Source organism: Mirounga leonina, unplaced genomic scaffold (genome assembly GCF_011800145.1).
Source record: "Mirounga leonina isolate KUSES-001 unplaced genomic scaffold, KU_Mleo_1.0 Mir_154, whole genome shotgun sequence".
In the NCBI taxonomy this organism is placed as follows: Eukaryota; Metazoa; Chordata; class Mammalia; order Carnivora; family Phocidae; genus Mirounga; species Mirounga leonina.
In genome coordinates this window covers 57,509,837-57,580,227 of record NW_023270389.1, presented here as the reverse complement: position 1 = coordinate 57,580,227, position 70,391 = coordinate 57,509,837, and the positions used below count along the sequence as shown (strand labels likewise).

At 43.2% G+C, this 70,391-nt stretch overlaps 2 protein-coding genes across 5 annotated transcripts in view; both read left to right on the top strand.

Moving 5' to 3' along the window:
• Positions 1-10,137: 10,137 nt before the first annotated feature.
• TIPRL (TOR signaling pathway regulator) lies at positions 10,138-41,034 on the top strand. Of its 2 annotated transcripts, none has more exons than XM_035010895.1 (7): positions 10,138-10,362; positions 16,551-16,730; positions 17,417-17,516; positions 26,887-27,018; positions 35,803-35,898; positions 38,166-38,228; positions 39,474-41,034. In XM_035010895.1, exons 1-7 carry the CDS (start codon positions 10,259-10,261, stop codon positions 39,615-39,617), a joined length of 819 nt encoding a protein of 272 aa, XP_034866786.1. In that variant the 5' UTR covers positions 10,138-10,258; the 3' UTR covers positions 39,618-41,034. The 2 variants fall into 2 exon arrangements, with proteins under 2 accessions (XP_034866786.1, XP_034866787.1); XM_035010896.1 differs by having other exon boundaries at positions 10,270-10,362; positions 16,556-16,730.
• A 16,327-nt stretch (positions 41,035-57,361) lies between these two features.
• SFT2D2 (SFT2 domain containing 2) overlaps positions 57,362-70,391 on the top strand; it is a 15,874-nt gene continuing 2,844 nt past the window's right edge. The window contains exons 1-8 of one of the 3 annotated variants that reach the window (XR_004680297.1): positions 57,362-57,516; positions 62,456-62,542; positions 62,774-62,859; positions 66,553-66,634; positions 68,024-68,059; positions 68,148-68,206; positions 69,780-69,834; positions 70,096-70,125. Coding sequence is in view for 2 of the 3 variants with exons in the window: in XM_035010893.1 (XP_034866784.1) it covers positions 57,454-57,516; positions 62,456-62,542; positions 62,774-62,859; positions 66,553-66,634; positions 68,024-68,059; positions 68,148-68,206; positions 70,096-70,125 (443 nt within the window). In the remaining variant the exon portion in view is untranslated. Of the gene's footprint in view, positions 57,517-62,455; positions 62,543-62,773; positions 62,860-66,552; positions 66,635-68,023; positions 68,060-68,147; positions 68,207-69,779; positions 70,059-70,095; positions 70,126-70,391 lie in introns of those variants that run through there. The other 2 variants (XM_035010894.1, XM_035010893.1) reach the window with 2 other exon arrangements.

Below are 70,391 nucleotides of genomic sequence, written 5' to 3'. Positions count from 1 at the left end.
AAATAAATAAATAAATAAATAAATAAATAAATAAATAAATAAATAAATAAAAATAAATTTGGATGCGATCAGCTTTGCTCTTCTCTCCACTCCTCAAATCCTTTGGGTTTTCTACATCCCCTCTCCCTAACCACTTACCTTGCTTTAATATTTATATTCTCATCCTTAGCATGCTACTCCCCTCCTCTTTGATTTCCTCAAAGTCAGAATTCTCTCATTCTCTCATTCCACTCCCACCCCTACACAGAACCTGGCCTCCCTTTTACATTTTATGTGAAAACTTGGGCATGAAGGGCTTTGGATAGGGGGACTCAAGGAGGTGTTGAAAGTAGGTTCTTGTTTCCACTGAGCTCTTTGGTTGTGAGGAATGGAGACTTTTTCAAGTGTTTTCAAGTTCTGAAGGACTTGATCTAATGATACACATGACAAGGAAAGAGTGCTCTCAGCTCAGGGACTATGTTCTTCCCTTGTTTCTCCATGACTGAGCCTCATGATGTGAGGATCCCTCTTTTCTCCCTATGTGTCTCATGCTTTGACACCATTCTTTTTTTGTCACATCACCTTTCTGTGGATGGGGTCCTGCCTTCCTCTCTTACTGCTGTGGAACCTGAGTCCTGCTCTTAGTCCCTCAGATCTGTGACTGGATCTTCAGCCTGGATCGCCCTACCCATATGTGTGCTTCCCGGATGAGCAAGAGTTTCTCTCCTTGTCTACTGTTAGATTTCTCCTGAGGGGTTCCCTGTCTCCACGGGCTTCTTCCCACCAACTACCTGTGGAATCCATCCCAATCCCTGCTTTGACCCTGGGAGTCCAGCCAGTCTCCAGCCTTGCCCTTCCTATCAATGCCCAAACCCTGGATCATCTGTCCATTCCATTGAATGGTTTTTTGAATGACTCTTGTGTCATTCACAGTCCCAAACAGGCTCTGAGGACAGAGACATGAGTAAGACAAAAACCTCTGCCCCTTTAAAGCTCAAAATTGAGGAGTTGTGATAATAGCTTCAATTCAATGGGTAAATCAGTGAGGGATTGGAAGTTATTTTGAATGGGGAGCATGAGGACTAGGAGGGCAATAAATGGACCTGAGGAAGTAGGAAGGAACGTTTGTGACCTGAGGGTGACAAAGACAGCCCAGTAGAGCTATAGTTTGGTTCAGTGTGGCTCATTGGGAAGGTAGAATCACACTGCTAAGATACAGAGCAATTATTTTATTGCACATTCTTCCTATTGAGACTCACAGGAAATTGAACAAAGTGGAATATTTTCAGCACTGGGTCGTTTTATCTGTGTTTACGTAGACCAAGCCCTAGTCCTCCCATATGTGTGTCACCAGTACTCTTCACCGTGGGGATTCTGAAAGATGAGTTGAGTTTTAGGCGGGCTCTTCCTGACACTTAGGAGATTCCTGGGGCCCATTTCTCCCATCAGAGTTTGCTCAGGGAAAGGGAAACCAAATGTGAAGGACTTCCAAATTATTTTGTTTTATTAGAAATGTGGTTTCACTATTGAGATCTTAGAGTAATTGTCAGAAATCTCTCTTTTGAAATATGTTATAAAATTATTTATCCTAATGAGATTAAACTTTTATTGACTGCTAACCTGTAACATGACCAACAAAACAAAAACCCTGATGGCTTTTAAATAAGAATAAGATATGTTGATACGGTCTAGCCTCCTCCCAAACTCCCTGTAGTTTACCTAAGATGTCACGCTGCTCCTTCTTCCCTTCTCTATGAGGGATTCATAGCTTCTTTTTTGGTCTGCTTTCACATGAGAATCCTGCAATCATTCCAGTCTGGTCAGTGGCCCCTTTCTCTGCATTTTCATAGTGTTTCACACATGTGTCTATTGGCATTAGGGACACCGCTTATGTGTCTGTCTCCTAGGTATAGAATTAAGTTCTCTAAGGATATGTACCCTGTCTTACTCGTCTTTGATTCCTCAGGAGATAGCAAGAGGCTGCATCATGTTTGACTCTCGATAAATGCTTATGAATCCATGAATAAGTCCAGACACTGGTCTAAACTTAAAAAAAAAACAAACAAATTACTTTTAAATGCTTTGCACTGTGCTGGATACTTGCATATATTCTCTCGTTTAATTTTCCTGACCATCCCATGCTGTATGCCATTATTAGGAATAACAATGAGAAAAAACAATGAGCAAAGTGAGGGTTGGCAGAGGCCACACAACTAGCAAGCAAGGAGACAAGGTTGGAGCTCAGGCAGCCTGACTCCAGATCCCTGGTGCTTATCCATTTATGTTCTCCCTCAAAAGCCTGTCTGGACTTTTTCCGTTACAAGGTAAATGTTGAAGAGTCTACTTGCCAAAGCTTAATCCTTTTTTCTTCTCTTCTCAGGGTAGTCTGATTGATCACACCCAATGACAGCAATAATCCCTTGAGATTTTTTTTTCTTTTTGTTTTAACATCAACCTTGGAACTCACACTGTAGTGATGGGGCTCTGCTTCTAGGTCCCCGGCCACAACTAGACGTGCAGCCTCCTGTTTGTGCCCACCAAGGGAGATGCCTGATCCGACTCAGAACCCCCTCAGATCTTAGCACTGTCTTCCCTCATCCCACCTCTACCAGCTCATCCCCTCCTCATACCTTCAGAAAGAAAGCCTGTTTGTCCATTCAAGTTCTCTGCATGTAACTTGCCTCAGTGTCTTTTATCCTTGTTTTGGCCCCAAAATAAGCAGGAAAAAGAAAGAAAAATATTCTGGCCATATAGTATCCCTGAACAAAAGAGCATGAATTCCTATAATGATTCCATTTGTTTTGGTTTTAATCTGTGTTTCTTGGGTAGCTGTCTTAAGATCCACGGTTCACTTGCTCACTTCTGTCTCTAGAAATTAGCATGTGGAAGTCCCCTGAGTAAATCTGTGCATCCTCTGGAGTTTTATAGCTTAGGCTTTCTGTGGCCTGAATTAAAGCACACACATACAAAAATCTACCTTTACTAGACTCTACTCTATAAAAACACTTTTGAGAGTATAATATGTCTTCTTGAGGAATTATCCAGTAATTTTTCTCACAATTTTTTAAGATAACATTTGAATCAAGGTCTTTTGTGTGTTTACATTTTCCTGAGTCCCCAAATGAATGCTCATTTATACTAAAGCAACACCAGTTCTCTATGAAATGGACCAGTTACTCCAACAGTTAACGTGAGTGATTGTTGCAAAGATATAGTACCACTGATTCCTTTTATAAATGATCCTAAAATAATGTGACTTACTGTTACTACATCAGCTTTTTTTGCCATTGTCCCATGCCATACACTTAATCTACACTCATATATATCATACAAAAAGCACTACAGTATTCGTGTAATGAAAATTTTAATGCCAGAAATTAACATCGAAGACAAAAAAAAGTAGTACAAACAATGCTACCAATTCCCCACATCACCTCCACTATCAGCCATTAGAGTACTCTGAGAGAGAGCCTCAACAGAGGTAGGGACCACTATTTGGCAAGCCACACAGTGACTCATGCTTCCTGGGGCCCAGCAGTTTTCCCAGCAGGTGAAAATTCACTTCAGTCCTCCTCATAAATTCAAAGAAATGCCTCAGAAGCCTAAATAGGAGTGTTAATTCTCATAAGTTGGATTTCTCATAAACCAAATGGGTGTATTTTGGGTTATCACGAGCTATGAAAGACCTTGCAGACTGATCTATAAGTAGATATTCCCTTGTTTTGCGTATTTGGTGAGTCTACATAGTTTTAATTTTGACTTTTGAAATAACCTAATGCTCACCCTTAATCCATCCTTTTGTGGGTCCGCAAACCTTGCCCAGGTGTTGTTTAGACATCTGTGTTTAGTCACAGATGTAAAGTAGGTAGAGGTTAAATTCTATAACTTCTCTTTCAGGTTCTTTTTTCATATCCCATTCTGCTAATATTTTCTGTCCCCACTGGGGACAGAAGTTAACAGTACCACATACTTACAAACCCTTCTGTTCCTCCCCTAATCAGCCCAAAGCCCACTGTTACAGACTTTGGGGGCAGGGCATATGGTATATCTCTATCTCTGAGAACCATGGTCTCCAAAGTCGAAGGCTTGTACCAACATGGCCCCATTTATCACGCTGACTGGGCCATGCCAGACACCTGACTCAAGCTGAGCCACTCAGATTCCCTCTTCTGGAAATTTAAAATGTGAACCCAGAGACAGCTATCAAGAGGTCTACCAGGAAGCTCAGGGGGCCACATACAAAGAGAAGTAGAGTGAGCTGGTCTGCAAAGAGAGGAGAAGGAAGCAGATGCACAGACAGGAGAGCAAAGGGAAAGAGAGAGACTAGGAGTCATAGAGAGAGACTGAGTAGGGCCAACCAGAACCCCAGGCTTTCCAACTCCTCATTCCTCTCTTCCTGAGGCCTGGTTGTTCACGTTCGCAGCACATTCCATGAGGTAACCCCAGATTCTTAAACACATAGAATAGAGTACTTTCCTAAAGCTAGTTTGAAAAGGGTTTCTGTTCCTTTCAACCAAGAGTAACTTGACTAAGATGCTCCTTAGGGAATGTGCTTTTGTGTTCAGTATTCTCTTCATCAGTAAGCTGCGGGGTACTGAGGCTTCCTGTAGCCTTTAAGGAGACACTTCTAGGCCTCAGGCTAACCCCCTGTGAACTGCTCTCTCTGCTGCTGGGGTTCCGCCAGCCATCTCACACATCTGCGGCTTCTCTCCACCTTTCATAAGAACTTTCCTTCTCCTTGCCTACTTCAGGATGGAACAAAAGGTCCCAACTGCCACCTCCTCTGTTTTGTTTTGATATAAGCACAATTCCTTTTGAGGGTTTTTGAAAAAAAATCAGTTTAGATAGCTAGTGAAAATGGGGAGCCAGAGAATGGATTTTTTAAAAAAGCTCAAGAGGAAAATAACATACAAAATGAGATGGTGGTCGGAATGAAAGCATTCCAAGCCCTTATTGAGGGGGAGGGGAGTAGAAATAGAAATGAATAGGCTTTGTTAAGCATGCATGTTGAAAATGTCAGGGAAACCATTGAACAGGAACAGAATATATAACTTAACTCCTTGGCTTAGCTCATTGTAAGTGAGAAAGCTACAGTCGCCTATTATAAGTATCTCTGGCCTCTTACAGCCACTAAGCCAAAAGAGCACAAAATGAGTGGCTGACTTTCAACATAGGTTTAATTTTCAGGCTTGCAGGCCTCTTATGTGACTTTAGAACATTTAGACCAAGAGTGAGGCAGTTAGAGTTGAGGCAGTGAGATTTGGGAAAACTTAAGTACCATGATCCCGCAATCTCCAGCCCCCTTCCTCTCTCTAAGATGGTCCTGATTTGCTTCAAGTTTCTAGGATGACCTCATCTGAGGCAGACACTTTGCAAGAGGATGCCAGTTCTCCCTGTGAACCACCTACCACTTCTCATCGCTTCTGGATCCTTAACTACATTCACTGTCAGTGCATCCAGAGGACAAAATGCAAAATCAAATCCAGAACTTGAAAACAGCAAACAAATCACAGTATTTTGCTAATTTATATTTGAAAATTTCCAGAAAGCAAGTGTGGGAATTTTTTTTAAAGACTTTATTTATTTGAGAGAGAGAGAGCATGAGCCGGGGGGCGGGGTGGGGAGAAAGGAGGGGTAGAGGGGGAGGAAAAAGCAGACTTCCTGCTGGATGCAGGGGCTCGATCCCAGGACCCTGGGATCATGACCTGAGCCAAGGGCAGACAGTTAACTGACTGAGCCACCCAGGCGCCCCAAGTGTGGGAATTTTTATTTCCACACTGAGGATGCTGGCCCAGCAAAAGAGGAATGTAATTTTGGAGGGAGCTGAATGCACTGATATTTGGATTCAATGTGCTGGTGTGAACAGCTGGGACTTGTTTGTTTAGTAGGCTCACGGAAACCTGATCTCAACCATGACCCTTGATGCCAGAAGTAGAGATGTAGATTTTCTTTGGCTTAATGTAGAAGTAAGGCAAAGACATAGGGAGATAAGAATGTTGGAATGGATTTCTCTCATGTAACCTGCTCATCCACCTCCTAATTATGTCCCCTGAGAGGACTAGAGTACCTGCCCTTTACCAAGAAATACACTGATGAAAGGGGCACCACCATCCTTGAAAGGTGCTTCATTGGCTGATTTCTGCAATGCAGGGATAGAGATGGGAGACGTTCCATTAGAATCGACTCAGTGATTTCCATGGGGATGTAGTGATGTCCAAGATGCAAAAGCCAAATAGGAGTACTTAACTGACCAGAGGCCATGTGAGTATGATAACTATAATAGGCAGCAAGGACAGAGGGAGCATCAGAATGGGTTGACCCACAGAGATCTTGGGTAGGGGCAACTGATGTTGAGTCCCTAGGCTAGAAATAGATGAACAATACATTAAGGTTCTACTTGATCTGTGCTACCAACACAACCCTGAGTATAACAAAAAAACAAAAATGAAAACAAAACTTGGATTGTATCACCATGAAAGCCATAGCCCCTCCTTAATTCCCAGATCTGAGTCAGTGCACAGATCCTGAACCCCTTAAATGAAGGGAAAGCTGGGTAGTCTTGTGGATGGGCAACTTGGCCAAATTCTTTGCAGTTTTTTTTTTTTTTTTTTTAAGTAGTCTCCACGCCCAACATGGAGTCCAATGCAGGGTTTGAACTCATGACCCAAGATCAAGACCTGAGCTGAGATGGAGAGTCAGATGCTTAACCAGCTAAGCCACCCAGGCACCCCTCTTTGCTGTTCTGTATGCTATTCTGCAGTGCAGAAAGGAATCACTCTGAGATGGAAGAGACAGTTAAACCAAATTACAACTGATGCAGTATACAGATTTGAACAATATTGATTTTCTTTAATGACCATGATCATTCTTTCAGAAACGCCCCCACATTGCATAAATTCTAGCATTCCGTGCCTATGTGCATCATATAGGCTTTCACATGTGGAGGAACAAAGGGAGTCAGACTTTGTTGCCACAGGCTCTTCCTCAGAAAATTATTCTTCTCTCTTTTTATATGACCATGTCTTTTCTCTTGGTGGTCCCTGTCTTTCAACAGGTCAGTTGACAGGTATCCTGATTATGGTGTTGTGATCTCCAGGCCACAGATTGGATGTTTCTCCCCTTACATTCAATCAGTCACCTAGTCCTCTCCCATATATCTGTCCTCTTCTCTCTCACCCTCTACTACTGCCTTCAACTAGGCCAATGGTCCACAAAGTCATTTGATCACTTGCCATTAATATCTGTAAAAAATCAAGCATGCATCCCAATATTTGTTTGCAAATAAAGTGCATATGAATATGTGATACACTATGTACATTAGGGAACATGCACAAAAATAGAACTAAAAAAGATGAAATAAATATAAATAGAAGTATTAATATTTTCTTCCTTCCCTCCAGTGCAGTTTGCAGTATGGTGATATGGATGTGTATCTCACTTCGAAGACACAAGTTTAAGCCATCATGTTCTCTCACTGAGGCAGTGGCCACTAATTACTCTGAAAAAGGTCCCAAGTTCTTTAGCATGACATCATCAAGTTCCTTCTTGATTTGCCCCAAGCCTACATTTCTCGACTCATCTCCTAGACGCTCCCAGTAATGGGCTCTTCTGATCATTCCATCTATACCGGTCTGCTCTCTATCCCCAAAGACACACACACACACACACTCACTCACTCACTCAAGCACACATGTAACCCTTTCCACCTAAGTTGCTCAATGTTCTGCACAGAATTTATCCCTGTCTTAAGTCATAAATTTATTTGTTTTTTACCTGTCTTCTTTATAGTGTGAGCTCTGAGATGACAGGGATCTTATCTTGCCTGTTTTATTCCCTGTTGTGTCCTCATATCTAAAGCAGATTCTGGCACCACAGTGGGTGCCCCCCAAAACCGGTGTAATGAGAAAATGAGCAAATTTCTTTTTTTTAAAGATTTTATTTATTTATTTGACAGAGAGAGACACAGTGAGAGAGGGAACACAAGCAGGGGGAGTGGGGGAGGGAGAAACAGGCTTTCCTGCAGAGCAGAGAGCCTGATGTGGGGCTCGATCCCAGGACCCTGGGATCATGACCTGAGCCAAAGGCAGATGCTTAACGACTGAGCCACCCAGGCGCCCTGAGCAAACTTCTACAATAACCAGTTGGTTGTTCTCAGAATTGAATCTTTTTTTTTTAATTTTTTTTAAAAAAATATTTATTTATTTATTTGTCAGAGAGAGAGAGAGAGAGGGTGCGTGCACAAGCAGGGGGAGTGGCAGGCAGAGGGAGAAGCAGGCTCCCTGCTGAGCAAGGAGCCCCATGCAAGACTCAGTTCCAGGACCCTGGGATCATGACCTGAGTCCAAGGCAGACGCTTAACCGACTGGGCCACCCAGGCGTCCCTAAAAACTGAATCTTGACAAACTTGTACAGTAGATGGTTTGATTGGGTGGTGCAAACATCCTTTGTCCAATCTGTTGAAAAATCAAGTTCCCATGTATTACTTCTTCTCAAGAACCAGCTTTATAAAGCAGATCATTGTTGCATGATAGTACTTGAATGGGCACAGACAATACCCAGTTAATGCCTAAATATCTCTCTTTCTAATGTGTGAGTGCTTTAAATTGTACCTTTAAAGATTTATTTCTTTGTACCCTCAAATAATTTTAGTTTTAAAGTTTCTAATAAGGTGCTGAATTGGAGACCCTAGAGATAAAGGGCTTAATTGTTAGATTTTAAATTTAAGTAGAAATATCCTTCTAATAGGAAGTCTTCATTGTAGCCTGCCTAGGAAAATTTGGGAAGGAGACAAATGTTTTGAAAGGGTAGGTGGGAAAGCACTGACTCAGGTCTGGATAGTGTGGCCTGGTACTTCTCTATCAAGGCCAGCTCATAGAAAATGATATAATAAAATCATTTAGACTAAACTGTAAATGATTGATTAAGCGAATCAGTGGCCCATTGCCCTACTTGAAGCAATTGAAATTTTAGATGAAACTGGATAGATAGATAACGTACATTTTGAGGGGAAAGGGGTCTGGCCTTGTATCACTGAAATCATGTCTCAGAACTCCATTGTCAACCTCCATTACAAGATAGGGTGAGAATACTATTTTGTTATAAAACAAATGCTTGGCAAACTGCAGGTGCTCACATTTTGATATTCATTTGGATGAATGAGTGGACACTGAAGTTGACTTAAATCAACGTGTTGGCTCAGAGGAAGAAGTTAAGTAAATCCAGGGTTCAGGAAAAGTCTTTTGAAGATGTATCCGTTCAAGGCATATCATTCCTTGGCTAGGGTGAGGCAGGGAGGGTGGAGAATCTATACTTTCCAAAGGTGCCAGGTTGGGTCTGAAAAAGGATACGTCTGAATATGCTTATTAGGTTTAAGAGATAGAACAGCAAGGATAAGGGCTTAGAAGTAGGGCTGAGTGCACGTGGATAGGGCTGAAAGGGAGCTTCTGGAAATGAGGCCAGAAAGACAGATTTGGGAGATGTCCTTACATCAAGCCATCTCATTTTGAGGCAACTGAAGCCAAAATCATTAGTTAAGAGGTTTGCCGAAGGATGCCCAAAACAGCACTGCAAAAATGGATTTAATACCAGTTTCTCCAGTGTTGCTTCCACTATTCCAGGGGCCTAGATTAGGAAAGTCTTGAACTGTCCGAAGTCTGAAATTTTTGATAGGAGTCTGTCTTAGTCAACAGTAGTTAGATGTCCACTTCTGAATCATGTAACACTCGGTGCTGGACCTCCTAAATTCTAAGGGATTTCTGGTTTTTGGCCTCGACAGAAAAATATAGGACATTTCCTCTGCACACTGATTCGTCAACATGCGACGTAATGACACTGCTTTGCGAGCTCTCTAAAGATCCTGCCGAATTCACCTTCTCCATCACTAGAGTTCTGTAAAACACCCCCAGATGACGTCATCCAAAGAGTCCAGCGGGAGGGGCGGTACGTCCCTGGCCACACCCCCTGCGGCAGAAGCCCCGCCCCTCAGTTGTCTCTCCCCTTTTCTGTTTTCCGGTGCATCGTGACGTAAGACGTAGGTCACGCAACATTAGCAACTGGTCCCGGAAGCAAAAGTCGAAGGGGCGGAGAATGAGGAAAGGAGGGCCCGCGTCCGGGTCGGCCGGCAGGGGGCGGGGCGGGGAGGAGCCGGGCATGGTAACGGCTCGGAAGCCGAGGGGGCTGGGCCGGACGGAGGCGGAGGAACCGGTGTCTGCCGCTGCCACTGCCGCTGCCGCCGCTGCTCCAGCGTGTTCCGTGAGGCCCGCGCCGGTGCCGCCTCGGCCATGATGATCCACGGCTTCCAGAGCAGCCACCAGGACTTCTCCTTCGGGCCCTGGAAGCTGACGGCGTCCAAGACCCACATCATGAAGTCCGCGGATGTGGAGAAGTGAGGCTCCGGGACTCGGGGCGCGGGGAGCGGGCCGGGGAGCTGGGCCTGGGCGGGAGGCAGGGCGAGCTGCGCGCAGCCCCAACCCTCGCCGGGGCGGAGGCTCCGTGCGTGAGGACGGGACCCTTGAAATAGATCGCCACCTCCTGTCCTTCGGTGGGGGTTCGCCCTGACCTGCGTCCGTGCAACTGTCACTCCGCCCGGGTTTGAGCAGAGCATGACTGTGCTGGTGGACTTCGCCCTCGCCCTAGGTCTCTACCTGCCCCAGCAGGAGACACCTTTAGACCGTTTTTTTTTCCTGGGTGGCTGTGACCTGTTTTCTTGGGGGCTCGTAGGGGGGATGATACATGGGCTTCGTTTTTAGCATGTCGGGTGCTGTGCCAGGCGCTTGAGATACGGAAGATGAAAGAGCCTCTGCTTCCAGGAATTCAGTCTTATGAGAGAGACAGGCCATGTAATACCGTGTGATTATCTGATAGAGTTGTATACGCGGGGTTATCTGAGATCTTTGAGAGGGACAGGGCGTCCGGGAAATTCGGATGCCTGGGTGAATCTTGATAAAGTCGGTTGGATGGACTGGGGATGGGCGCATGTGTAAAGCCAGGAGGCCAGGGCATGGTACGAGCTGTGAGGCGTTTGTGATGCCTGAGCTGAATCTGAACAGTTTGGGGGTGTCACGGGACACGTGTAAAGCCGGGAGGCCAGGGAGAGTGCGAGCCTGGATTTGTTTGAAGAACCATTTCTGTGTGATTGCAGCATGATGTACCAAAGGGGGAGTAGTGGGAAATGGGAGTTAGGCCCCAGGGGAGTGGAGATGCTGAGAGAATTTGTATGACAGGCTAAGGAATTTGTATTTCACGTGACTACCACCGGTGTAATTTTGTACAAAGGAGTGACATTGTCAGATGTACACTCTGAAAGATTTCTTTGAAGGCGATGTGGAGGATGGATTGGGGGGCTGCAGGACTGGGTAAGGAGACTAGTTAGAAGGGGAGTACCTGGATTTGATGGCCAATTGACAGGAGGAGGGAGGAAGAAGGAGCAATCTATACTGATGACAAGATTTCTGGCTTGGGCTATTGCATGGGAAGCTTTGTCCCTGAACAAGGTAGAAACAGGAGGAGGAACAGATTAGGGCAGTTGTTGGATAGAGGAACAGCTTAGATTGTTGAAATATGAGTTGTGTTGCGGGTCATAAGTGGAGATGTAATAAGCATTTATCTTGGAACTCAAAAAACATGACTGTCCAGGGGTTCAGGTTTGGGAATCATCAGCTTCTGGTTGATACCTGGAGCCTTGGGAGTGAACTAAGATCTTACAGAAGTCATCCAGAAGAAAAGGAAAAGGTTATGGGATAGTACCCTAGGGCGCACTGGTATTTTAAGATTTAGGCCGAGGGAAGTGACCAGGGAAGAGAGTCATGAAGGGATGGTTAGCAGCGTAGATTAGTGACTAATTATTTTACATATATAACTGGAATATTTTGTAGGACCACCAGATTTCTCCAGATATATTGGGGCAAATTCGGAGAATCACATATTATTTCATATGCATTATTCAGTAAAGTAGTTAAAATTTAATTGGATGGATTTTTTTCTTATTTGTTTTTTAAAGATTTTATTTATTAATTTGACAGAGAGAGAGAGAGACATAGTAAGAGAGGGAACACAAGCCAGGGGAGTGGGAGAGGCAGAAGCAGGACCCCGTGGAGCAGGGAGCCCGATGTGGGGCTTGATCCCAGTACCTGGGATCATGACCCGAGCCGGAGGCAGATGCTTAACGACTGAGCCACCCAGGCGCCCCTAATTGGATGTTTTTTATGGAATATTTATTCCAGGACACTTAATCTTCATCTTATTAAATCTTTTAAGTATTTAATATTTTCTTTTTTCAAATTTTGTTTTATTACAGTAGGAACACTTAACATGAGATCTATGTTCTTAAAAATTTTTTTTTTTTGGAAGTTTGTACTTTTTTTCTTGGAAGTATGTGTGTATATATATCTATATCTGTCTTTATCTATTCATCTTTCAATGGATACCTAGATTGCTTTCATATCTCAGCTATTGTAAATAATGCTGCAGTGAACATAGGGGTACGTATGTTTTTTCAAATTAGTGTTTTTGTTTGGTTCAAATAAATACCCAAAAGTAGAATTGCTGGATTGTATGGTAGTTCTGTTTTTAATTTTGGGGGGAACCTTCTTATTCTTTTCCATAGTGGCTGCACCATTTTGCATTCTCACCAACAGTGTAGGAGGGTACCCTTTTCTCTACATCCTCTCCAACGCTTGTAATTTTTTTGTCTTTTTAGTAATAGCCATTCTCACAGGTGTGAGGTGATATCTCATTGTGGTTTTGATTTGCATTTCCCTGATGATTAGTAATGTTGAGCATCTTTTCATATGTTTCTGTGTCTTCTTTGGAGACATGCCTATTCAGCTGCTCTGCCCATTTCTAATTAGATTGGTTTTTTTATATTGAGTTGTGTGAGTTCTTTATGTATTTTGGACATTAATCCATTATCGGTTATATCATTTGCAAATATCTTCTCCTGTTCAGTAGATTGCCTTTTCACTTTATTGATGGTTTCCTTCACTCTGCAAAAGCTTTTTAGTTTTATATAGTCCCATTTATTTATTTTTGTTTTTGTTACCTTTGCTTGAGGCGACAGATCCACAATATGTTGCCAAGACTGATGTTACGGAGCTTATTGCCTAATGTTTTCTTCTAGGAGTTTTATAGTTTCTGGTCTTACATTTAGATCTTTAATCTATTTTGAATTTATTTTTGTGTACAGTATAAGAAAATGTTTCAGTTTCCTTTTTTTGCATGTGATTTTCCAGTTTCCCCCAGCACCATTTATTGAAGAGACTTTTTTCCTCATTGTATATTGCCTCCTTTGTTGAAGATTAATGACCATATAAGTGTGGGTTTAAAGATTTATTTGTGAGAGAGAGAGAGAGAGAGAGGAAGATCACGCAAGGACACACTCGAGCGGGGGGAGGGGAAGAGGGAGAGAAAGAATCTCAAGCAGATTCCCTGCTGATTGCAGAGCCTCATGTGAGGCTCAGTCTCAAGACCCTGAGATCATGACCTGAGGCAAAATCAAGAGTTGGAAGCTTAACCAACTAAGCCACCCAGGTGCTCCATAAGTGTGGGTTTATTTCTGGACTTTCTATTCTGTTTCATTGATCAATGTGTATGTTTTTGTGTCAGCACCCTACTGTTTTGGTTACTATAGCTTTGTAGTATAGATTGAAATCAGGGAGCATAATATTCTAGCTTTGGTCTTCTTTCTCAAGATTGCTTTGGCTATTCAGGATCTTTTGTAGTTACCCTCTTAACAAATTTTTAAGTGTACGATACATTATTATTAACTATAGGTAGAATGTTGTACAGCAGATCTCTAGAGCTTATTCATCTTGCTTGACTGAAAATTTATGTCTGTTGATTAGTAATTTATTTTCCCCTCCCCCCAGCCTCTGGTAACCACCATTCCACTATTTGATTCTATAAATTTGACTATTTTATTTTATTATTATTTTTTAAAAGATTTTATTTATTTACTTATTTATTTATTTTACAGAGAGTGAGTGTGTTTGTGAGAGCAGGGGAAGGGGCAGAGGCAGAGGGAGAGAGAGAATCAATCTCAAGCAGACTGTGCTGAGTGCAGAGCCCAACTTGGGGCTTGATCTAACAACCCTGAGATCATGACCTGAGCAAAAATCAAGAGCCCGACATTCAACCGACTTAGCCACCCAGATACCCCCAAATTTGACTACTTTAGATGCCTCATATAAGTAGAATCATGTAGTATTTGTCTTTCTGTGACTGGTTTATTTTACTCAGCATAATGCCTGCAAGGTTCATCCATGTTGTTCCATATTGCAGACTTTCTTTCCTTTTTTTTAGGTTGCGTTGTATTCCATTGTATATGTAAACCCTATTTTCTTTATCCATGCATCTGTGGATGGACACTTAGGTTGTTTCCACATCTTGGCTATTGTGAGTAGAGTTGCAACGAACATAGGAGTGTTAATTTCTCTAGTACTTAATATTTTCTGTCTCCTAATAACTAAGAATAAATTTTACTTAAAATTGTGATGAAAAAATAACATTATTAGATATCATACTAAAGATGTGCAACTTGTCACGCCTGGGTGGCTCAGTCATTAAGCGTCTGCCTTCGGCTCAGGTCATGATTGCAGGGTCCTGGGATCGAGCCCTCCATCAGGCTCCCCGCTTGGCGGGAAGCCTGCTTCTCCCTCTCTGACTCCCTCTCCTTGTGTTCCCTCTCTTGCTGTTTCTTTCTCTCTCTGTCTGTCAAATAAATAAATAAAATCTTAAAAAAAAGGGCGCCTGGGTGGCTCAGTTGGTTAAGCGACTGCCTTTGGCTTAGGTCATGATCCTGGAGTCCCTGGATCGAGTCCCGCATTGGGCTCCCTGCTCGGCAGGGAGTCTGCTTCTCCCTCTGACCCTCCCCCCTCTCATGTGGTTTCTCTCTCTCTCAAATAAATAAATAAAATCTTTAAAAAAAATAAAGATGTGCAACTTAAAATGTTAGGTCAGTGATATGTGCATACATATATACACACAGATGTAATAAGTATACGTGCCCATTTTTTTCTTACTATTGTAATCATAATCATTTTTCCTATATTGTATTTTCTCTTTAAACATTTTTGATGATTCTATAATATTTCATTGTATGGATAGACTGTAGTATACATGACCATTTATTTCTTTACGATTGGACATTCTGAGTATTTCTTTTTTACTATTATAAATAAGATGGTTATGAGTATTAATGTGTATAGCTCTTTTCTGCATTGGAGATTATTTCTTTATTATAGATTTCCCAAAAGTGATATTTTGAGTCAGGATATAAATTTGATTAAATTCCTTGTACTTTTTGCTTAATTGGTGCCCCAGGGGATACGATGTGTATTAACACAGTCCTTCCAGAAATCCATGTACGCAAGTGCTGGTTTCCCTCATCAGTGTTGGTGCTTTTGCTTTCTTTATTACCACCTTTTAAAACTTGTGACAAGTTGAGAAATATATTGGAAAGGTTGTTTTCCTATAAGAAACAGACTCTTTAAGTGCTGTCTTTTCTTCATAACTATAATTAATATAATTGTGTAAGAACAAAAAGTCTACCAGAAACATGAAGTTTATGGAAACATGAGACTATGGTACATTAGGTCTTCTCCTAGGATTAGAACCCATATTTATTCTTTTTTTTTTTTTTAAAGATTTAATTTATTTATTTGAGAGCGAGATAGTGAGAGAGAGCATGAGCAGGGGATGGGGAGACAGAGGGAGAGGGAGAAGCAGACTCCCCACCAAGCAGGGAGCCCGACATGGGGCTCGATCCCAGCACCCTGGGACCATGACCTGAGCCGAAGGCAGACGCTCAACGACTGAGCCACCCAGGCGCCCCACCTATATATTTATTCTTGATGGTGGTGGGCCTTTTGTGATCCAGGAATGAAATAGATGTTTCTTTCTTTTTTTTTTTTTTTTTTAAGATTTTATTTATTTATTTGACAGAGAGAGGCACAGCGAAAGAGGGAACACAAGCAGGGGGAGTGGGAGAGGAAGAAGCAGGCTTCCCGCCGAGCAGGGAGCCCGATGCGGGGCTCGACCCCAGGACCCTGAGATCATGACCTGAGCCGAAGGCAGATGCTTAACGACTGAGCCACCCAGGCACCCCTGAAATAGATGTTTCTAATAAGAATCAGTATTTTTTCCATTGTTTAGTTTGTTCATGCAGGGTTTTTTCGCTTATTTGCTTTTAATATATATGCAAGATTTGATTGCTATGTCTGATTAGAAATAGATCTAAAGCAATAGGAAAGAAGGTAATTGTGGTCTTAGGATATGCATAGATCCTATGTTGACTTTATGTAACAATATATTTTTTAGTATAGTATTATTTTCCCTTACCTAACAATAATAGCTGTGTAGTTGTTCAAAAAATCCAGAAGTCTTAAGAAAGAAAATCGAAAAGAAAGCCTTCTGATCTGCTAAAGTAGCTATCGTAGAGCACCTGCACTAAAGTCCTGTGCTTTCCTTGTGGTCCCTTAGAACTTCACTCAGAGCACATTTAAACTTTTGCCTCTATTGCCCGCTTTATAATTATAACCCTATTGGAACTATTGCCTGACTTTTGGTTATGCATAGGTTAGCCGATGAATTACATATGCCATCTCTCCCTGAAATGATGTTTGGAGACAACGTTTTAAGAATCCAGCATGGCTCTGGCTTTGGGATTGAGTTCAATGCTACAGATGCATTAAGATGTGTTAACAACTATCAAGGAATGCTTAAAGTAGCCTGTGCTGAAGAGTGGCAGGAAAGCAGGTGAGAATCTGGGCAGTTACAGGTTAAATGAAAAAGAAGAGTTGAAAGAAATCTTCAGTCATGATATGTGTATTTTATTTGAGTGAAAGGCAAGTATTATTACACTTGATAGTTGGATCATTCTCGGATTCATTTTTCTCATCCATAAAATGGAGATTAGTTACTCCACCTCTTGAATTGAATTCAGTTGAATTACAGTTGAGCTGAGCTATGTAAGGTTTACATTTTTGAGCTTTCAGAGTTCTTTAGTGAAGAGGGAGTATACTCTGTACTTTTATTGTTCCTGTTTTTGAAGAAAAATGGTTACTTGTAATTTGCATTGTAAATGTGAGGAGCATTGAAATAGAGAAAAATGTATTTTCTTTGATAATCAAATCAGCAATTATTTACTTTGTGCCTATTATGTACTAGGTACCTTGGAGGAAAGAAAGAAGTACAAGCCTTTAAACCATGTCCTTAGGCAGTATACAGACTAATTGGAAAGACTCTATCAGCATATGACAAGTTTAATAACAATAAATATGCAGAAAAACCAAGAAAGATCTTATATTAGTGAATTATGACAAGTATATGTATTTATTAGGATATTTGTATTATTTGTAGAATGTAATTTGGTGTGATATATGAATACAGATGATCTATATTCTGCATCATTAAACCTGATCCTTCTCATTTTGATATTTGAGGACGGAGGGTGAACACTCCAAAGAAGTTATTAAACCATACGATTGGACCTATACAACAGATTATAAGGGAACATTACTTGGAGAATCACTTAAGTTAAAGGTAAATCTTATTTTTTGCTTTTATGATAAAGTCATTAATGGTCTTGGACAGTCTCAGCATTAGAACTTTCTAATAATGGCTTATTTTTGCTACTACTTTCATCCCACTTACTTTCTATTGAGGGAAGCTTCAGAACCTAATGTGAAGGGATTTTGCTTCTTGATTATAAATAGAAAATAAGAAGGCCATAGGGGAACAATTTTTATTCTCAAAAGTATGTTTAGTAGCAATAGCAAACTGCCTTAATGTTATCATTATCACTCTCAAGAAGCATTAAAATGTGTATCTGCCCTTGGTGTAATGAATTAGGTGATTTAGACAGAACCTGCCAGTTAGTAGCTTACAGTTTTACGGGTGAACCGGCAGGTGGGCAGATAGGACTTTCAGTCAGACAGCTTAGGTTTTTGTCCCGCCTGCTCTGTCTGTGAACCTGGTATGACTCTAAGTATCTAGTTACTTACTCTGAGTCTCAATTTTATTAGTAAACTGGGGAAACAGAAATAGTGACCTCAACATCAGAGGTTTGATATGAGCTAATTTGTGGGAAGGCTTTCGATAAATTCTAAAGCTCCATGTTAATAATGCATCTGTGTAAACCATGCTTAAGAAGAGATTCACTTCGTGGTGAATGATGCTGGGAAAGTGGAATTGGTAGGTGTCATATTGGGAACTTAGCTGCATTTTGACACCCTACAGTTTGAAATGAAGAAAATTTGGCTTAGGCTGCATGTCTCTATCACATTCAATTACAGGGAACAAAATTATTTTAGTGTAAATAAAGTAATTATTGGAGACCCTCTATCATATGTTGGTGCCTAGGCAGAAATGTTAAGGAGATAGAGCTGTGTATGGACTCCTTGGCTCTGCAGAGATTTTTAGAGTCTTGGGAAGACTGAAGTTCATAGCAGGAACTCCATTCTCTTCATTTTCTTCCACTCCTATAATCCAAGCTTTAACTATTTTTCTCCGCTGCTTCCAAGACAAATACACATTTTTTGAGAGAACATGTATGCATTCATTCATTCATTCATTCACTCTACTCACTCACACACTCATTCATTCTTGAACTCTTCCTCTGAGCTAGGCATTAATTCTAGGAGCTGTGGATACAGCAGAGAACAGACAAAAATCCCTCTGTTACAGTCTAATGGGGAGCAAGGTTTTTCAATCCCTTAATACTTCATAGATTAATGTTCTCCTTTCTTCTCCTGAGTTTAAAACTTTATAAAGAACGTAGCTCATTTGATATTTCATTGCTGGGAGTGAGGAAATGGGAACTCGTTTTAACACTTTGTAGGAATGATGACTTACAAAAAGCCTCCTATGGGTTATGAAGTAGCATTAGCTGTTACCAATGAGCAAGAAACACAGCAGTAGAAACAGGGCATTTGAGAGTTGTAGGAGGTGAAAAGCGTGTGTTCAGTACTCTTACTGACACTTTAACCTGTAATGTAATTTGTTCTGAGGTGTTGTTCACAAATGTCAGTGTGATCACCCCTCACTGGCGGTAATGAGCTCAGGCTTTGGCAGGCCTGGGTTCAAATCCCAGCACCATTACTTAACTTGGAAAAGCAATTTAATCTTGCTAAACATTGTTTCTCACTTTGGTAAACTGGATAATAGCAGTTGTAAGGTATTAAGAATACATATGTGAAGTGTTTAGCAAGGTGTCTGTTCCACAGCACGAGCTCCATAAATGGTAACTGCTATTATTATTATGATAATATCATATTTCAAACGTCAGGAAAACTAAGTTAATATTATTGAAATAACAAGACTAAAATATTAGACTAGATATATACCAAGATATTATAGAAAAATATATATTAAGTATTATTGAAATACCAAGACTAGATATATTGTCTAAATATTTATTTTTGCCTTACGGTCTAAACAGAGTTGATGAATATGTTCCTTTATTGCCTTAAAAAATTGAGTAACCATTTTCTAGGCAAAATTGTTAGAACTTTGTTGCTTAATCCTCAAAATAACCTTGTGTCATGGGCATTCTTATCCTCATTTTGTGGATGAAGAAATGGGTTCAAGATCTTAAAGTAGGTTTCTCTTAATAGCATAATACCAATGCTGTAGCTTATTGTTAAGGATGTTTGTTGTATGTGGAAGATCACTCCATTGGAACATTTTTTGCATTTGGCTTTCTTGATACCTAAGGATTTTTTTTGCCCTATAATATTACTTGGGACTTTAAGTTATTCAATTCTTCCACCCTTTCTGAAAACAAAAGCCCTGGTGTGTATAGGAAGTATATGCCTGTGGAGGAGAATATATTTTATATAAATGGTAAAAATGTCAGAGAATGAGGCATTAGAATGAAGCCTTTTTTTTTTTTGCCCTTAAATTCTTGCCTTTTAATTGCTGGGGGCTGCTGCTGGTGTGTGTCTAGTGTTTTCTCACTCTTTTTGTGTTGTTTTACCTATTACTCTGTGAGTTGTAGCGTAGTGCAAGAGAAGAGAGCCAGTCATAGAGTTGTACTGGCTGGATTCATATCCAGCTTTGCTGTTTATTAGCTGGGCCACCCTCAGAACACCTCCGAGATTATCGTGTAAGAATGTTATGAGGTCAGGGGCGCCCGGGTGGCTCAGTCGTGAAGCATCTGCCTTCGGCTCAGGTCATGATCCCAGGGTCCTGGGATTGAGCCCGCATCGGGCTCCCTGCTCTGCGGGGAGCCTGCTTCTCCCTCTCCCACACCCCTGCTTGTGTTCCCTCTTTCGCTGTGTCTCTGTCAAATAAATAAATAAAATCTTAAAAAAAAAAAAAAGAATGTTATGAGGTCAGGTGCCTAATATGTACCTGGCAACATGTGGTCATTTTCTTCATTCTTGTTAAATAAATGACTTCACAGGAGAATAGAAGTGGAAGACTGCCTCTTCAAGTTGTATTGCCTTTTAGGAATAAAACGTGTATAATGTCCACGCATTTAAAAAAGCTTTTTTTTAAAAGATGTATTTATTTATTTGAGAGAGAGTGAGAGAAAGAGAGAGTGTGAGCTGGAGGAGGGGTAGGGGGAGAGGGAGAGAGAGAATCCTTAAGCAGACTCCTCGCTGAGTCTGGAGCCTGACACAGGACCCTGAGATCATGACCTGAGCTGAAACCAAGAGTCAGATGCTTAACTGACTGAGCCACCCAGGCGCCTCTAAAAAAAGCATTCTTTTTAAAAGCATGTTGGAACATTTGCCAACTTATTCAGTGTGATTTAATATTTTGAGCTTTCTCTCTCTCTCTCTTTTTTTTTTTTTTTACTGTGGTAAAAAAACATACAATAAAATTTACCATCTTAACAATTTCTGTATAAAGTTAGTGTTAAGTATATTCATGTTGTTGTGCAACCAATTTCCAGGACTTTTTCATCTTGGAAAACTGAAACTCTGTCCCTGTTAAACAATAACTCCCCATTTCCTCCTCCCCCAGTCCCTGGCAACCACCATTCTATTTTCTGTTTCTATGAATTTGACCACTCTAGATACTTCAGATAAGTGGAATCATACAATATTTGTCTTTTTGTGACTGGCTTATTTCACTTAGCATATTGTCCTCAAGGTTCATCAACATAATGCGTGTCAGACTTTCCATGCTTTTTAAGGCTGAATAATATTTCTGTATATGTATATGCCATATTTTGTTTACCCACTCATTTGTCAGTGAGCATTTGGGTTGCTTGTCCTTGGCTATTGGGAATAGTGCTGCTATGAACAGAGGTGTGCAAATACCTCTTTGAGATTCTGCTTATAGTTTTTTGGATATATACCCAGGAGTGGAATTGCTAGATCACACAGCAATTCTATTTTTAATCTTTTGAAGAACCTCCATACTGTTTTCTACAGTAGCTGCCCATTTTACATTCCCATCAGCAACATATGAGGGATTTTAATTTGCATTTCTCTAATGATTAGTGATGTTGAGCATCTTTTCATATGCTTATTGGCCATTTTTATATCATCTTCAGTATCTTAAGCTTTTCAAAGTACATTTTTAGGGAGAAATGTGCAGACTTAAACATTGGAAACAAATGGGCTTTGTTAAGTCTAAAGGCAGAAGGAACTGCACATAAGTATTGTACCCTAGTTGATAAAGTTATTTTTCACAGGGGTATGGGTTAACAATTCTTTTTTTTTTTTTTAAAGATTTTATTTATTTATTTGAGACAGAATGAGAGAGAGAGAGAGCACATGAGAGGGGGGAGGGGCAGAGGGAGAAGCAGACTCCCCGCTGAGCAGGGAGCCCGATGCGGGACTCGATCCCGGGACTCCAGGATCATGACCTGAGCCGAAGCCAGTCGCTTAACCAACTGAGCCACCCAGGCGCCCTGGGTTAACAATTCTAATAATATTTCAGTTTTGCAAGATGAAGAAGTTCTAGAGATCTGTTTGACAACAATGTGAATATAGCTACTGAATTGTATGCTTAAAATGGTTAAGATGGTAGATTTCATGTTACATATTCTTGGCTGCAATTAAAGAAAAAGTTAAACATAGAGTTACCATATAAGCTAGCAATTCAACCTTCCCCCCGCTCCCCGGCATACACTCAGGAGAATTGAAAAACCTATACCCATGCAAAAACCTGTACCCAGCTGTTCAGGGCAACATTATTCATAGTAGCTAAAATGTGGAAAACACTCAAATAATCATCTGTGGATAAGTAGAACTGGTGTATCTAGACAGTGGAATATTATTTGGCCTTGAAAAAGGAGTGAAGTGCTGCTACATGCTGCAACATGGACGAGCCTCGGAAACATGCTAAGTGAAAGAAGTCAGACACAAAACACGCGTGTGTGATTCCAGAATAATTTGCAAAAGAGACAAATCTATAGAAACAGAAATGAGAGTAGTGGTTTCCAGGGGCTAGGGGAAGGGGGGAATGGAGAGTTACTGCTAATAGGTATGGGGGTTTCTCTTTGGGGTGATGCAGTGTTCTAGAGTTAGTGGTGAGGACTGCACAATCCTGTGAAAATACTAAAAACCACTGAATTGTACACTTTCAAAGGGTGAATTGTATAGTATGGAAGTTCTATCTTCACTTAAAAAAAAAATCACCATATAACAGTAATTTCACTAATGGTATGTACCATAGAAACAAAAAGAAAAAATTTTTCTTATATATATTATATATATGTGAAGATAAATATGTATCTTATGTGTGTATATACACACACACATGCACTACTTTCAATAATTTTTATTTTTTTTTTAAAGATTTTATTTATGTATTTGACAGAGAGAGACACAGCGAGAGAGGGAACACAAGCAGGGGAGTGGGAGAGGAAGAAGCTGACTCCCAGCAGAGCAGGGAGCCCGACGTGGGGCTCGATCCCAGGACCCTGGGATCCTGACCTGAGCCGAAGGCAGACGCTTAACGACTGAGCCACCCAGGCGCCCCTTTTCAGTAATTTTTAAAGAGGAAATTTTTTTTTTTTTTATTAGAGAAAGAGAGTACAAGCAGGGGTTGCGGCAGGCAGAAGGAGAGGGAGAAGCAGGCTCCCCGCTCAGCAGGGAGCCCGATGCAGGGCCCGATCCCAGGACCCTGGAATCATGACCTGGGCCGAAGGCAGCTGCCCAACCGACTGAGCCACCCAGTCGCCCCTAAAGAGGAAATTTTTTAAAAGGAAATTTAGCATAGGGTTCTTAGCATTTACCATTAATTAACTTTATATAATAAATTAATAAATATTTATAAGTCAAATAATTTCCTTATCGTAAACCTCAATCTGATGTGAAGGAGGTCTTATTTGAAAGATGTGAATGGGACTCACTTTTCTTGTAAGGTATTAAGAATGTTTTTTAAGCCTTTTAAAGATTGTGAAATAACTCTGAAAACATGAAGGTACAGTTTAATGAATTGTGAAAGGTAGCCACCAAGGAAAAGAAAGAAGACGTTGCGAGCACCCTCCAGCAGGACTCTTCCTGATCATAATTCTTTTTTTAAAATATTTTCTAGTATAATTTGAAAGTTTTGACCTTAGCTTTTAGTTCCTTAAAACTAGTGTGCATTGTTGTTTTACAGCTTGGGCCTCATTTTCAAAATCTGGAGTCCCTAGGGTCTTTTATTATCTTGTTATTTCTGTTGGTTCCGGTTTATAGTGTCTAGGCTCCTAATATGTCTCCTTATTTTTGTTAAAATCCCAGGATGATGATATTTTTCTCCAGAGAGGATTTTTGTTATTTCTGACAGGTACCTGAGGGTATTCATAGTCAAGGACATAGTTCTACAAACGTTCTGGAAAGATAGCAAATTTTTTTTTTTTTTAAAGATTTTATTTATTCATTTGACAGAGAAAGACACAGCGAGAGAGGGAACACAAGCAGGGGGAGTGGGAGAGGGAGAAGCAGGCTTCCCACGGAGCAGGGAGCCCGACGTGGGGCTCGATCCCAGGACCCTGAGATCATGACCTCAGCCGAAGGCAGACGCTTAACGACTGAGCCACCCAGGCGCCCCAAGATAGCTAATGTTTTATTTAGGCTTTGAGGGTTATAGAGTCTACGTTGCGGCTGCTCAGCTGCGCTATTATAGTTGAAAACAGCCATAGACGACAAGTAAATGAATGGTCATGGCTTTGTTTCAGTAAAATTTTACTTAGGGACATGGAAATTTGAGTTTCATATAGTGAAATATATATGAATTCATATATGTGTTCATATTAATGAATTTGAATTTCAAGTGTCATGAAATATTCTTTTTTTAACTTAACTGCTTTTTCCAATCATTTAAAAAATGTAAAAATGATTCTTAGCTCACAATTCATGCAAAAATAGGTGATGGGCCACATTTGGCCACATCTGGCCTACAGGTCTTAGTTTGCTAACCTCTGGTTTGGGACCAGAGTTTGAGGTTTCTAGGCCTGTAATATAAGAAGTTGTGAAACCAGTGTAGTATTATAGGGTATCATCCCAAAATTGGGAGGGGCACAGGGAATTCTCCAAGGTCCCTGTTCTTCGTGAGCACTGAGCAGTGATGGAGCCAAAAAACAGCAGAGCCCAGCCTCTCCCCTGGATCAGCCATTCCAGATGCCTCCAGGCCCCAACCAGCCAACTACAGGCTCACTTGCACTTTTTCTGGGCTCCACTCCTTTTTCAGGTCTCAGTCCAGTAATTCTTCTGCATCTTGACCATTTGATGTTTTTAAGAAGTTTTTGTTTTTTCATTCAGCTTTTAAGTTGTCTTCAGCAAGAGGATTTGTCTGGGTTACTTATTCTGACAATACTAGAAGCCAGAAGTGTTTGATCTGTTTTCAATTGAGCTGTTGGTTTTGTTTTTTTTCCCCCTTTCTTTTCAGATGCCTGAGTTTAGGGAGGACATAAATAGAGTTGAGGAAGAGAAAATATGTTTTAAACATATTTGTCCTTGCAAATGAAGAAGATAAATTAAATATAATGAACATCCCTAACCCATGTTTTATCTAATTATTTTCTGTCTTTCTCTTTCAAGTATTTTGTAAGAACGAGTAAATGGCAAACAGATTCATTTTTATCAGTCCCTTGTGAAGGTATATATGAAACATTAGTGAAGTAGCCATTTACTAATGAGAAAATGGATATAATGATTGGTTAATTTTTTTGAAGTCAGATGTTTTTATAAGGAGGATCTTACAAATGTGTTCCTTTGAACTAAAGCTAAGTAAAAAGTAGGGAACTTAGAAGTTGTGTTTATACTGACTGAAGTTTTATGCTCTTGGCAGTCCTAAAAGCACCGGCTTTTGTCTTAAATAGAATACAGACATGCAGGTGACACAGGGCGCTGGGTATGTTGCCCTTTCGCCGCCCCTCACCTCCCTTCCCACTCCCAATTTTCACCTTTGTATGTGGTCTCAGGTCTGCTCCAGACACATTTTGGAAAAAAATTGCAGCGAGCTAAAGCGTTATCTGTGAGCGAACATGGAAGAACTCTGGACATTTTTTTTCACCTCTTGGGACTCCTGTGCACACTGCTACTTGTCATCATAATCTCTTCCCCCTACATCACATAATACTCCTTTAAACTATTCCCCCGCCCCAATTCATGTAGTCTCTTGAACATCCTTTATCATATTCTTCTAATTCTTGTCCAGTTTTCTCAAACTACTCTCCGTTTTGTAATTCTGTCCGTGAGTCAAATTACCTCATCATGGCTACTGAGGAAAGTAAAATAATAGCTGCCATTTACTGAACATCTGTGGTTTGACAAGCATTGTTGTGTGTATTTATGATACAACTATGTCAAAGAATAGAAAAGCTGAATATCTTTTAGTGAAATTGGGTGGAGTAAAGAATGCTATCTCAGATCCTACTCTATAGCTGTTAGGAGATGCTTGGACTTAGTAAGCTACTGATATGATTTGCCTTGTTAACATTGTTGATGCTCTTGTTGGGTTGTGAATATGTGTGTCCGTGAGCTACAAAATAATACAGTGAAGAAGTAGCCAGCATCTTCTAAAGCCCTTTGGAATGCTAGGAGTTTTTCCCTCAGAATTTCTCTGAAAGTTCTTATTTACCTCCTTATTTAAAACACTATTTTGGGGGCGCCTGGGTGGCTCAGTCGTTAAGCGTCTGCCTTCGGCTCAGGTCATGATCCTAGGGTCCTGGGATCGAGCCCCGCATCGGGCTCCCTGCTCTGCAGGAAGCCTGCTTCTCCCTCTCCCCTCCCCCTGCTTGTGTTCCCTCTCTCACTCTGTCTCTTTGAAAAAAAAAAACCACTATTTTGTTTGTAGGTTTGGGGAAGTGAGGCTGGGAATCTAAAATATATAACAAGATTCTAATGGGAATTTTTTAAGTTCCAAACCAATGTCTTAAAAGTGGACTTTCACAGCACAAAACTGCTTGGGACATCTATGATCATAGTTCATCACACTAATTTTCAGATGATTAATTTTCTCATAATCACAACAGAACACATGATTTGAATTTGACTTTTATGAAAGATGATGAATTTTTGACTCTGTGTTTTGTGAAGCTACAATATCAGCCAGCTGTAGTACCTTAAGTTTTTCAGGGAGAAGGAGCGTGTCTCCTCTCTTTTTTTTTTTTTAAGATTTTTATTTATTTATTTGACAGAGAGAGACAGCGAGAGGGGGAACACAAGCAGGGGGAGGGGGAGAGGGAGAAGCAGGCTTCCCGCTGAGCAGGGAGCCCGATGCGGGGCTCGATCCCAGGACCCTAGGATCATGACCCAAGCTGAAGGCAGACGCTTAACGACTGAGCCACCCAGGTGCCTCCCTTTTTTTTTTTTTTTTGCATATCTCATCTTTAATGTCTACTGACGACACCCAAAAGTAGAACTGTGTGCTCTGGCTATGAAGACAAGGCTGGTAGGAAAACTATTTTCCTGTGACTCTAGCTCTTTAAATGCATATGTGTTCCTTCTTGAATTTTTTCTTTCAGGTTGTACCTACAACAGATCATATAGATACCGAGAAATTGAAAGCCAGAGAACAGATTAAATTTTTTGAAGAAGTTCTCCTGTTTGAGGATGAACTTCATGATCATGGAGTTTCAAGCCTGAGTGTGAAAATTGTGAGTACTATGATTTTTGTTTAAAATTAACTTCCTTCTTCCATTCTTACCATTGGTCAGAAATATAAGACTCACTTAGAATCACACTGTCTTAACATGGTATCATGTAAAGTATCACTTAGGTCTAGAGTACATCTTCATATCCATTATAAAGTTCACAAAACCTTAGTATATTCCTAAACTTTAGTTTAGCCAAACATTTTCTTTTAAGAGCTGCCTGGCTACTTTATAGTTTGTCTGCTTACTATTTAATTTGAATGAAAATTATGGCTTAATTTTCACTTTTGAATTAAAGATTCTGTTGAAAGGATCTGCAGATAGCAGCATGGATGTTAGAATTTCGGTGTCTCAGAAACTGCACTTCCATCTTGAGCACAGAAATGGAAAACAGAAATGACACGTGTGAATTCCCTTCTCCTTTTGTATTCTTTTCTGTCTGGAGGACTACTTCCATTTACAATGTTATTGGTGGGACATCTTTAAAAAGAATAATACATAGCTCATTAGCAGTTACTCATATGTGTTTACTGTTAGGTCATAATTGGGTTTCTAACACTTTATAGAAAAATTTCAACTGAAACTTTGTATTACATGCCTTATCCCTTAAGACCCAGCTAAAATGTCATCTCCTCTGTAAGGCACACAACAGCTCCCCTAGGCAGAGTTAAATATTCCTCTGCCAGACCTTTTTTTTTTAAACCCCTTGATTATAGCACTTATCATAAGGTCTGTCAAAGGCAGGGTCCCAGCATCAGAAATTGTGGTTGGAGCATAATGGCTGTGGGTGTTGTGATTGAAATGATAAGGAATGAAAACAATAGATCAAAACAGCTATATGTTTTAAAGTTAAGTTTTTCTATACAATCACAGAATTTTGGAATTATAATGAATGTGTAGAGAATCCCTTAGTCTAGCTTCTGTGTTTTATAGACAAGGCCCAAAAGTTTGGTTTATCTAAGGTCATGAAACTAACTAATGACAGCTTTCTTTGTACTATCTAATATCTATCATTATTCTGCCATTAGATAATTGTTTTATTAGCACCTTACTCCCTTGTTCATCTATAACCCTCCCCCAATTCAGCTTTTGTCATTTAGATTTGTTCACTTTCCAACTCATCCAGTCATGCACCTTTCTACTTGCCCACCCACCTACTATGACTAACTGACTGTGTGAAATGTTCCTTGTGGGTTTGCATATCTGAGTATGCATTTGTATCCAAACAGGTGGGAGCACATGTGTTTTTGTGAGTGAAGGAGTTGGAGAGGATGGGCATAAATGTATTATGTGTGTACCAGTGTAAATAGTAGCTAAGTCTCAGTGAGGAACAACATCATCCTAACGTGTTCTTTCATTTTACCTTGTGTAACTTTATTTTTTATTTTTATTTATTTATTTTTTATTTTTTTAAAGATTTTATGTATTTGTCAGAGAGAGAGAGTGAGAGACAGAGAGACAGAGCACAAGCAGGGGGAATGGCAGGCAGAGGGAGAAGCAGGCTCCCCACTGAGCAGGGAGCCCAATGGGGGCCTCAATCCCAGGACCCTGGAATCATGACCTGAGCTGAAGACAGACGTTTAACTGACTGAGCCACCCAGGCGTTCCTATTTTTATTTTTTTAAAAAGATTTGAGAGAGAGCACATGCACAGGTGGGGGAGGGGCAGAGGGAGAGCGAATCTCAAGAAGACTCCACGCTGAGCTCTCACAGCCCCATGCGGGGGTTGAGCTCACCACCCTGAGATCACTACCCGAGCCAAAACCAAGAGTCTGCACGCTGAACTGACTTCACCACCCGGGCACCCCTGACCTTGTTTAACTTTTTATTTTAAAGATTTTATTTATTTATTTGAGAGAGAGCACACACACAAGTGGGGGGGGGCAGAGGGAGAGGGAGAAGCGGGCTCCATGCTGAGCGAGGAGCCAGAGGTAGGGCTCCACGCAGGGCTCCATCAGACGACCTGGAGATCACGACCTTAGCGGAAATCAAGAGTCTGATGCCCAACCAGTAAGCCACCAAGGTGCCCCCAAATGAAGTTCCTTCTATAGAAGCAAAGATTAGCCTGGTATATATAAATGTAGGTGAAAAACCAGGAATGTGGTGCCTGAGAAGCTAAGGAAGCAGAACTTTTCAAGAAGGACATGAAAGTATCATGCTGTAGGGAGATCTTAGAATGGAATCTTAGAATGGGATGGTGTACACTAGACTAAAAACCTTGTTTTTCGTTTTAGCAAGTAAGATATTGTTATTCACCTTGGCAAGCGCAGTTTAAGTTACATGGTGAGGGGGTAAGTGAAAGATGTGGAGTTGGAGACAAGGAGTAGACCAAACTTCCAAAAAGCTTCCTGGATGAGAAGAAACAGAGATGTGCCTACGAGAGGACATGAGGTTAACAGAAGTGTGTGTGTTTTTTGTTTTTCTAAATATGGGGAAAACTAGGGGCACTTGGGTGGCTCAGTTGGTTAAGCATCCAACTCTTGATTTCGGCTCGGTTCGTGATCTCGGGGTCCTGGGGATTGGGCTCCCTGCTTGGCAGGGAGTCTGCTATTCCCTCTGCCCTTCCCCTCCCTCTCTCTCTAATGAATAAATAAAATCTTTAAAAAAAATATGGGGAAGACTAGCAGGTTCAGGTGCTCACGGGGATGAGGAGGAGGGGAGGGAGAGGAAGGCTTTGAGCCTTTACTGTCTGTGAGACACTGGGTTGGAAGAACTCCAGTCTTCTCCTAGGTTTCTCCTTTACTCTCACACTCAGAATGCTTCTGACATCAGATGTGTAGGTTTTTTTCCCCGCACCAAGATTTCTGCGACATTAGCTGGATGTCCTGCAATTTAACTCACTATCTACTTGGTGATACTGTCAGATCCCACAGGTTAAGGGGACTGCCCATCCCCCACAAGACTGCCAACCCCCAACCCTACCTCTTCAGTGCCAGCCCACAAGTGGTAGGTCCCCAGATTACCCACAGCTTCTGTCCAACTGGGCTACAAATTGGAGGTTCCTATGACCTCTTCCCCTTGGATTTGATTATTTGCTAGAACACCTCACAGAGTAACACTGACTTATGTTTACCAGTTTATTAAAGGGTTTGGTAACAGATATAGATGATCCCTCTTGGGGATTTACCCTCTTGGTGTTGGGGTACTTTTCCCTCCTGGTGTTCACCAACCTGGAAACTCTCTGAACCCCATACTCTTAGGATCTTATGGAGGCTTCCTCATATGGGCGTGGTCAGTTATTAACTCCATTTCCAGCTCCTCTCTTCTCTCTGGAAAGTGAGGGTTGGAACTGAAAATCCAAGCTTCTAATCATGGCCTCGTCTTTCTGGGGACCATCCCCACCCAGGTGCCCACCCAGATTTGCTTCACTAGAACAAAAGATGTTCCTAAGTGCTCTTATCACTTACGAATTTACAAGGGTTTCAGAAGCCCTCTGTCAGGAACCAGAAACAGAGACCAATATATATATATTTTCTATTATTTCACAGACACCGTGTTAGATACTTGTCTATATTATCTTTTATCCTTGGGGAAATTCTACACAGTGAGAGGAAATGGAGGGTCAGTGATACTAAGTCACTTGCCCGAGATCAGTCACACAGTGGATCAGTCTGACTCTGCCTTTGCTCATCATCTTCTAGGATCTAGCTCATGGTAGGAAGGATTAGCCTTAGACAGGAGAGATGCTTCTTCCATGGTGATAGGAGGAAAGGGGCACAGGATGTAGGTAAGCCTACCGCTAGTCCAGTGATGCCCAAATCTGGAGTTTGAGCAGAATTACCTAGGCAGATTAGAGATTTAGTTATCTCTTAACACAATGGGACAAAGAATATTCCTTGTTTGACTATCCATAGTACACTTGCTGTGTGTGTGTTGACTGGAAGGTTGGGTAGACACGTGGGAATGGAGAGAATAGAGCAGGAAAGGCTTTTTAGAGGAGGCGGTCCTGATCTGAGTTCTAGGTGTGTAAGTTTGTCCAGCCAGGCCAGAGAGAGGGCTGGTGGTAGAACACAGTGACAGGGAGGTATTTTCTGAGCGGGCTCTTCGTGACGTCTGTCCCAGTAGTACAGGCTGTCTCGTCACCAGCCTGCCCCCGAGCGTGAAGGACCACCACTATCCCGGAGCCCCTGCTGGGTCCTTTCCACTTAAGCTCACTTGAGGCCATTTAACTTAGAGCATTTTCTGACTTTACATTTTTCCCAATTGCTTTCAGATAAAATGTGAACCGTCTCAGATTATTTTTAGTTTAACGGAGCCCTCTGAGGAACTTCTAAAAAGAAGTATAAAATTTTAAGGACTACCTTATATCTTTCCCCATGGCTAGGACTTTGATTGGGGGTATGGAATAAACAGCTGACTCTTGAACAGTGTAGGAATTAAGGGTACCAATAACCCTCTCTCAGAAGTTGAAAATCCTTGGGGCGCCTTGCGGGGGGTGCTCAGTCGGTTAAGCATCTGCCTTCAGCTCAGGTCATGATCCCAGGGTCCTGGGATCGAGCCCCACTTTGGGATCCCTGCTCGGTGGGGAAACTGCTTCTCCCTCTCCCTCTGCTACTCCCCCTACTTGTGTGCACACGTACTCTCTCTCTCAAATAAATAAAATCTTAAAAAAAAAAAGTTGAAAATCCTTGTATAACTTTTGACTCCCCCAGAACTTAACTACTAATAGCCTACTGTTGACCAGAAGTCTAACTGATAACATAAACAGTTGATTACACATATTTTGCATTTTATATGTTTTATATTCTGAATTCTTAGAATAAAGTAAGCTAGAGAAAAGAAAATGTTATTAACATCATAGGGAAGAGAAAATAAAGAAGAGAAAATTTATCGGAAAAAATCAGCATATGTGGACTCGCACAGTTCAAACCCGTGTTGTTCAAGGGACAGCTGTATAGATTTCTTTCACTTTCAAAACGTTCTTGGAATTATCTGGGATAATGGTAGTAATGTTCATTGCCTTTACTTGGTATTTTAATCTTGGCCAGAAAAGTGCTAAAAAGGTCTTGTTTTAGAATTGTAAATCTAGTTGCTTATGAATGTTTGGTTTTTTGGTTTCCATAATAATTATAAAACACTCAAAAGAAATGATACCGCAATGTGGAAGCTGCTTATATAAACAAAGTAACTTACTTTAGATTCCTGATACTGTTAGATAGAGCCTTTTAGGTTGCTTTTAATTTATTTGTTTCAGGTTTTGAAGTGTTTTTACCATTTTAATTTTTAATTCTAAACCTAGACAGTTTTAATTAAAAAAAGAAAATTTCCTATGGCACAGAACCCCAGGGAGAAAGAGTAGATTTAGAGCTCTGTGCACCGTGAGGTCTGGGTTGATTTTGGATTTGCTTCAGTGAGTTTCTTTGGAGTTTTGATAATTTTGTGTGAGTAACATTACCTATATCTAATTACAGGATATTTCAGGAATTAATTTTTGTTTTGTTTTGTTTTTTAAGATTTTATTTATTTGTCAGAGAGAGAGAGAGAGAGAGTACAAGCAGGGGGAGCTGCAGAGGGAGAGGGAGAAGCAGGCTCCCTGCTGAGCAAGGAGCCGGTTGAGGGACTCGATTCCTGGACCCTGGGATCATGACCTGAGCCAACCACTTAACTGACTGAGCCACCCAGGGGTCCCTGATTTGTTTTCTAAATTAGGTTCTTTCAGCAATGTTTGTTTTTAGGTTAGGATTTTGTGTTCTAATATACTGTCCTTGGTAGGGTTTACAGCTGACAGGACTCCTCTGACAAAGATCTAAAGGAAAGCTATTTTCATGCTAATATGTAAGTTTTTAGCTTTCAAAGGAAATAAATTCCCTATCTCCCAAATACTGACAATGCTGTTATGTTCTGTAATGGTTTTTACAGCTAATGGTTAGTTCCATTCTGAGTAGTCAGGAGTGAATGTTGTCTACCTTCTACTTCCATGTTTTACTTAAGAGTCCAAGTATACCAGGTAGGAACATATCTTTCATCTCTGGGGACAAAAAGCCCCACAATGCCTGTGCAGAGGAAGCGTTCGTTGAAATGTAGTTCTATTGAAATGCCGTATTTTACAGAGACAGAGCCTAAGAAATTGTTTCTTCACATCCCCTATTTTTATAGATGAAGAAGGAGACCTTGGGTGGTTTAGGAACTTGCTCTAAATTAGTGGTTCTCAACCTAATTACACACATTGCACCATTGTTTTTTGTTTTGTTTTGTTTTGTTTTGTTTTACCAAATACTTTAAGCATCCCCTCCCTTTTACTACCCTGAAATGTAATTCATAGATCATATAACCCATCTTCTTTCCATTAAACCAACATAATGTCCTAATTATAAAATAAAAGAGAAAAGGACATTGATTTAGGATAAAATAGGTATTTCAGTATGTCAGTGCATGATATGACCGCACTACAAGACATAATGAAGTAGTCAGGTACATACATTTGCATACTGACTCACTGTGAAGCCACAGCTAGATCTAGACGTGGGCTGGCGGAGGTGCCGGGTGTCAGGGAAGGACTCAGATAACACGATCAGGACTGCCATTGGTGATGTAATTTTTCAAAAATGGTGAACAGCCCTTAAGTTCCAAGTGAAGCAAAGTATAATCTTTCCTTCATTTATAAGGTAATTGTGTTCCTGGAAATTGAGTGAATTTTGCATTTATATGTAAAGTGGAATTCAGTTCTAAGGTCAGAGAAGTATAAATTGTTGTTTTGTTTTGTTTTGTTTTAAGCCATGTGATTGCCAAGTAAGATATTTGGAAGTTTTCTGGGATGCAGGATTGGACTTTGTTGTGTAGGATTGTCTTGTGCATTACAGAACATCTAACATCTCTGGTCTTCAACTGCTAAATATTGCAGTTGCTCATCATTGTGAGAAAAACACCTTCAGAAATTTCCAAACATCCCCACACAGTTGAATTATGCAATTGGGACTAGAACTTGGATCTTCTAAATCCTAGTCTCCCCTCTGCCATGCTGAAATGATTGCTGCCTGCGTTGGGCCCAGTGTGTTAATAATTAATTTGGAAATTTGAAAAAATATTGCCAATCAATCTTTTCAGTAATTACAAGTAGCACTCTGTCAAGTAATCATGTGCTTCCCAGTCAGTTTGTTGTGACACAGCAAGTTGTCCGAGGTCAGGTTCTTCCTCCAAGCTCTTCTTTATTCTAAGTCTTGCTTTTAAGTCTGTGGCTGATAATCCCATCAGTTTGCAGTGTGACTGAGAGCCTTTTCTCCAGCAAAGAGAGCTCTAGCCTCTCTTTCAGTGAGCACCCACTGTGTGCCAGCTACTTGTCTAGGCAGTAGGGACACAGTGATGAACAAAACACTGTTCACTGTTCATTCTCACTCTTATGGAGCCTACAGTCAAGTGGAGGGACATGGGCTTTAAGCAAGTAAACACATAAATGGATGCAGTTATAGATCTGTTAATTTATAAAGGGAGTGGAGAGAAGATAACAGGAGAAATCTACTCTGATTATGGAATGGTAGGAAAGGCTTCTCTGTAGAAGTAACATTTACACTGAGATCCGAAGACAAGTAAGCATTAGGTCTGGCAATGGGGTGTGTAAAGGTCCTAAGGCAGGGGGCACATGGGTGGCTCAGCCAGTTAAGCGTCTGACTCTTGATTTTGGCTCAGGTCACGATCTCAGGGTCCTGGGATCGAGCCCCAAATCGAACTCTGCACTCAGTGGGGAGTCTGCTTGAGATTCCGCCCCCCCCCTCAAATAAATAAGTAAATCATAAAAAAAAAAATGGTCCTAAGGAAGGAGAGCTTGGCCCGTGGCTGGTGACCATCTAGGCAGTAAAGCACTGTTATTAATAGGTTATCTTGTTATTTCTTTGCTCTTCATTAATGTTGCTCTGTGCTTGTATGGAATTGCAGGCAGTTCCCTGAATATATCTTGCTATTTCATGTCTCAGAACTTTTTATACATGCTCTTTCCTCTTTTTGGAGTTCTCCTTCCCCACCCCCAGCTCTTCTTCGCATGGTCAGCTTTCCACCGCCTTCTCTTTCTTCAGCAGACGTAGACTTCTTTCTCTGAGTGCTTAGTGAGCCTGTGCATCCCCCTGTTACTATAGCTACCACATCATGTTTCTCGGTTTCCCTCTTTGATGAACTTCCTGACCATTGGGATTGTGTCCTTTTTTTTTTTTTTTTAAGATTTTATTCATCTATTTGACAGAGATAACGAGAGAGGGAACACAAGCAGGGGGAGTTGGAGAGGGAGCAGTAGGCTCCCTGCCTAGGGAGAATGTGTAGATAAGACACAGATGAAAGATGTTAAGAACATGTTATAATGATCTGATAAGCCAGTCTTTGGCAGTATGAGATAGTACTTAATTCGTTGCACTGAATTAGACCATTCCATTTAAGGTCTCTTCTCTTTATTTAAGGGAAAGTGAATAAGAGACAAGTAACAACAAAGAAATAGGTTATTCTTTCATTTTGGTATTACTGATGTTGACATCTACTGTAAGTACTGTCAGTTTTTAAAGTGAACATTGTAATTTTCACATTACTTAGGTATTTTTTAAGTCTTTTTAACCTCAATATCTTTTGACCTAAAAAATATTTTTCTATTGTAGGAAACCCGAAGCCAGGATGTTTATATTATAATACAATATATTGTGCCTTAGTTGCAGCTATGACAAAGAACTTCTAGTTTAGAGATTTCAGTATACTGCTAATTCAGCCTTCCTCTGATGCCTTTAAAAAAATTTATTTTCAAAAAAAATTACTTTCTTTTAGCAAAGTAATATATTTAATTTTCATTAAAATATTGCCTTACTATTTTTTTCAGAGAGTAATGCCTTCTAGCTTTTTCCTGCTGTTGCGATTTTTCTTGAGAATCGATGGGGTGCTTATCAGAATGAATGACACAAGACTTTACCATGAGGTATCTATTCTTATTTAATGAATATACTAGTTGATGTTGGGCTTGTTCATGTTGTTTTATTGTCTGTCTGAGAATTTGAAATGAAATAATGCTTTATATTTTATGGCAGTCCTTCTAGCCTTTAAGTTTGGGTGTTCTACGTTCACTGTTGACTGCACAGTTAATGAAACAGGACATCTTTTCTGAAAGTTCTGGTAGCTAAAAATGTTTTCTAAAAGATACTCCCCAGTAGGGGATGTCTGATGCTTCTAAAAAAACCTCATGTGTACTTAATCTGTGTTTAAGAAAACTGTCCCTTAACTCTTAGCTTTGTTTATCATATGTATTGTTTATATAATGTCTTAATATTAAACATGCCCATCACATGGGCTCCTGAAGTTTGTATTACATAATCATTTTGACAGTTGTTCTAAAGTTTGAAAGCTCTGTACTCCATCTGAAGGAACTGTTGACATACAAGGTTTTCAAAAAAGTGTTTGGAAAAGGGGGAGACTTAAGTTGAATCATGGAAATTCCTCTAGTAGCTTATAGCAGCCTGTCCTTTTGGAATGGATTTGTAACCTCTGATTGGTGATTGTGTAGAATGGTGAATTAGAGAAGAGACCACCAGTAATCAGTAGGGCAGTGGTAATAACTGAACTCTCACAACCACCCTGTGAAATAAGTGCTGTATAATCTCTGTTTATAGCTGAGGCAGTTACAGCAAAGAGATCAGGTCACTTGCCCAAGTTCTACAGTGAATAGTGGTGGAAGTGGGATTTGAACCCAGTAAGATGGAGTTGGTTCCCAAATCCTGCACTTAGGGATGGGTGGGTTTTTTTCCTGGAAAAACTATGATTTTTTTCTTTTTAAAAGTGGTAGCAAAAGTACTAAAGATAGACTGCATTTTTCTGCCTCAGAAAAGTTGAAATCTAAATTTTAAAAATGCTTATGCTTTAAATCAGCAGTATTTCTTAGGAATTTATCCTAAAAACATTCTCATATACAGTAATCCACAAATATTAATCAGGCAGTTGTACAGAGTTATTTTTATATATATATATTTATGTATATATATGGATGTTTGTGGCAATGCTATTGTTTGTAATAGCAAAAAGAGAAGGAAGGAGCTTAATGCTCACTGCAAGGGCACTGATTTGAATTATTTAATTTACATCCATATAGTAGAAAAGTATACATCCATTAAAATTAAAATGAGTGGCAGAGAGTTACGTTTAACTGATGTGTAAAGATACGCATCTCAGTGTTGAATTTTAAAAAGCGAGTATGAACCTATATAAGATTTTGTATAGAGATTTCTTTTTTTTTTTTTAAAGATTTTATTTATTCATTTGACAGGGACACAGCGAGAGAGGGAACACAAGCAGGGGGAGTGGGAGAGGGAGAAGCAGGCTTCCTGCTGAGCAGGGAGCCCAATGTGGGACTCGATCCCAGGACTCTGGGATCATGACCTGGGCCGAAGGCAGACGCTTGACAACTGAGCCACCCAGGCGCTCCTGTATAGAGATTTCTAACTGTTAAGGATAGTGATATCTATAGAAGCAGTGGTTGGTTGCTCTGTACTTCTATATTACCTGATTTTTTTTTTCAGTGAGCATTAATCTATTTTTATTGATTTAAGATTAAAATTTGTATTTATTAATAGAAAAGATTAAACTTCTTAAGGGAGTTTAATCTTGTGTGATTTTTCTTTTATTGAATAATGTTTCACCAAAAACCAAATTGTAATAAATTGTTTTCTAAAACCTAACTTTAAAAAGTTGGAAATGGGAGAAGTTAAAGTACTAAAAGTGTGATTTATTAGATAAGCAATTTGACAAGAATTTTATGGAAATGGGAGAGAATAAAATTTAAGCTTTTTTTTTTTTTTTTTAAACATGAGAGTAGCCATGGTTATGTAGGTAGATGATAATATAGCTTAAGGAAAAGATGTAGTTCCAAACATGAAGTAATATTAAAATCTCTTGCACATATCATTTGCAGATATACATATTTTTTTCAAAGTAAAACTTTTGCTTGTATTTCTCTTACATGGTAATTATTAAATCTGTTTACATGTGATATCACTGTGATTTATAGAGATTGGCATTAATAATTAAGAATTCTTGGTGAGAATTCATTACCTCATTGCAGAATAAGATATTCTTGTCAGACTTCATGCTACTTTTGTAACCTGTTCTGTTGTAGTAGGCAGTGCTGTTTAACAGAAAGGATTTTGTAACAATAGAAACAGATTTATTGCAACCTTTTTTTATTTTTCAACATAGGCCGACAAGACCTACATGTTACGAGAATATACATCACGAGAGAGCAAAATTGCTAATTTAATGGTACAGTATTTTAATATCAGTTTTTAGAAGTTGACTTTTAATGTTCATTTGGTATGTTTCCACCCAAATCCGCATCCCTAAATCTATCGATTCACCTAATAAGCCTCTAAAAGATAAATCCTACAGGAGCGTAACTTTTCTGAGCTCACCTCAAATACAAAACCAGTTAAAGTTGTTGTAGGTACCAGAGCCATCATCTAATCTAATTTCCACTTTTTATTCTGGAAAACCAGACCCAGAGGTGTGTATTACACAGCTATTTGGTGGTGGGTCTGCAACTGTTCTTTTCACTTAGCACCTGGTCACCCTGTGATTTCTTTCTACCCAGTCTACTTTTTTCTTCTTAAAATGTGGTAATTTTGTACCATACCTTGTTTTGGCTTAATTTTCTTTCTTTTTTGCTCCCCTGGGACTTGTAAAGGGCTTCTGCAAATCTGTAGGATTCTATAATAGATTGCTTCAAAAGTGATACCTTTTTGCAAATATCACTGTGATTTAGAGTGATTGGCACCCCTAGTTGCTTATTTCTATGTGGGTGTAGAGTATACGTGGGTTAGAAACATTACTTAGAGTCCATTGTAGACCACAGCCTGGCTCTATCTGAAGGCTAGTGCTTTCAAGGTACAAAAACATCAGGGAAAGGCGATTAGATTAAGATGCAGTAATTTTTTTTTTTAAGTATGGAGCCCAACACGGGGTTTGAACTCATGACCTTGAGATCAAGACCTGAGCTGAGATCAAGAGTTGGATGCTTAACCGACTGAACCACCCAAGCGCCCCAAGATGTATTAAATTCTTAATACATCTGTGGTAGCATTATAAATAACATATCCCTGTGGGCTTTGAGGAAATCATTCAGTAAGAGGGCTGCATAATTTGGTAACAAGAGATGTTACCATTAGAAGCACCTTATGATGCTCCTCACATACATGTATTACAGCTTATTTTAAAATTGGTGTGTTGGGACGCCTGGATGACTCAGTTGGTTAAGCGTCTGACTCTTGGATTCGGCTCAGGTCATGATCTCAGATCCTGAGGTCGAGCCCCACGTCGGGCTCTGTGCTTGGCACGGAGTCTGCTTGAGATTCTCCCTCTCTGCCCCCCCCCCCCAGAAATAAATAAATAATTCTTTAAAAAAAAATAGAATAAAATTGGTGTGCTGTATGAATACTTGAACTAAAGCATTTTGAAAAGGTACCAATGAGATAAGTGAATATGTGCTAATATGATTTATGTGTTTCCCAGCATGTTTCACCTTCCCTCTTCACGGAACCTAATGAAATATCACAGTATTTACCGATAAAGGAGGCAGTTTGCGAGAAGCTACTATTTCCAGAAAGAATTGATCTTAACCCTGCAGACTCACAAGAAAGTACACCTGTGGAATAGAATGTGATACAACATATACTGACCATGGAATCTGACTGGAGACCTTAGCTATTTGGAGGGGGTATTTTTATTATGAGAATTAATTGCCTTGTTTATGTGCAGATTTTCTGTAGCCTTAAAGGAAAAAAAATAAAGGATTGTTGCAGGCAGGTTCCACTCAGCTGCTGTTTGTACTGTCTATCTTCAAATTCATATTCCAGATTTATATTTTCTGGAGTTAAATTTGGATTTCTAAATTGTTACAAAGTGGGATCTCACTAGTAGTGATGTGTGTATGTCTCATGAGCAGTGGGCATAATCTGCATCCATCATGAAACACTGTCTTCTACCATGAGGAGACTAATGTAAATCACGGAATCACAGCACCTTGTGACTTTCACGGGATTCCTGATTGTGCATGTTGATGTACTAGCTCTTTACTTTGGGCTTTTTGATGTTTATTCGTACTTCTGGAGAGTCATGAGTTGCCTTTTAGGAAATTGGTGTCGTACTTTAATGATCTTTACCCACAAATTAAAAATATATATATTTCCCCTCTAAATTTAAATTGGCTTTTGAAGGCTTTGAGAAAATTTCAGACACAGAACCGAATAACCTAGGGTTTTGGGAAACTGAAGGTGTTCTATCCGTGGACACAGCTGAACATGGTTTGCCAGCCACAGGTAGGATGTCAGAGCTGTCCTTCCTCCATCTTGAGGTGCTTTTTCTTATGTGTGCTTCTACTTGTACTGATGTTTTTTACTTCATTTTCCATGCAACCTTGGAATGAATAAATCCATTGAATATTGAATTTGTGTTGTTGTCCAGCTAATTTTATTAGCTAAATTTTGTCACAAGTGATTTTGGTATTTGTTTGCCTTCTGCTACATCACCTGCAAGGTATAGGAAATCAGGATTTTGTTGGCTTTAAGAAAATACATGGCATGTTCACTGTATATTAAATATACCTGTATTTAATATTTTCTCTTAGGACAGAAAAGTGTATATATTGTGCTTGGCCTTCTGTTGTATTTTATTTGCCATGCGGATTTGAACAGAATAGACTCTTTATTCATACAAGATATAAGAAATGAAAAACTTGTAAGAATATTCATTAGTTGAAGTTTCTGGGCAACATCATTATATATATTCTTAACTTGAATCAGTTGTCTTAGTCTCTGAGTCAGGTTTAGATGACTTATTTTCAGAATCTATTGCTAAAAATTGTGGAAATTAAAAGAATTGACCTTTTTTTATAGAGGGTGGGAAGTTGATAGGATGAGTGTACTTCCGGAAGCTCCTTTAGTTTATTCCTGTGGAGAATACCCAGAAAACCTGTATTTGCCCATTGCTAAATAAGACATATGCCATTTTATATTTATTTGTTCCAAGTGTCTTTTTGTAAGAAAAGAATAAACAATAAGGAATTACTGATCTATGTTTTGCTGTTTCATTTATTTCCGTTTTTCCTGAAGCTTAATTTAAAAAATGGTTTGGTATACTTTTTTCATTTGTGCTCTGTTTTGAACTTGGTCAGCATTATAGCCAGATTCTGCTGGCAGATTATCATGAAAATCTAAAGATAGTCCAGAACATAATCCCCCAGTTTGGCTTTTGGGCTCTTGTTCCTCCTCTTCTAGATGGAGGTTCTAGTAGTACCTCATCTAGTAGATGGATGTTCCTACTACTTCTGTGGATGTTTTAACCAGCCAGTGTTTGCTGTATGATGAATTAATGTTTTTGAAAATAGAGATACCTGCCATTAATATCATTCCATTTAGTTTTAAGTGCTATGTGTCCAATATGGCACTAGGCAGAAGGGATTACAATAACGAAGAGCCATAGTATAGGTCTTCACAGAGTTAAAGTTTAATGGAGGAGACAAAGTAAAAATAATTACAAATTTTAATAAGTATAATTGATGGCAATAATAGCGATTTCAGAAAATAACAAAATCACCGTTAGTAGAGGTAGTCAGAGTTCTGCTTCTGAACAGGGTGTAGAAAGCTGCAAGAGACTGTCACTCCTAACTTCACAAGGAAAAAAGCTGGAGAATCTATAAAGTTACAGCTTTTGTTGAGCATGTCAGAGAACTGAGGTTGGGGGACAAAGCAAACGGAATCCCAAAGGGTGATAAGTCCTCCAACAGGAGGTGGTGTAAAGACACGTTACATTTTAGAAAGAACACTTAAGTCACAAGTGGCCACTATACAAGCAACTAAACATAATCTAGAATGTGGAATTCCTAAAGGAATTTAAGAATTTGGAATAGCTGAGAGTTTCAAATAAGGGGACTTAACACACGCAGCTGAGAGTTTCAAATAAGGGGACATAACACACACACACCCCTTTAAGAATTTGGAATAACCGAGAGTTTCAAATAAGGGGACCCCTCCCCTACACACGCACGCGCGCGCCCTGGTCTCTCCCAATGGCCTACACCAAGTGCTCATAAGAAACCCTGGGGGCAGGGCAGGGGACCAAAAAGTTCCTGTCAGTGGTTCAGGCATGCAGGAGGTAATTGGGTTCTGCTGAGGTATAGGTAGATAGGAAACCCTGCCCACTTCCCCAGACCCTTTTCTTGAAGGATGTAAAAACTTTAGGCTGCTGAGGGAGGTGCACCAAATCATATCACCCCTACCAGGGCACAGGCAAAAATCTATTATTTCTTTTTTTTTTATAATTTTTTTTTTTAAGGATTTTATTTATTTATTTGACAGAGAGAGACACGGTGAGAGAGGGAACACAAGCAAGGGGGAGTGGGAGAGGGAGAAGCAGGCTTCCCGCAGAGGAGAGAGCCTGATATGGGACTCGATCCCAGGACCCTGGGACCATGACCTGAGCCGAAGGTAGTTGCTTAACAACTGAGCCACCCAGGCGCCCAAATCTATTATTTCTAGGGGAGGAATAAAGACAAAATCCATTTGCCTCTGGGGAGTAGGAAATGTTCTGCCTTTGGACACAGGCAAAGAACCATTACTGTTGGAGAAGAAGTACAAATAGCCTCCAACCTTGGAGGAGGGACAGAAAAACCTGGGCCCAGGATCCTACATGGATAACAAAAAGATCTGCTCCCATGGTGGGATGGGCATGAAATTCACACAACAGTATAATGCACACTGTCTTCAAGTGAATACAGAACATTCACCAAGGGAGAGAATATTCTAGGCCATAAAACACTTGAAGTCATATGAAGTTTGTCCTCTGACCCTAACAATTAAGCTAGTAAAACCCAGTAACAAAAATATCTGGGAAATCCCAAATAACTTACCATGAGAGAAATTAAGGAAGTAAATGAGTAAATGGAGACAAATACCATGTTTGTAGAATGAAAGACTCAAGATGTTAATATGCCAATTCTCCCTGGATTGATCTATAGTCAGTGTAATCCCATTCGAAATCCTAGCAGGCTTTTCATTAGAAACATATAAGATGATTCTAAAATGTATATGGAAATCCAAAGAATCTAGATAGCCAAAACAATTTTGTAAAAGAGAAAAGTTAGAGGATTCAAATTACCTGATTTCAAGACTTAGTCTAGAGCTACAGTAATCAAGACTGTGGCAACTGTTAGGATTGACATAAGGATCACTTGAACAGAATAGTGAATCAAATTGACCTACACTGGGACTCCTGGCTGGCTCAGTCTGAAGAGCATGCAGCTCTTGATCTTGGGGTTGTGAATTCAAGTCCCATGTTGGGTATAGAGATTATTACAAATAAATAAATAAACTTAAAAAAATTGATTTACACATATATGTTTGATTTTGAACAAGACACAAAGATAATTCAATGGAGAAAGGACAGTCTTTTCAACAAATAGTACTGAAACATTTAGACATTCACATGCAAAAAAGTGAATCTTGAACCTTACCTCACACCATGTACAAAAATTACCTCAAAATGAATCAGAGACCTCAATGTAAAACTTAAAATTAAAGAGGTTGTGGAAGTAAACCAGAAAATCCTAGGCACTTGGGGAAGGCAAAGATTTCTTCAATAAAACACAAAAAGCCCTAAGTATAAGAAAAAATCGATAAAATGGCCTTCATTAAAATAAAAAAACCTCGGGGCGCCTGGGTGGTTCAGTCATTAAGCGTCTGCCTTTGGCTCAGGTCATGGTCCTGGGGTCCTGGGATCGAGGCCCACATCGGGCCCCCTGCTCAGCGGGAAGCCTGCTTCTCCCTCTCCCACTCGCCCTGCTTGTGTTCCCTCTCTCGCTGTCTCTCTCTGTCAAATAAATAAAATCTTTAATAAAATAACTACTTTTTGAAAGACACTCTTAAAGAGTATCAACAGATAAGCTACAAACTGGGAGAAAGTATTTCCAAGACACGTATGTGACAATACTTGTATCTAGAATACATAAAGAACTCTTATACACAATACTAAAACATAACCCAATTTAAAAATGGGTAAAAGTTGTGAATGGTAAATAAACATATGAAAAGGTGCTCAAAATCATCAGCTATTAGGCAAATGCAGATGAAAATAGCAATGAGATACCCCTACACCCATTATAATAGCTAAAATTTAAAACTAGACAAGATCAATGTCAGGGTGTAAAACAACTGAAATCTCATACATTGCTAGTGAGAATGTGAAATCATTCAACCACTTTGGAAAACAGTTTGACAGTTTATTTTTTAAAGATTTTATTGATTTATTTGAGAGAGCGCACACACACAAGAGAGCACGAGCAGGGGGAGGGGTAGAAAGAGAGGGAGAACCAGACTCCCTGCTGAGCAGGGAGCCTGTTGTGGTACTCGATCCCAGGGTTCCCGGATCATGACCTGAGCCGAAGGCAGACACTTAGCTGACTGAGCCACCCAGGTGCCCCAGTTTGGCAGTTTCTTAAAAAGGTAAACTTTCACTTACCTTTCAACTCAGCAATCCTACTCCTAGGTAAAACATATGTCCACACAAAGACCTGTATACAAATGTTTATAACAACTATAGTGATTCATAATTGCTGAAAACTGGAAACAATGTAAATGTCCAGAGAAATAAACTGTGGTACATTTTTATCACTCAGCCATAAAATGGAACTAACTGCTAATAGTGGATGAATCTCAAAACCATTACGCTAAGTGAAAGGTGAGACATGAAAGAATACATACTGTATGATTTCATTTATGCAGTTGTGTTAGGCTTCTTCAGAGAAACAGAACCAATGTATGTATCTCCTCCCTAGACGTATGTATATGTATGTATATGTCCCAATCTGCAGTCAGCAAGCTGGAGACCCAGAAGAGCCAATGATGTGACTTCCAGTCGGAAAGCTGACAGGCTCGAGATCCAAGGAGAGCGAGTGTTTCAGTTTAAGGACAGAGGTGGGAAAAGACCCTTGTTGCAGCTCAACAAGCAAGAAGAGTTGACTCCCGCTCAGACTTTTTGTTCTATGTAGGTCTGCAATTGGCTGGGTGAGACCCACCCACGGGAGGGAGGGCAATCTGCTTTACTGGGGCTGACAGGTTCAAATGTTAATCTCTTTCAGAAACACCCCCACAGACACACCCAGGATAATGTCTGACCACGTGCCTGGGCAACCTGCATCCCAGTCAAGCTGACAAAAAATTAACCATCACAACAGCCTTCTGGAGAAGGCAACACTATTGGGCAGAATTCAGATCAGTGCTGGCAAGAGGAGGGGAGGTTACTGAGCACTAAGGGATAGGAGGGAAATTTGGGAAAGGTGATGGAATATGCTATATTTTTATCTGGTGGTGGTTATACAACCACATATATTTGTCAGAACATGTCAGTGAAGTTGCAACCTGAAGGATGAAAATAATCTAACCATGGGATTAGTTCAGGGTGGGAAGGGCTTTCAAAGAGAGGAGCAGTATGAGCAAAGCCCTCAAGGCAGGACAGATGGCCATTTTCACAGAAGTGGATGGAGCACAAGATGAGACCAAAGGAACCAGCCGAGGCCAGTTGAGACCCACTGAGGGGCTTCTGGTCCTCTTTTAAGGAAGACAGAGTTTGGTGCAATGAGGGACAAGGAGAAGGTAAGCATGGGGGCAATTGATTTGACTTATATTTTAAATTCACTTCAGCTACAACATGAGGATGGATGGAAGGTGTTAGGAGGAGAAGCGGGTCATCAAGGGAGGAGGCGGCGGACAGCCAGGTGATGCCTTTTGAACCAGGGTTGCAGCAGTGCCTATGAAGAAAACTAGACTCAAAATATATTTTGAAGGCTGAATTTATTGGATTTCCTGATATATTCAGCGTGGGGAATGAAGGAAAGGGAGGGAAAAAGGAGGATGTTTAGGTTTTTGCCTCCCCAAGTTGGGAGGTGTGGGTGGAGACAGACAGGAGAGAGGGGTTGGGGGGAATGAAAGTTCTGTGTGAACACGTTGGGTCTGGAATGGCTATGAGCCAACCACATGGAAATGTGGATGCGTCTCATGTGTACTTTACTGGGTAATGGAGTGTGCGGTTCAGGAGACGTCTGACCTGAAGAAAGAAGCTGGTCACAGGTCACACTGAAAGTCACAGCAGTGAATGGGAGCACCTTGAGAATTTTTTTAAGGAAATGAAGAAGGCGTTGGTGGGCAGGAGCCCTGAGCAGAGAGGAAAGAAAGACTTGCCAGCGGGTAGGTGGAAACCAGAAGAATGTGGTGTCATGGAAGCCAAGTGAAGATTGCAAAAGGAGTTGTGGGGTGTCTCGGTGGCACGGTCGGTGGGGCGCCCAACTCTTGGTTTCGGCTCCAGTCATGACCTCAGGTCATGGGTTCGAGCCCTGCGTCGGGCTCCATGCTCAGGGGGGAGTCTGCTTGAGACTTTCTCTCCCTCTCCCTCCCCACCTCTCTCTCAAATAAATTCATTTTTAAAAAATATGTAAAAAAGGAGACACCACCTGGGTTGCGTGCTTTCAGGTAAGATGACAGAGTTTCTCTGGGCAGCATGTGCGGTGACGGCAGAAGCGGTCAATAGGACCGGGCTGGCAGCTGGGGTGTTGTGGGGACCGTCCAGGGATCAGAGAGCTTCTTCAAGGGGATAACCAGTGAAGTGAGCAGTGCTGCTGTAACTAAGGGAATTAAAAGCCTCATATTTCATGATTGCCAGCCGTTTCTCACAGTAACTTTGTGAAGAACTGTTTCTAAGTCTATCCAAACAAGGTTCCGCAGACCAGAAATAATCTCCTTTCTTTCCTTACATGCCTGCCCACCTAGCTTCGCTCAGGGATTCACAGAACACCAAATGCTCTCTCCAGTCTTTCCCATGAGTGCACGCTTGGCCGTTGCTGGGATTCATCCTCATGTAAACGCCAGGCCTGTTCTTGTTTCGGGCTTTACTGAGTTGCATTCTAACTGCAGGGTCAGGAGGTGCTCGTGGAAAACCTGCCTGTCCTGGTATTGTCGCCAGTAAACATCTTCAGGTGTGTGGGTTTTCCTAGTAATGATGTATTTGGGGCACTGGCAGAGGAAACACGTACTTGGACTTGAAGGCTGGACCTCGTGTTGCAGTGACAAGCCTCTGTACGGGTGTGAGACCTAAATCTGGCACCGGTAGAAATACAAGCCCATTATAGCAAGTGCCCCCTCTTCCCCGGCTGGATTTGGATGCCCTCCAAAGCACAGCTTGTCCCAAGACAAGCTCCAGGAGGCAGGTAGTTTGGAAGGTAATCCCGGGAGGAATGTGTCAGAAAGTGGGGAAGAGATAAAGGAGAAAGAAGAGGCAAAAAGGTGGGGTATCACATGCGGGGGTCCTGCTGTGATCACCCGGGCTTAATATTGCTGGAGACTTCTGAGATACTGTGTGGACCATGCCTCTGATTCTCCCGCCGGAGAAGGGGAGGCTGGGCCATGTATACCCCCATCCCATTTATCCCCCCATCCGGGCTCCAGGATGGTAGCTCCCTTATAATACCCCACCCAATACTCACACACACATGCACACACACAAGAAGGTGCTTGAGGATGTCTACCACAGATGCAGGTGGACTCAGGTAGGTAAGGGAGTATGAGGTGGGGCATCATGACACAGCCCATGTTACAACCTCCAAATTGATGTATTGCAAAAGGTATTCCCCTGCAATGATGACCAGAAGACTCAATTCGGTGTACTCCTGAACGCTAATGGTTTATTTGGTTTCTGTCCACATAACTCCCTTGATCAGCAAGCTGGATTGTAATTGCTGAAGGGCCTACAGGGTAGGGAGAAGACCTGAAGACTGATAATTAGACATCAAGCCATTACTCTTCAGGAGCCTTTCCTACCTTTCAGTGATCATGCCTCTCCCCAGAGGGCTTTTGGAAAAATTATCTAAACTCTCACACCACCCCTAAAATCAAGTAAACACACAAAGCAATCTAGCGCTTAGAGAAAAAGACAGGTGGTAGGTGTCTGTTTTTCCTTAAGCCTGGGGTTCTCAATCGGGAATCCACAGTCAATGGCTGAACTTCTGGTCTTCATAACCCCCCTTGAATTTTAGGTAAGTTTTCTGCGTGAGTGCACGTGGAGAGAGGCTCTATGGCAATCATATTCTCAAAAAGGTCTGTGACACCAAAATAGAGTAAGAATCACTATCCTGGTTGGTTAAACAAGGGCCCCTTTTCTACTGTATTTATTAACTTCACATGGAAGATTCGAGACAAGGCAAGACTACTCATTGGAAAGAGAGAGGAAGTCTGGCTGCCCAGACAAATCCCCACCGGGTGGCACAACCCTGAGGAGTCGGCGATAGTCCAGCCACAGGTCCAAGGTCTAACTTGAGACGACGCAGAGGACTGGTATCTTCCTGGAAGCAGGCTATATAGTGCAGGAGGCTGCTTGGGAAACAAGAGATCAGAACATCGGAATAAAGTTCAGGATTTGTACAGTCCACAGCCCTAGGCTCTCACAATTGTGATGGGGATGTACCTGCCTCAGGTGGAACCTGGGCACCCGAATCCCATCTTACCTGCTCTGTGTGTAACTGGGGTTTGCCAACAGTGCCTTAGACTCTCCTTTTTCCAGCCTCTAGGATTAACCAGTCTGAGAACTTCCCTTTCCTGCCCTCCCTCCCTCTTAAGACATTCAATCTTGATATCTTAAGGTCTTTTTCTTTAAAATCACCAAGAATGCATATCTATGCATTGAGTTGTGTCTATGTTAATTTCATGCATTAATGCTCACAGGACCACCCTGTTTCCTGCTCTCTGATTAAAGACTCCTTAGAGATTCCAAAAACCATTTTTAGTTCTTGCTGAGGGGAGGATGTGATTTAACAACGCAAGCATAAAGTTTCATCAAAAGCCGCCTGCTTGTCCACCTTGGCAAGACAGATGTGCAGAAAAGCTGTGCAGGGGTGCGTGGCTCAGCCTGGAGGACCCAGGCACACACTTCTGCACAGCACAGTGGGGAGCGAGGAGAATGGCTAACAGCAAGCATTCTGGGCCGTGACTAGAGTAGGTTATTTAGCACCTGCTATGTGTCCCAGGCACTGTGCTTGGTGCTGGAGATGCAAAGAGAAATAAGACAGGGTCTGTGCCCTGCAGGGACCTTTGTGTGAATGGGAGAAACAGCGGATGAACAAAGCGGATGAACAACCAGAGCGTATTGTCCTGTTAGGATAGAGGTAAGAGTAAGGTGATCGTGTGTCGGGGGAAGAGGACAAGGATGAGAAGAGAATAGGTGTTTTCTAGGAGGACAAGGTGGGGAATGAGTTTAAGAACTACGTTTTCCTTGGGGTGCCTGGGTGGCTCAGTTGGTTAAGCGGCTGCCTTCGGCTCAGGTCATGACCCCAGGGTCCTGGGATCAAGCCCCGCATCGGGCTCCTGCTCAGCGGAGAGCCTGTTTCTCCCTTTCCCTCTGCCTGCCACTCTGCCTACTTGTGCTCCCTATCTCTCTGTCAAATAAATAAATAAAAAATATCTTAAAAAAAAAAAAAAACTACGTTTTCCTTAAGTCAATCAGAGAAAGACATGTATCATATGACCTCAATGATATGAGGAATTCTTAACCTCAGGAAACAAACTGAGGGTTGCTGGAGTGGTGGGGGTGGGAGGGATGGGGTGGCTGGGTGAGGGACATTGGGGAGGGTATGTGCTATGGTGAGCGCTGTGAATTGTGCAAGACTGTTGAATCACAGATCTGTACCTCTGAAACAAATAATATATGTTAAAAAAAAAAGATTGTAGGAAGGGAAAAATGAAGGGGGGGAATCGGAGGGGGAGATGAACCATGAGAGACGATGGACTCTGAGAAACAAACTGAGGGTTCTAGAGGGGAGGGGGGTAGGAGGATGGGTTAGCCTGGTGATGGGTATTAAAGAGGGCACGTTCTGCATGGAGCACTGGGTGTTATGCACAAACAATGAATCATGGAACACTGCATCAAAAACTAATGATGTAATGTATGGTGATTAACATAATAAAAAAAAGACTGATGAAGAAAAAAAAAAGAACTACGTTTTCTTATGCTTGGAGGCTGGTGTTTGTGAGCAAAAGGAGAGAGATGAGTCCAAAAAAGAAGGTACATGTCGTCGAGAAGTCAGTCACAATTCATTTGTAGGTGGTGTGGACGCACACGCGTTAGCTTCCTGGGGCTGTTGTACAAATTACGACAAACTTGGTGGCTTGAAACACCAGAAATGCAGTCTCACAGTTCTGGAGGCCACAAAGCCCGAAATCGAGGTGTTGGCAGGGCTGCGCTCCTGTGGGAGCTCCATGGGAGAATTCTTTCTCAGCTTCTTCTGCTGAAAGAAGCAGAAGAAGCCTGGGTACACCAGGATAATCTCTCCGTCTGAGGATTCTTAATCGCATCCGCAAACGCCCTTTTCTTCCTCTGCCATATAGGATAACATTCTTGGATTCCAGAGATTAGACACGGATGTTTTGTGGGGTCATTTTTCAGTTTTCCACATAGCGGGAGACTTTAAGCAAGGCAACAACTCAGTAGACTGTAGTTCACAAAGATCCTTCAGGGGGTGGTGGGGTGTATCTAAAGGAACATTTACTGAAGCCGGCGAGACAGCTCAGTGGACACAGCTCGGTGGACACAGCTCGGTGGACAGGTAGCTCGAAGCGACCGTGTCTAGCCAGGGTGGCAGCCTGGGGGGTGGGCTCAGGGAGGGACTCAGGAGTCTGACTGCGTGATGCCAAGCCTCAGTTTCCTCATCTGTGAAAGCTGGATTATCACACCTGTGCCTACTCTTTGGGCCTGCCAGAAGGAGTGAGCAAAATGTGACACATGCCCGGTGACTGGTACATGAGCAGCCCTCCGCAAAGCACACAGATTCTGACTCGCATTCTGGAATCAGGCTCCTGAGCACAGATGACTCGAAAACGGTGAGATGGGGCACATTTCATCCACTGGCCTCTGACCCGGCTTGGTGAACCAGTCAACTAAAAGACAGGCATGGGGTGTGGCCCTGACAGAATTCCAGGTTCTTCGTGGGATGTTTTAGCTGCATTCCAAGGCAGAAATCACCTACCAGTACTGTTCTCCTGGACTTCCAGAGCCTGCCAGTGACGTTAGACTCTAAACTTCATACATATTTAGCGGGAATAATACATTTTTCATTTTATTTTAATTTTTTAAAAATAATTTTTAAAAGATTTTATTTATTTATTTGACAGAAAGAGAGAGAGAGAGAGAGTGAGCCCCTGAGCAGGGGGATCAGCAGGCAGAGGGAGAGGGAGAAGCAGCCTCCCCACTGAGCAGGGAGCCTGACTCCTCATGGGGCTGGATCCCAGGACCCTGGGATCGTGACCTGAGCCAAAGGCAGATGCTTAATGAGCCACCCAGGCGCCCCTGCATTTTTTATTTAAAAAGCGTAGTGTTTCCAGTCATTCAGTACAGATTAGTTAAGCAATTATGTGCAGATGGCGGTGCTTGAGTGATTGTGTCAGGAGACCAGCCTGGAAAGTCCGTTTGGCCCCATTTAAAGAGGCCTCCAGCGAAGGGTGAGGCCTTCAGACTCGAGGGTGAGGGCAGTGAGAAGCCGGTGGGGGCCCGACGAACAGGGTGCATGAAGGTGATCCCAGCTGTGGCAGCGGACCGTTGGGTTTGAGGGGGAAGCGTGGTGGAGGCAGGGAGGCCATCTTGGAAGCTAGTGCAGCTTTCCGTCTGTGAGGTGGCTGGATGGAAGCAGGGGGAATGGAGGGCAGAGGACTTGCAGGGAATCTGCCTTCAGAGAGCTAGTGTGGGACAGGGTAGGCTCACAGGGCAGGTGACAGAGTTGTAACAACACAACTTGGGAGAGATCGGCAGGCAGTGACCCTGGTGGTGGGGGTGTCAGCCGCCTTGCCGGCCTTGGGAAGAGTGAGTCACGGAATGTTTGTGGGGACTGGAAGTTCTGGGGGGTCCCTGCAGAAGATCGGGCTCCACCCCTACGGTCCTGGGGGAATAATCAGCCTTGTGCATTAGCTGTTACAAGTGGCTGCCTGGCCAGGACAGGGCTGTAGGCAGCCCCACGGGAGCGGCCGCAAGTGCCGGAGGGGTTGGGGGTGAGTGAGGGTTCAGCCCCTGAAGGGTGGCTCCGAGGAGGGGCGGGGGTGGGAAGGGTCCTTCGATGTCCCTGGCATGGGGATGGCCGTGGCAGGTGGAGGGAGGCCGAAGTACTTTCATACTTTCCGAGTGATGAGGCCCTAGTTGAAACAAAGGGTCTGGACATCAGAGGGGAGCGCCCAGGAGACAGAATGAAGCGGCACCCATCTGCTCTGGTGCCCAAGGCAGTGCCTGGTCTTCTCACTCCTACTTCTTGATCACTGTGACAACTGTCTCCTCTCTCAATTCCTTACTTAGCACAGGCCTCTGCAGACAAAGCTGTTTGTTCAAAACCCTCCAGGCCAGCTGCAGCTCTGGGATGGAACTTCTGCATCCTCCCCGCCCCTCCCTCCCTTTCCTTCCTTTCCTGTCTCCTTCCTCTTTTCCTTTTCCTCACCCTCATTTTCTTTCAAAAAATAATTTATTGAGGTGAAAATTACATAACACAAAATTAACCATTTCAAAGTGAACAATACATTCACAATATTGTGCAACCACCTCCTCTATCTTGTTCCAAACTATTTTCATCTCCTTGACCAGTTCCTCCCCAGTCCTCCCTCCCCCTAGCAACCATCAATCTGCTTTCTGTTTCCATGGATTTATTTGTTCTAGATATTTCATATAAATAGAATATATGTAACCTTTTGTGTGTCTATTTATTTTGAGAGCAGGTTCATTCACAAGGTTCATAACTGAAAAGTCAGTAGATACATAGTGAAAAGTTCTCTGCTGCAGGGTCACCTAGTTTCCCTCGCTGAGGTAAAGTGTAACCTCAGCAGTTTTTGTTTATTTTTGTTTTTCTATCCTCCCAGATATGTTTTATGCAGATATAGGTAAATATAGATATGTCCACACACATGTTCTTTTTTTTTTTTTTTAAAGATTTTATTTATTTATTTGAGAGAGAGAATGAGAGAGAGCACAGGAGAGAGGGGAGGGTCAGAGGGAGAAGCAGACTCCCCGCCGAGCAGGGAGCCCGATGCGGGACTCGATCCCAGGACTCCAGGATCATGACCTGAGCCGAAGGCAGTCGCTTAACCAACTGAGCCACCCAGGCGCCCATGTCCACACACATGTTCTATCATGTATCTGTCATCTACCTGTTTGGATCTGATTTTTTTTCTCCTAACATATCTTGGAGATAGTTTCATATCAATATGTAAAGAGCTTCCTTCTTCTCTTTCTAATGATTGTTTTATATTCTTATGAATGGATGTATCATAATTTATGTAACCATTCCTCCCACCAATGGACTTTTAGGTTGTTTCCAATCTTTTGGTATTATAAACAATGTCACAATGAGTCACTTTGTACATTGGCCAATGTATCTGTAGATAAATTAGGAGTCCGAAATTCTGGGTTCAAACTTAGACACATTTAGGCAAGATAAGAGTGGACTCCTGTTACATTATATAATAAATAACATTCATGGATTGGGAAATATGCATTAGACACTGTGCTAAGCATTTTTAAGCAGCTTTATTGCAATATAATTTATATATCATAGGATTCACTCATTTAAAGCATACAATTCAATATTTTTTAGTATTTTCACAGAGTTGTGCAATCACCACCACAATCGATTTTAGAACATTTCATCACCCGGAAGAAACCCCGTACCCATTAACCGTCACTTCCCACGCTCCTCTGCCTCCAACCCGTGGAAACCATTCATCTATTTTTTGTCTCTGGATTTGCCCATTATGGGCATCTCATACAGATGAAATCATATGCTATGTGGCCTTTTACGTATGGCTTCTTTCACTTAGCATAATGTTTTCAAGGTTCATCCATGTTGTCATTATTCCATTCCTTTTTATTGCAGAAAATCCCTGTGTTTTTACATCTTCAATCAATCTAGCGTTTCCACTTAGGCAACCCAAGTCCTTTGACCAGGGCAGTTACAGGCAGGTGTACCCCAAAATTTGCAGGGCCTGGGAAACAAAAAATGGGAGCCCCTAAGTCAGATGCCTAAATATTTAAAGGCTGTAAATCAAGCCAAACAATTGTTGAATAAATTATGTTTGATCCTCCTACATTGACAAATAGGTGTAAAGTTATGGCTTCTATATGACTAAAAATTGGCAAAATATCAAAGATGACTAAATTCAATTATTACAAAATTAGAATATATTATGGTAATAATAGATTCATTTTCAAAATGAATTGAATAAATTCAATTTCAAAATATTTTTTATGCTTTCAAGAGCTATTTTTCTAAAATATTCAAAATTATCTACAAAAGTTAAAGGAAAGAAATATAATTGATAATTAACCTGTGAAAAATTAAATTTCAAGTATTTACAGTTAAAATTTTTACTTGACTTTTTGAGAATGTAATGAAATCTTATTAAATATGATTATGAAGAAGCTATTTGTGATTCTGGTGTTCCATGTCTTTGACTTAGTAGCATGTTTCATGTATGTTATGCCTAGACCTACATCTGTACACGAGAGAGTAATATGAATTGTTTCGTAATGAAAAATATTCCTTAGCCTCCACGTGAACTGTTGCATTTACTGCACTAATTTTTGGGAGTCCCTCTGGAATTTTATGTTAGAGAAACAGGAAGATGGAGACTTGGCACTGGTGGGAAATGGCATGTTGTTACCTAAGGATCTACTGCAGTCAAGGTGTCTCAGTGGAGGGATGTGACAGGTGGATTTGTCTTTTACTTTTATTTTATTTTTTAAAAGATTTTATTTATTGGGCGCCTGGGTGGCTTAGTTGGTTAAGCGACTGCCTTCGGCTCAGGTCATGATCCTGGAGTCCCAGGATCGAGTCCCGCATCGGGCTCCCTGCTTGGCAGGGAGCCTGCTTCTCCCTCTGACCCTACCCCTCTCCTGTGCTCTCTCTCTCTCATTCTCTCTGTCTCAAATAAATAAATAAAAATCTTAAAAAAAAAAAAAAAAGAAAAAAAGATTTTATTTATTTATTTGACAGAGAGAGAGACAGGAGAGGGGGAACACAAGCAGGGGGAGTGGGAGAGGGAGAAGAAGGCTTCCAACATGGAGCAAGGAGCCGGGACCTGAGCCAAAGGCAGACGATTAACGACTGAGCCACCCAGGCACCGTGGATTTGTCTTTTACCGAATCACCTCCACGGGTCCTATCCCACTGGCCCTCTGAAGCAGCGTGTCCGCACTGGTGGTGGTACAACCCACAAGCCCCGCACGTTCACATGCCTTTTGTTTCAAGGGCAGAAGGCAGGACACACGGAGAAGCAGTGCCCTGGGGTCTAAACGGTGTTACTTGGGAGAGGGGGCATCCTGGTGCTAGTGCCACATCTCAAGTAAGAGAAGAGCCACGTGTTCTTTCACACGTGTGTGTGTGTGTGTGTGTGATTTGCAGGCTCCCCTACAAGCATGGGCCGAGAGGAGAGGCCATCCTGCCCAGTTCTGAAAGAAATGTGGCTCTTACGCTTGAGCTGAGATTACAGATAAGGCCTTTCGGAACAAAACCTCTTTTACTGTGATGAGGGGTGGTGCCTGGCTGGCTCAGTCCGTGGAGCGTGAGACTTTTGATTTCTGGGTTGTGAGTTCGAGTCCCACGCTGGGTATAGAGATTACTTAAAAATAAAATCTTAAAACAAACAAACAGCCTCTTTTACTCTGATGAATGCAGGGAGTGGATGTGGAGGAGGAGGGCAGACCAATTGTCTTCCCCGGTGGACAAAAACAAACCTATCTGTATCTGCTGACTTGCACAGCATGGCCATTTTAAGTGTTGCCCATCTGCCCACCTGTCTGTTACAATTCACACAATCGCAAAAGCAGACACAAAGTCTCTCATTCACTCATTCATTCATTCACTTAATGGTATTAACTGAGCACATCTTCTAGGTGCCTTTCTGGGTTGGCAGAGTAAAAAAATGACTGGAACTGTGAGGACTCACAAGGTATAGGGGACAGACTTGAACATGAATAATGGCAATAGCGCGGGGTTTAAAATGCTATGGGAGGACAGAGGAAGGAGCAACTGCCACATCAGTGTGGACTGGGCTAGAGGAGGCTTCAGAGGAGATGGTGGAGTAATACTAGCTTCCACAGATGCCACAGAATGCCTGTCATGTTCCAGGCTCTCCTCGCATACTGTCACATGTACTTCCCACAAAATCTCTCAGAGGTACCCGTTTATGTCCATTTTACAGATGAGAAAATTGAGGACCAGAAAGCTTAGGTAACTTGTTCAGTGCCACATAGCTGGTAACTGATGGTTCTATAGTTGCACCTCCCAGATCTTCCTAACTTCACAATGGATGAACTTTCCACCGTGTCTTGGTATTTGAGGAGTCTTGAAGGATGTGTAGGAATTTACCTGAGTAGAACAACGGCGTAAGAGCAACAGGGGAAAAACAACAGCATTTGTTATTGGAGATCTGAGATGTAAATGAAAATTGTGGCAGAGCATGTTTGAGTATCTATAAAGATGAGGTCACATGATTACAGCCATCTGACTGACTTGAATAGGGTCCTGTGCAAATCCCTTTTGCCTGGTTGATTTATAATTCCCAAGAGGCCCAAGTTCTAGGTAACATCTAAATTCTCTCCGCCCAGACACACATTCCTACTCTTTCACAAGTGTTCTTGGAGAGGGGGGCGGTGAGGGAGACAGCGGGGAGATTCTCCAGTGTGTGCTCCCCACAACCTCACTGTGGATTTGCTTTTCTGAGCCGATCTAATCTTGAAGTTAGCTTTCCAGACGCTCCCCAGGCAGCAGTCCGACGTGCGAGCCTATGTGTCTCCGGCCCTGTCCTGGGGGTTGCACGGGCGACACGGATTCTCCAACCGGAAATCATTAGCGCTGGAATCGGCTTCGAGGGCGGCCCAACAAGCGACTATGCCTTTCTCCACTCCCTCATCCAAGTTCTACCCTTTCCTCGAGTTTCTGCCCAAATCATACCTCTAAAAGCATTTTCAGTTGGGATCACAGGAGCTTGGTCTAGCCTTTTAAAAAAAATCGTTTCACTTGAGACCACCTGGAATAAGTTCCATCTAGAACAAGCGCCGTGGCCACATTAACAAGAAAAACACTCGTGAGCCCGGTAGGCACGCAGCGTTTGTTGACTGACCTCAGGAGGGCCGGGAGGGGGGCGGGTCCGGCTTCCACCCGGACGCGGGAAGGAGGCCAGGCCGCCGAGCGAGGCTGGGCGGAACGTAACCCCCGCGCCCCCAGGGCGTCCCGCCTCCCGCCCCCGCGGCCGGCCCGTGAAAGCGGCGGGGCGCCTGCGCGGGCGGCCGCCAGGTGGGCAGGTACCTGGGCGGGGCGCGCCGTGGTTGGCGGCCGGCGGCGGCGGGCCCGGCACCCGGAAGAGCCGCCGACTCCGCGAGCGCAACAGGGGGCTGAGCGGGGCTGCGTCGTGTGGACCCGGCCCGGGATGGACAAGCTGAAGAAGGTGCTGAGCGGCCAGGACACCGAGGACCGGGGCGGCCTGGCCGAGGTGAGCGCGCCCGGGAACCGGGCGGGTCTTCCAGGCTTTCCTGGAAAGCCGCGCCGCGCCCGTGCGTCCTCCCGGCGGCGGGCCCCGCGCTCCCCGCGCCCGTGCGTCCTCCCGGCGGCGGGCCCCGCGCTCCCCGCGCCCCTGCAGGTGCCGCGCCGGGCCCTCCGCTCCAGGCGGTCGGCCTGTGCGTGCTCTGTTGCCCGGCGCCCCCTCAGCCCTCCCCGCCCCAGCGGCCCACTCGAGAGGGCGGCGCCGGAGCAGAACCCCGGGAACGCCCGCGGGGGCGGGCGCCGTCCCGGCCGGTCCCTCCAGCCCCGCCGGCCTCCCCGAGCTCCGGGGCCGAGACGGGCAGGGCGGGCGGGCCCCGAGGGCCTGGCGGAGGGAACCCGCGTCCGGGTGGGTCGCCTGGGCCTGGCGACGGGCCCGCAGCTTCCCCTGCTCGCTGCCCGGGTACGGCGGGGCTCAGTTGTCGGTGTGACACTCCCACCCGACCCTGGGCACCTGTCGTTGTTGCGACGCGTCTCCACCGCGGACCCGTGAACTCCCGGAGGGCAGGGCTCACTCTTGTTTCTCTGCGCCCCCAGTCCGTCCGGAGACGCGGCAGACGCCCAGCACCTCGTGGGACTGCCGGCGCGTGTTTGTGTGACTGTTTCGCTAGCGAGGCTGGGTCGAGCGGGAATCTGGGCGCTCGGGCCGTGTCTTCTAGAGCCACACAGAATGGTCATTTCCTGTTTCGAGTGCTTTTTTTCGCTCTTGTTTTTGTTTTCCTTTCTGGATGACAGAATAACATTTTACTTTTTGGTGTGTATTCCGCGGGCCTCAGTTTCCCCAGCTGTAAAGTGAGGGTGTTGAACAAGAGACTACGGCTTCTTTCAACTCGAAACCCACGTTTTCCTTCTAACTTTAATCAGTGTCTCTCGTGGTTTGTTCTCAGCATCTTCTTTCACCCACTTTGGTGGTTGCTGATTTTTTTCTGCATTTTGTGTGATACTGGGACCCCCTCTGTGAGATCTCAGAACTTGTAAAGCTTACTCTCTTAATCCTCACTTTGAAGAAGCAACACTATAGGAATTGGAATTGAGTATCATAGGAATTGGGGTCTTATTTTTTTGACATTTCAAAACAGCTCTGTGGGTTCCTTTTAATTGGTTGCCTTTATTAGTTGGTCAAAGCTCAGGAGTAATTTCATGCATTTTTTTTGTTTTTCATTTCTGGCTTCTGTTATGAACTGCCAAGTCAAACCCCAGACCAGGCCTGAGAATACCCGGGTAGTTGACAGTCATGTGGTTCTAAAAGCATTATGCCCTGTGGACTGTCATCACGCTTTTAGGAGCAGCTAGGGTTCAAGAGGGAGACACTTTATCATCCTGAAGGCTCTTGGGGGGGAGTGTTGACAGCGAGATGATGCAGATACTATATATTTAGAAAAAAACCATGAAGCAGACGCGTAAGAGTGAATGATTAGTGCAGATTGAAGATGTAAATGCTGAGTTTGTTTTTACCTACAATGGTGCATGCCTGCGTTGGATGCAGTGAAGGGCTTTAAAGTGTTGTAGGCTCAACCACGTCTTAAATCTGTTCAAAAAAGAGTAGGTGCTGCTCTCTTGTGAAGTAGTGTTGTCCGTTTCCTCTAAGTGTGAGATTCCTGTTTTCATACATCATTGTATGCCATTTCCTGAGTCCCAGACTCCTGGGAAACATCTTGTAGCTGGCTGAGTTCATTTTCAGGATTGTTTTTGGCTTAATTTTTACTAATTCGGGCCTCCTTTAAAATGTTGCTATTGACTTGTTTCACATTTCCCATGGCTTTGAAGCTGGCAAAGAGAGTTGTGTGCTGAAATTTCTGTTTTGTGTGGTAGGTTGGACTACGTGGCCTTATGGGCTCTTCAGATTAAATTGTCAGAGGTCCCGTAAGTGAGTGCTTTTCAAATTTTTATCCTTTTAATGTAAACAATAAAAGCATGGCTAGTTCTGTTTCTCCTACATATGAAACTGGGTATAAAAACGACTTGGCAGTCCCTAATCACCAATACCCTCCTGACGAGGTTTTTAATTGATACCTCACCTTCATAAATCCGCCTTCAACCTTTAGTTTTAGTGGGCGTATTTCTTTCTTTCTTTCTTTTTTTTTTTAAGATTTTATTTATTTGAGAGCGAGAGAATGAGAGAGAAAGAACACATCAGAGGGGATAGGGTCAGAGGGCGAAGCAGACTCCCGCCGAGCAGGGAGCCCGATGCGGGACTCGATCCCGGGACTCCAGGATCATGACCTGAGCCGAAGGCAGTCGCTTAACCAACTGAGCCACCCAGGCGCCCCTAGTGGGCGTATTTCTTAAAGTATAGGTTTTATTTTTTTCATAGAGGATTCCAGGGATGAGGAGGGAATGAGTGGTACCTGGTTTGAAAGCACAGGTATGAAGCAGTATTCATTTCTCACCGTCTTCTGGTTACCAGCCCTGTTTCCTCAAACAGCTCTTAGCTTTACTTCATTTTGGCGAGCACCTTTCTTCTCTCCACATCCCCAAGTCAAAGGGACCTTTGTTCCTAACTGCCAGACAGCTTGAGTGCAGATCGCCTGTAAATTCTAGCCAGGGACTATTTTAGCTACTCCGATTTCCAGAAGGTGCCCCAGCAGCCATGAATTTAGAGAGGCGTTTTATAAGAACTGAGTTTGTTTTTATAAGTTGGCAAAAAGAAGGGCTTAGCCTTCACTGAGTCCAGCCGGTGAAAGAAGTGCGATGACACAGAGTGGGAAGACATGGTGATGAAAGGTTATCTGCGCCCCCTCCCCCCATTTTGCCAACTAGGGTGACATCTGGGTGGAAATTCAGCTTGAGGGACTTGTGGAGCCAACACTTCCTCCTTTCTGAAGGAAGAAACCAGAACTGTGTCCTCTCGTCGACGAGTTTGATTTTTACGAGGACTGGAACGTGGAGACCATATTTAGTTCTCTAAATGCCAAGGCCAGCTCACACTTGACACTTAACCTTATGGGTTATCCTCTTCACAAAAAAAAATAATAAAGGTCGAATCTCTTAAAATATCCCTGTTGGTGCCAAGTGGTGCTCAAGCCATGAATCCAGTCCAGTTCTGCTATGACGCTTTTCTCCCCGCGTGCAGCTCACTTCTTTTTTTCTACCTGGCAAAGTAAGTTCTTTGTTTCTTGCATGAGTAGGAGTGGTGGCTTCTGATTTTATTTTCTTCTTGGTGGGAGGTTGACCTGTTAGTCAGAAGGCTGACCTGATTATGGGGGCTGCCAGTGCAGCCTGCTAACAGCGTCACGTGGCTCATTTGGGAGGTGAGCTGTGCCTGAGCACGGAACCAGGTGGCCCGTCTGTCAGGTCCTGACACCCTGTTCCCACGGCGTGGTTACCATCCCCGATGGCGCCTTTCTGTGCAGTGTCCTGTGGTGCCCCGTGTTCCCGCAAGTGCTGTGTGTGTGGTGGGGGATTGCAGTGTCATGAGCCCACTTTAAATATGTGTGAACAGGGTCGCCTGGGCGGCTCAGTTGGTTAAGTGTCTGACTCTTGATCTCGGCTCAGGTCATGGTCTCAGGGTCGTGAGATCAAGCCCAGCGTCGGGCTCCGTGCTGGGTGTGGAGCCTGCTTGGGATTCTCTCCCTCTCCCTCTCCCTCTCTAGAGAAGATAAAAAGTGTGAATAAATGTGGTAGGAGGAAAACCCCTTTTGATAACCTGCCCTTAAGACTGCCTTTCTCCTGAATGGAAATTAAGCCGTCTGTAGCAATGCTGGCCACACCCGGGAGAGCCGCTCTTCCTTCTTTCCAGGCGCCTGGTTTGACAGGAAGTTTGGAGACAGGGCTGAAGACAGGTCCCTGAGCTGGGAGCAGTCAGGGCCGAAGGAGTTGCCAGTCCGGTGTCCCTTGCAGCTTCTGCCACCGCCTTCGTTCATCAGGGAGTGGAAATGTTACTGGCAGCTTTCCCCCACTGCCGGAGGGAGACTGTGCTGGCCACACGAGGTGAGCCTGGTGTGAATACACTGGGTTGCCTGGGCAGGAGGCAGGACCTTTGGTCTCAGTGGCAGCTGTCTGTCCCCAGCCTGGAGCAGCTGTGGCCACTTTCATGATGTGGACAGACTAGGAAGGTCTCTGGCGTAAGTTCCGGGCTGTCCTCTTTGACACGGGGGGAAAACCCTTGGGAGCTACTTGCAGGCTCCCCTGTTCTAGCAGAGTTGTCTTGGGAAAAGTTGGCATCCTCGGAGCTTTACTCTTGGGAGGGGTTAGTTACGGTAGCGGAGAGTCAGACGAGTAGGGCCGTAATGAATTACCTAGGATTTGTATCACGCTTGCGTGACTTGGCTGATGCCAGCACCCCAAAGCTCAGCATGAATTGATTCAGCTCAGGGCCCTGACACAGATGAGAGCCTTAGTCCTTCGGCGTCTCAGAGATGCCGGTAGGAGTAGCTACTGCCCAAGTTGGGCTGGTTGATGTAGGCGACCATGCCCGGTGGATCCAGCCCCAAGTGCCGGCCCCCGACCGGCCCCCGTTTCCTGGGTCCCTGCCTGGCGGAGCTCATGGCTTTCTGGTTGTCCTTGCCCGGCCCGGGCTGTGTAAGGGCTTGGGCTACTCTAGGGTCTACTGCCTTGCCATGCTGTGTGTGAAATGGTTTGTGCTTCAGGTGGAGAGTTTCCAGCTCTGGGGATGTTCACCTAGAGGCTCGGTAACCTCTTATCTGCTGCCAGAGAGGAGATTTGTGGCTGGATAAGGAGCCGGCTTCCAGGACTCAGGAGGGCTCTTGTAGCCATGAGTGAGTCGGATTCTTTGTTCCTGCCTTCCGCAGGTCAAACTCACACGCTCAATCTAACCAACTGAGCCACCCAGGCGCCCCCCCTCACACGCTCAATCTAATTATGTGCTTCCCTTGTTTCTGGTGCTTAAACATGCATATACGTGTATGTAATCCATTTTTTAAAAATTTCAGGTTGTTGAGGCATCTTCATTAAGCTGGGGTACCAGAATAAAAGGCTTCATTGCATGTTTTGCTGCAGGAATTGTCTGCTCACTGCTGGTAAGATGTCCCTCCCCTCCCCTGGTCTTTTCCCCACCCTGTCCCTCCTTCCCTCTGTCTTTCCCCTTTTGTCCACCTCCTTTTCTCTTTCTCTTCATGAGATGCCTGGATGAGAGAGAGAGGGAGGTGCTGAGGAGGGTGGGGAGGGGACTGGGTGTCTCTGTGCACTCTTGGCTGTAGACTCTCGTAGGAGGGGTCCTCTGTGCAAATGCCCTGTGCTTTATCTTCCAGGGAACTCTTCTGCTCTGGGTGCCCAGGAAGGGACTATACCTCTTTGCAGTGTTTTATACTTTTGGTAACATCGCATCAATTGGGAGGTAACAGGTGTTTCTTTTTTTTTTTTTAATTTAACCATAGCCAATCACTGGATGGGAAACTGGGTGTGGATTGTGCTTGAGGGAGGTGAAGGAGGATGCTTTAATAGTTTTAAGGATTTGGTTTCTCACCAAATGTAGTTAAAATACATCATATCTAACTTTATCACATAAAGTTAATTAATGGTAAATGCTAAGAACCCTATGCTAAATTTCCTTTTAAAAAATTACTGAAAAGGGGTGCCTGGATGGCTCAGTTGTTAAGCGTCTGCCTTTGGCTCAGGTCATGATCCCAGGGACCTGGGATTGAGTCCCGCATCAGGCTCCCTGCTCGGCAGGAAGCCTGCTTCTCCTTCTCCCACTCCCCCTGCTTGTGTTCCCTCTCTTCTTGTGTCTCTCTCTGTCAAATAAATAATAAAATCTTTAAAAAAAAATGTTTTAGGGTGCCTGGGTGGCTCAGTTGGTTGAGCGACTGCCTTCGGCTCAGGTCATGATCCTGGAGTCCCGGGATCGAGTCCCACGTCGGGCTCCCTGCTCAGCAGGGGGTCTGCTTCTCCCTCTGACCCTCTCCCCTCTCATGCTCTCTGTCTCTCATTCTCTCTCTCAAAAAAAAAAAAAAAAAAAAATCTTTAATAAAAAAAAAATGTTTTAGTATCTTTTTTTTTTTTTTTAAAGATTTTATTGGGTGCCTGGGTGGCTTAGTCAGTTAAGTGTCTGACTTTGGCTCAGGTCATGATCTTGGGGTCCTGGGATCGAGCCCCATGTTAGGCTCCCCATTCAGCAGGGGAGTCTGCTTCTCTCTCTCCCTCTGCCCCTCCCCCTGCTTGTGTTTTCTCTCTAAGTAAATAATAAATAATTTATTTGAGAGAGAGATTGGGTGAATGAGGGGTAGGTGGGGAGGAGCAGAAGAGGGACAAGCAGACTCCGGGGTGAGTGCAAAGCCCGACATAGGGCTTGATCCCACAACTTTGAGATCATGACCAAAATCAAGAGTTGGACATTTAACTGACTGAGTCACCTGCGCATCCCAGTATTTTGTATCTTAGTTTATTTTTTTAATTTTTATTTTTTTAAAGATTTTATTTATTTTTTTGAGAGAGCGAGAGACAGAGACAGAGCATGGGGGGGAGGGGCAGAGGGAGAGGGAGAAGCAGACTCCCTGCTGAGCAGGGAGCCCGGCCTGTGGGCTCCATCTCAGGACCCTGAGATCATGACCTGAGCCGAAGGCAGATGCTTAACCAACTGAGCCACCCAGGCGCCCTTATCTTAGTTTATTTTTGAAATCTCCTGGGATAAAGTTACTGTTGAGGTTTTATATATGAGGGAACCGTGGCGGCCCGTTTTGCATGCTGCAGGTACACAGATAGCCCAGGTCAAGTGCAGTTCATGCTTCAACCACACTGTGTGCAGACAGCAACAGTCCTCCCAGCTGGGAGTGCTGGCCTGACTTCGGCCTACATGGCCGCCTGGAACCTGAACTCTGTGACCTTTCCTCTCCTGCCACCTTCCCTTGTATCTCAGTCAATGGCCTCAGAGTCCTGGGTGTCCAAGCCCCGGCCCCTGTTATTACTCACCATGGCTTGGTGCCGACCCCTTCCTGGCTTCTTCCTCTTTGTCTCCGTGGCTCTTGTCCCTGACCATGGGACTCACGTGCTCAGTGACTAAGCCTTGATTACACCCTGGGCTGGGCTCTGAGCGCGCACAGACATTGCTGCCGAGGTGGAGCCCACCGGTCGGCCAGACAGACACGTGAACTGATAATATAGGGCATGGAGAAAGAAGTGCTCAGGGAGGGGCAGCTGCTGAGATCTGACCCGGGCAGCCAGGGAGGGCTTTCTAGAGATGGTGATACCTGAGCTGCTCTTAGCTCTGGCTCGTATCACTTCCCATCTGAACTACCACAGGATTCCTCTGCTGGCTTCTCTGTGTCCTTTTGTGTCCCTCCAGGCCATTTTCAGCATTCGGTTACAGCCCTGGCTCACTCTCTTTAGCGGTACCTCATTTCCGCCACAGGTGTGTGCATGCAGGAGAGGCCCTTCGAGATGTGGCTTTACCCAGTTCCACTCCCCAGCCAGGCCGACCTGCATTTCCCCAAATGTTTTTGTGCCTATTCTGGGGCTAATTTCTCTGCCTAGAATGCTGCCCCACCTGTATCTCCCTCTTTGTGCCCTACCCCCCTCATTTTGGTGAATTCTTGCTCATTTGTGATGACTTGGCTCAGAAATCACCACTCCTATGAATCTTCTCCTTGTTACCTCTCCCCACCCCCACCCAGAACAATGACCTCTTCTTTCATATGGGACTCTGTATACATTTTTGTGACAGCACAGATAGCATTTTATTACATTGACTTGTTACAAGTCTCTGAGCCACTTGACAAGGGCTATATGTCTGCCTTACCTGTCCCTAATTGTCCCCAAACCTAGCTCTGTTTTTGGCTGGAAATGTTAACCAAATGATTGAGTACACGACTCTGGCTACCTTCTAAAAACTTAATTTATGAATGCTTATGATAGTAAATGCTGGCTCTCAGAGATGTCTCATCTCGCCTCTAAAGCCCTCTCAAATACTAACTTTTGGAGGGTTTTGCTTTGGGCAGACAGTGTAGGTTTACTGTTGAGTCTATAAATAGAGCATAAGTACTGGCGTGTGTTGGTTAGTCTAGAAGAACTATTTAGCAAACCCTAATAGGGTCGACTCTTGATAGCACTGCCTACAGAAGTACTAAAGGGAGCAAATGATTATTTCCAGGGTGTGTCTAGGAGTTTATGGCTTTACCTATAATCTGTTACTTTTTTTTTAAAGATTTTATTTACTTATTTGACAGAGAGAGGGAGAGAGGGTGGGAGGGAGGGAGAGAGCACAAGCAGGGGGAGTGGCAGGCAGAGGGAGAGGGAGAAGCAGGGAGCCCGATGACGTGGGGCTGCATCCCAGGACCCTGAGATCATGACCTGAGCCTAAGGCAGATGCTTAACCCACTGAGCCACCCAGGCGCCCCTATAATCTGTTAGGTTTTTGTATATATGCTGCATTTAATTTTTAAGGCCAGTCTTGGCTCTTGCTTCTTGTTCAGTGTTGGCTAAGAGTGCAGCTGTGAGTTCTGGTTGAAACTTAATGGTACTTCAAAGAGAGGTAGACTAATTTTTTAAATTTCTGTTTTTACCAAATACCCGGTAGCTAATGCTAAAACTCTGGCTGTTACAGGGCTTTAGGGGTGAGCCACCTGGGGCATTTCTGTCAGGAATCTAGAGACATGACAGACCTAACCCTCGAGTTCGGCGTGAGGATCTGCTTGGGTTACTGTCCCACACAGCCCCCCTCAAGTTCCGTTCACACTGAAAGTGCATGAGGGATGCCTTTCGGAGCTTTGGATCCAGTAGATGGGGGTTTGAATGCTGGCTCTTCAAGTTCCTAGCTGTGTGATTGTGGATAAGTAAATGAACCTTTCTGAGCTTCATTTTCTCATCTCTGAAATAAGTAAGTGTAATAACATCTAACTTACAGAGTTGCTGAGGGATGGAATGAGGTCGAGTATGTCCTATCTGGCATTTAGCAAACACTGAACAAATCATAGATGATATGATCGGTAGAATTATTCTCTGGAGACTATGAAAGAGAGTGAAGCGCTCTACTTTTTAATATCAGCAACCTAAACCTGTCATATGGATGAATGGCTTGTGTGTGTTTGCCTCTCAGCACTGTCTTCCTCATGGGGCCGATGAAGCAGCTGAAGCGAATGTTTGAGCCGACGCGTTTGATTGCAACTATCGTGGTGCTGGTAAGGCCTCCCTTTTAGCCGCACTTATGAAATGGGACTTTTTATTTCTGCGGCATGGAGTTTTTTTCGTCTTTAACCTAAAAACCTCTTTTCTTTTTCCTTTCGTCTCGACTTACTCCGATGCCTGTAACCACAGAGGAGACATAGGGAGAATTCTGTGTCTGATCATTACGCCCTTGGTGTTTCAGTTGGTGTTCGGGTTCTGCCAGCTCCTGCCCCCGCCGCAGCGGGCTGCTCAGAGTAGCCACACTGATGTGGATGAGGTCCTCCTGGACACTGGGGAAGCCACACACAGGCAGAGCTTAGAGGGAGTGACTCAGAAACACAGGCTTCGCCCCCTGGAGTGGGTGTCTGGTCTCCTGGAGCGGGCTTGCTCTTCCCTCCGCATTATCTGACTGATGTTTGTTTCCATCCATATTTCTGATGCGGGTCTGTGCTCCTCGTGGCCCCTTCTCTCTGTTCCCTGCTTGGACAGCACAGTGCCTTCAGCTTGTCCCACCCTCCTGTCCTGTTGGTTCAAATGCCCCTTCCTCCTCTGGACTGCTGCCTTCCAGACCACATTCGCTGGCCTTCGGTTAAAATTACCTTTATTGCAACATTTGGGACTTGATCAGTGCGCTTTTAGTTTTAGTTTTAATTCTGTCCATGTTGTTTGTTCAGACTTCTGTTGTGAGTTCTCTAAAGCCGTGTCCACGTTTGCTGTTGATTGCATATGCACTGGCCCAGTGCTGGCCACAGAAGAAATACTTGGGGCGTGTTTATTGAGTAGTTACCCTATAGATGGACAGAGAGGACGGGCATGACCTGCAGCTCGAGTGCCATTGTTCTTGGCCAGCCCTGGGATGTAGATGGTCCGGACAGGTCTCTCGTAGAAACAACTTTCTAAGAAAGGACTCAGGGAACGTGTTAGGTGACACGTAAACAAATAACCGACTGCCTGATGTCTCGTGTTACTCTTCGTCCTTGCTTGCCTTCTCTGCTCCAGACACAAGTGTTTTTGGCAGGGGTTCAAATACAGAGCTGTGTGTTCGACCAATGTTAGTGTGTTTGAATGGAAAGATGGATGGATGAGGGGTGGACCAGGTTTTATTTTCTGGGCAGAGAATTTGGGAAAATTTGAAAGTTGAAGAGGATCCATTTCTTTTTAACCTACATCCGATCTTATTGGCTGGTTTCATTTCATCGGGATTTTAACTCTTCTGCTAAACATGGGTGCTCACGTGGGTCCAGCACTTTGAGAGGGAGGACAGCTTTGGTCGCTGTGATCATCACAGAATCTGGTTACTGTGTGGGGATAAGTCTTGTAAGTTTGCCAAGAATGGCGAAGTCTTAACAGTATTTTTCTCCATGTTGTCACTGTATTAATTAATGTTTTTCCTCTCTCTCTAGCTGTGTTTTGCACTTACTCTGTGTTCTGCCTTTTGGGTAAGCATGGATTTTCATTTTCTTGAACCTTTTTGGCTTGTGCCTCTTGTCGCACACACTGTGCGGTAACCGTCCATTTTTCTTTCAGTGGCATAACAAGGGGCTCGCGCTCATCTTCTGCATTTTGCAGTCCTTGGCCCTGACGTGGTAAGTGATGTTTTAGTCTCCTCCCACGTCGCTGTCTGACTAATGCAGCGGAAGGAGATAAAATCCCACAGGGTGCGGGGGGAGGATAGAAAAACATAGAAACTTTTCAAGTTAAGAATTCTCAATTATGCAAGTGAAATCAGACTCCAGAGCGAAAAGTCTGTGGACTCAGCCCCGTGTCCAGTAGATGGCATCAGTGGTCTTGGGTGGTTGGCGGAGGCTGTTTGCCTGCTGCAGTGTTTTTTGTTTTTTGTTTTTTTTTTGCGGGGCTCTTGGTTGATTTTGAGATGTCATAAATGTTATTCAATCACTTCTGTCTAGTAGGAGCAAGGACAGTGAAGTATTATGGGGGCTGGTAGAAAGAGGCTTGTGAGTCAGATAGATGTTGAAGGAGGGCGAGTGGTGAGAAGTGATGAGCTGCATTTGTGATGGGATGGATGATTTAGCCGAAGCACAAAGAGGGAATTGTCAGCAGGAGATGAGGGACAGTGAGTGATGAAACGGAAAACCACGTGGCCGTGGGCAGTGCGATCGACAGGTGCCCTGCAGGCTGTTGGCAAGACCAGGGGGTTGTAGCTCAAGAGCCACGCATAGGGAAAGGGGCGCTGGAGACGTTACTGGGGGCCGCGGATGGGGCTGTACGTTCCGGTCCAACATCAGAGTGAGAGCGGTTCTGGCAGGCATGAAATTGATGGCTTCTGAGATGTTGCTATAGTCCTTCCAGAGTTTATGAAGGGATGAGGCCTGCCTGAACAGTTTCCATAGAGATGTGCTCATCTGCTTCTGAAAAAAAAAAATGTTTTCTCTAGTGCAAAGGAGACAGGACTGAAAGTTTTAAAGCCTCCAAGGATCAACTGTACTCCCATGTGGTAGAAATGGGGCTTGAGGCTGCAAGCTGAGCACCCATTCCTCCCTTTAGTCATTTGGGACTTTTGAATAAATACACTTCTCAAATGCTTTTTGGAATTTACTGTGTTCACAAGTAAGTGAGTTTTGTACTTGGGGAACGTAAGAAGAATGATGGCCTGATTTTAATGACACACATGTTTTGGGAATAGGTACCAAAAGACCTGGTTTGATGGCTTATATTTCTATTTTGCTTTTTTCCCCCAGGGGATGAAATTGGTACTCAAATGTACATCCCTTTTTTTTTTTTTTTTTGCTTATAGACTGAATTTGAAGCCAGTTTTCAGAGGTTTAGCGTTCATATGGGCTCAAGCAAATGGCAGTATTCACTCCAACACTGACTATGTTGTGTTTTTCTCAGGGCTGGTCCTTTAGTGTTGTGGCCTCCTCCCTGCATGGGCCTCCCTTGGGTGAGGGGCCTGAGCCAACTGGGATCACCAAGTTATCTTTGGGCTTGGGTTCTTGAAGAATCATAGCTTGCTTATATTTTTATCCATAGTATAGTTGGTAGTGGGTTTTTTTTTTCTTTCTGTTCTCTTTTCTCTTCTTTTAAAATTAATAGGAGCAGAGCAGAAAATTATCCCATTCAGATAGAAGTTCATTCTGTTGAGGATTTGTAAAATATTAGAGGATAGCTGATCTGGGTTTTATTTGGTGTTGTTTTTAGAATAGAGCTCTGTGCCATCCGGATATGTGGGATCTGCTGACCCTGTGAGGCTGAGGTGATGGTTACCTCCACATGGGCCTTTTGCCCTTCTTCTCTGGCCACTGATGACACCTCCCCCCCCCCCCCCCCAACCTGTACGTGTGGCGTGGCGTGTGTGTTCACGTGTGTATGTGAGTGTGCATGGGTATGCGTGTACCCCCCACGCTGAGGAAGGAGAGGGTCTGGGCCCATCATGGCAGGTGCCTCATGGCTCGGGGCCCATTCCTTCCAGTGATTCCCTCCATCTGATTTCGTCTCTTGTTTGTTTTCATTGCAGGTATAGCCTTTCCTTCATACCCTATGCAAGGTAAGACTGTGTTTACTACTGTGACTTCTGTCACTTGGGGATGATGGTGTGTTTGCAAAGGGCCTTTGTTTTGAGTGCTTTCAGAGAACACATATTCTGTCTTCACTAAAGTTCTTTTAGACAAAGAGGTTAAGTGTCCTATACCTATTTTATAGATTAGTAAGCTGAGGGTCCTCTCCACCCCCTCCCCTCCCTGCAGTACAGGGTGATAGGCATTGGCCCAGGACCACCAGTTCCAGTGGCATGAACGTTCTCCTGTGATATAT

What these genes read in the sequence shown, in the direction of transcription:
- TIPRL (XM_035010895.1), top strand. Translation starts at nt 10,259, where the DNA reads ATGATGATCCACGGCTTCCAGAGCAGCCACCAGGACTTCTCCTTCGGG. An exon ending in CAAGCCTGAGTGTGAAAATT is followed by an intron (nt 27,019 to 35,802) that starts GTGAGTACTATG and finishes TATTTTTTTCAG; the next exon opens with AGAGTAATGCCTTCTAGCTT. An exon ending in ACACAAGACTTTACCATGAG is followed by an intron (nt 35,899 to 38,165) that starts GTATCTATTCTT and finishes TTTTCAACATAG; the next exon opens with GCCGACAAGACCTACATGTT.